Raw genomic sequence first — 72,089 nt, 5'->3', positions numbered from 1 at the left:
CCTGTCAAAGTAACCGTGGACGCCATTGAGCAGTAGTCAGGGATCGCAGCTCCGACCTCTAACTTGCTCCCTGCTACAACTGACACTTCCTTTGTGACCCCTGGTATCACAGGAGCCAAACCGTTTGGCTTCTCTGAAGCCAGGGGTCGCAAAGGAATTGCCAGGAGTATCTCCTTAATGACATCTACGAAAGTAACCCCCTTTTGATAGGCCTGAACCATCCTTTTCGATACTAATAAGTCACTCCTAAGTAGGCCTTATTGCTAATTGCTCATAAATGCAGGGTGCATGCTATTTAAAAGTAGGACATATCGAAATTAATGTTGAGTATGTCCTTACAGTGAAGCATCCGCAAAAACAATTTTACCTGTTGCAAAATTGGCTGCTCTCAAAGAAAATCTTTGGGCTACATTGCTACATTTATTAATTGCTAAATTTTGATTGCTAGGAGCTAGAGAAGAACTGCTTCCACTAATTTTAATCAAAATATAAAATCATCTTTAAGTAAAGTAGGATTTGAAATCATTATTTTGTAATTGCCACTTATAGAAAGTTGACATTTCGCTGCCTAAAGTTTCTGGGGCCTTTGTGTGAGTGGCCAGCTGCCTAGGCTGGTGATGGCTCTCCACTGGGAACTGGGTATTGGCGGTCTGGTAGTGGATAAAGTGAACTGGGTGTAGAGGGGAGTGGGTCTTCCTGATGAATGGGGATGAGCTGTGCTCTGTCCACATGACACTTCAAAGGAACCTGTACCCAGCACACACAAAGGAAGCCTTTGTTTCACTAGCCAGGCTGGAGTCAAATCCAAGGGGAAAATGTAGAACTGGTTAAAAACTGTTTTAGGGCAAGATGTAGGGGTGTCCCCAACCCTTAGGTTGGGACTGGGCATTAAAATGGCATCCCAACAACCTGAAGGGACCAAGTCCCTCAATGCCGTCAGCAGCAACACCTCGGACAGCTGCAAGGGCAAGTCGCCTGATGCCCTGAAGGACTTGGACCCCATCTGCAGCTGAATCCCAGGACTGGATGTGTCTCTCCCGGGCTAGTGATGCTGGCCCCCTTGTATCTCATGAGTACCAGTTAAGGAACATCCGAACTTCTGTGCCCCAGCAGGAAGAGAGGGGCACCAGGATCCAGGCAAAGGAGAAAGTGGCACAGGGAGCCATTAAAACCAGCTCCCGGATACTTTCCTTACTCCGCCACTCGCACTTATCGTGTGCGCTCTCCTCTATGCTTAGCCGGTCTTCAGGACGCCACTGGCCCTGCTACCCGTGCCGACCCGAGCTACCACCCCCTGGCGGTTTCACCGCCTGTGCACTTGTGGTCGGAGTCATTTCTCCACCGCGTCTTATTAACAAGATTTCACCCAACTTGTAGCCCTACAGCCCTGATGAGTTACACCTCCTTCACGGTGTGACGAAACACGTGTCGGCTGGCTACCTCCTTACTGTACTGTCCATTGTTTAACTTATAAAAACTTTATTCACATGAATCATTGACATTCCTTGCTTCCTTTTTTCAATAGCGTTCACTCTTTATGAGCAAAGACGTCAGGCACTATACTGGGACTATTAACCAAACGTGCGTGTGCACAGGATCTGCTCTCATCCCAGTTGGTCTTGGCCTGCCTAGATCATTTCAGGGGCCTTTTTCACGAAGGGTGTGTGTTCCCCTGTCCTGCTTTGCACCGCGTGCCTACTGCACAATGATCTCAACCACAACATCATGCTGCTCAGAGCACCACTACTTCCTACTCCTCAACACAAACTCAGTCTCCTACCAAAAGCAGCTCCCCACAAAGGTTGGTTAGAGCTCATCCCCTGGAGTAAAACAAGCCATTGATTTTTAAAATCGTGCCAACGGGACCAGAGAGATCCATCTTGAAAGAATTTGACCATTGAACCCCTGCTCAAAAGGAAGCGTGTGGGCTCTATTGCTATTTCTTAAATTACCCTCATGTCTCAGATTCGGTGTAGCCTTAATTAGTAACTTTGAAACACACAAGATGATGGACGGAATGTGGCACAATGGCAAAACATTCACCCCCAGTCACAGATCTGGGTTTAATCCATCGTTATTTTGCTCACCAAGCCACCCCAGTTCAGACATGGCCATATGCAAATCAGTCTTGACCCTGTGCCTCATGGGAACAGTCCAGACCGAACTGCCAAGCCATGTCTTCCCCAGATCAGTGACTGGGGGTGAATGTTTTGCCATTGTACAACATTATGCCATCATCTTGTGTGTTTAATTAGTAACTTTGCACAGGAAGAGCGCATGAATGCGACCTCCTGCTCAGACTCCTTCTCGGACTGGGGACCCTATCCCCTGGGCTTGGCACAGTTCCAATTGGTGAAAGAGTGGCAAGGTGAAGGTGCATGTGGATAGTGAATTCCTGGGAACCCAGGACCGTGAGGAGACCAAAGACAGGGCAAGCACGCCGCCACGGGCCACCTTGTCCAGTGGACATGGAGGAGTTACTCAACCCTGGCAGGAGCCAAGAAAGAGGACTGCTCTTGTCCAGGAGCACAAAGGAGATTCCAGCTCGTGCAGCATGTGGAGAGCCGCTTAACTCAAAGGGCTATCAGGCTCCCCTGGCATCCCCTACCATTACAAGGGGGATCGACCGGGGAATCCTTACAACCAAAAAAAAACAACAAAAGCACAAAGAAAAGCGCACAGAGCCGCTTGGTGGGTATACTTACTAATTAGGTATCAAGTGCCCCAGCAGGCTTCATTTGCCTATGTTCCCTGCTCTGTGGTGCCCCGATCTGGGAGGGACACCACCAACAGACCAAAGGAGTGTTGGTGGTCTGTAGAAATTCCAGAGGCCCCTGTCCCTAAGTATTTTTAAAACATTATCCAATTTTAGGGGGTCACAGAAATTATGACCCACTGACAAGTACATTTTTAAGCATTCCTGAAGCTGGTTGTTAAAGCCCTGCACCTTGGAAGTGTGGGGCCCCTATTGGTTGGTCCTATGACTGCAGTTTATGTGGCTTCTATGTCTAAAACAGAGACTCAAGTTATGCTGATTTTCAATACTTTACTACATATCATTGTCAGCAATATACTTTAAGTAAAGATCGCAATGTATTTAGTAAATGTAAATGTATAGGCATTTATATAGCGCACTACTTACCCGTAGGGTCCCAAGGCGCTTCGACCGCTGCGAAACCCTTCCTGGCTTCCCTGAGAGATGGTCCCTTAATGGGTATCTCCAGGGTGAGACCAGGCATCCCCGGCGGTCTGGTGGGGCCGTTAGTGAAGATGAGGCAAGCTAATGCCCAGAGTTGCCGAGTGTGATCGCTGATCTGAGTGGGCACCGAGGCGAGAGAATTATCGAGTCCGCTGACCCTGGTCCAGAAACCTGCCGCGCCGGGAATCGAACCCTGGTCCCAGGCCGTCCTCTGCTCTCGGGTCTGCCGCCTCTAACCAGTGAGCCAGATCTGTGACTGGGGGTGAATGTTTTGCCATTGTGCCACATTCCGTCCATCATCTTGTGTGTTTCAAAGTTACTAATTAAGGCTGCACCAAATCTGAGACATGAGGGTAATTTAAGAAATAGCAATAGAGCCCACACGCTTCCTTTTGAGCAGGGGTTCAATGGTCAACATCAATGATTGCATTTAAAGTAAACATGGTTACAGATTCGTTTGGTATGTTGGTGATTTTCAAAATGTGTTATTGCTCTTGTAATGTGATGGCCTTTTGATAAAGCCAATAGGCTTGTCTTATGTTTTACTATGGTGGCCCCTTGACGAAAACCTACAGGCTATGGATGTGGTGACTCCGTTACAAAGCCAAGAGGTGTGCTTTATTCAAAATGATATCCCCTTTGTATTGTGATGTTCTATCTGGTATAGTTGGGGTAGTACTGTGATTTCGGGGGTTATAACCCACTAGGGCTCAAATGGGATTTCAGAATGGCACCAAAGGTAATTCCATCTGCCTGATGTATTGTTGTATCTTAATGCATCCTCCCCAGTGTTCCAGGTCCCTACTGCTTAGCCAGTGTGTGAGGTCATCTAGAATGTAGAGAGTGTTTGTGAGATTGGAGTGTTAGTTGGAGATATGGGCTGAGCAGCAGGATGCTGCTCCTGGTGGGGTTTAGCTTTCTACTGATCTACTTGAAACTGAGAGCTAATAAAGCTACTTATAATCTACACTACAGCTTCTGAACTTTAATTACAACATGTATATATTTGTAAATCAATGCATAGTACTTGGTAGTATGTTATGTAATAAATGTACTTTTCTTTGTTTTAAAGAAAAAAACACTGACTAGATAATCAGTTATTGAGTTCTGTTACTGTGTGCCAGCTGACAAAAATTATTAGTCCTCAACATCTACCCTGAGTAGCCATTGACTGCTCTGCTTCACTACCCTGAGAAAGTCAAGTGCTACAATGGGATATTTGGTTACCAGTAAGGAGACAATTGTGGACCTATTACTTGCGCAGGACTCATATCCTGCACAACTAATAACCCAATTTCTAACACACTTTGTTTCTGTCAGAGTCAAGGCCACACAAAGGTATTTAGGGGCCAAAGGCAAACTATTTTTGCTCATCCATCCTATAAATTAGGAAACAGCTAAGAACTGATGGTGTTGTAGAGAGTTTTGATAAATTGATAATATTAATTTCTTAATGTACTTTGAAGCACTTTTGATTAAATTATTCATATTCATCATATGTTCTTGGTTTTGTGTTATGTGTTTTATGCTTAGTAGAACATTCCAGAGAAGTGCTATACAATATGTAGTAAACAGTACACAAGACTAAACAAAGAAAATTCATCCAAAATCACAATCTGTGTTGGATGGCTAACTTTTATAAAGTGCTTGGATAATAAAAGTCCTCATTTTAAAGGAGTTTGAGGGTTAGATCCATACACACTATTGGACGTGCATTCATGTCTTTTGGTGATTCCTTTACCAAGAAAGTGATTTATTATCATTCAATGTTTATTTTTCAGAAATGTGGGAACACTGACCTTCACCCACTTGTGCATAATTGTTTATGCAATTCGAGGTCTCAGAGAAAAAAACATTGAAGATTCACTATCGGAGGTTAGAGATAGATTATTCCCCCCTCCCCCTTTCCTGTTTAGTGACTTTGGCAACATGACAACCCCTGCATTCACCTACTAGGGTTTAATTGATGTAAAGTTTTAGGGCATGTGCATAGATATTTGCTTTAACATAGAAGGTTTAGAAAACATTAGCCTTTCTTCCTATGCAGGCGAAAAACATAATCTACGCCAAAGGCAATGTTTTGGTATATCTCTGGGGGCAGGCTGATACCACATCCGCCGACCTTCTGATATATATACAGCTTACCAAATACAGTACAGAGGAGCAATTAGGCAATTACAAGATGACAATAGGTAGGATCAATCCGTACAAGATATCAATTGGAAGGTCTAGGGCGAGGAGGGTTCAACCCTACTAGGGGAGAGGGGCGGCTGACATATATCCCCACAAAAAGAGTTCCACATGCCCCACACACGGGCCCACTACTTAGGGCAACCCCGGGCCACATATACTGTTTTTTCCTGAACATTGACCAGTGCTTATCTTTCTCCCAGTCACCCACCCCAGGAGGTTGAGACGCTCCCCACCGCTGCGCTATATTTCTCTTGGCGAGCATGAGCCCCAAGGTAACCCATTGTGTAAGGCAATCATTCAAATCTGTTGGTTCCTAAATATTCAGTAGACATCTACGAGCTTCTAGGCTAAGTTGCGTAGATATTACTGTGTTGATGATGTCCTGTACTTTGCACCAGTAGGGTTGGATATTGTCCCATTCCCAAATTATATGCATAAAAGTACCCACCTGGCCACATCCCCATCTGCAGTCCCCCCCCTTCTGCTCTCCCCATCGGTACTAGTTGAGGTCCAGTTTTATAGGACCTATGAAGTATTTTGAGTTGGACTAATTGGAGGCGTGCTTGTATTTCCACCAACATAGGCGAGGACACGGCCTCCTGCCATTCCTCGTCGTTCATCTCGATTCCATCACTGGACCATATCCCCCGGAGCGGCTGGAGAGGGTCTGGCATATTGTTTATCAATTTTTTATATATCAGTGAGATTGTGTTATCTGGGACCTGACTGTCCAGGACTCTGTCTTCCAACATGGACGATTCGGGAAGGGTGGTACCGCGCTGCAAGAGGGTGCGCAAAGCGTGTCTGATCTGTATGTAGCAGAAAAATTCTGAGTTAGCCAACTCGAATTGCTGTTGCAAGGTGGCGAATGACTTAACATCAGTTTTGTCCCAAAGATCACCTATGTTCGAGAGACCCATAAGGTCCCATTTGTAAAACCCTTTGCTTTTCCACAGGCTGCCCAATTGTTCGGAGTCCCATAGCGGGGTCGCAAGAGTAAGCCTGCGACTCCATCCCAGGTATTTAGTGGCTGAGTGCCAAACATGGACTGAGTGCTTGGTAGGACCTGTGAGAGCAAAGCGACGTGGTTTGGAATAAAAGGCTCTATTATAGTTCCCACCTGAAAGGAGCCACCTATCCATGTTATAGCCTGGATCCCCGGGACGCATGTAGGTGCCATGGTTAATGGCAGCCAGATGGGCCGCCCAGTAATACTTTTTGATATTGGGGAGGCTAATGCCTTCGTCATACCAATTCAAGGTGAGCTTACTTAGGGCGATATGCGGATTTCCACTCCACAACAAGTCCCGTTGGAGACCCTCCACCACCCGGAAGTAGGACGCTGGGACTGGGTCTAAAGAATTTTGTAGGGCATATAAAAACCGAGGCAGCTACATCATTTTAAATAGCACCGCTTCTCCAGGCAGGGAGAGCTGGAGTGATTTCCAGTTGGTTAGGTCCTTATGCAGCCTAGTCAAGGGGTGAAGTAGGTTCTGGGAGTAGCGGAGAGCTGAGTTCAGGGAGAGAAAACCCCCCAGGTATTTGAAGCCTTCTGTGCAGATTTGTATGGGCCATCCCCTCGGCGGGTTGGGCGGCTCTCCAGCCAAAACGAAACATAAGGATTTACTCCAATTAACAGAGTACCCGGAGAACCTACCGAAAATAGCAAGAATATCTAGGACAACGACCAGGGACCTCCTCAGAGAAGTCCAATACAGTAGGATATCATCTGCATAGAGCGAAATGCGATCTTCTCATTCTGGGGACCAACGCATGCCCCGAATCATCGGGTCTGTGCGTATCCAGGCCACCAGCAGTTCCAGGGCAAGGGCAAACAGGAGGGGGGACAGCGGACATCCTTGCCAGGTACCCCGACCCAACTCAAACGTGGTGGATTTTTTGCTATTAACTACAACTTGCGCTAGTGGTTTAGCATACAGAAGCTGCAGCCATTGAATGTATCTTGGGCCAAACTCCAACTTCTCAAGAACTGCCCAAAGATACGGCCATTCAACAGTGTCGAAGGCCAAGTTGGCATCTAAGGAAACTATTACAGCTGGCTCCAAGATGGAGGCCGCTCTGCCCAATACCCCATGCACCCTACGCAAGTTAAGCGCCGTATTACGATGCGGAACAAAACAAGATTGGTCTGGGTGTACTAGAGTTTCAATCACCGTAATCAGCCGGTTGGCCATACGCTTAGCCTGAATCTTGGGCTCTGCATTCATGAGGGAAATCGGTCTGTACGACCCACAGTCAGTTCTAGGTTTCCCTTCCTTGTGAATAGTGATCTAATGGTAGGAACCCCTTTTCCCTGGAGTCCTCATACATACCCTTGAGATACGGAGCCAGCCTGTCCGGTTTGAGTTTGTATAGCTCGACCGGAAGCCCGTTAGGGCCAGAGGCCTTTCCCGTTCTGATGGATCTTATCGCCGTCGCTATTTCTTCATTAGATATGTTACTGTCAAAAAGTCACAGTCCTCTGCTAAGAGCTTGGGGAGCACTATGTTCGCTAGCATCAGTCTTCTACGGAATAGTAAGCTGCCGATGAGTAGACAGCGCTAAAGTGTGAAGCAAACTGGTCAACAATGTCTTGTGGATCAGTAACGGGTATACCTCCCTACCCACGGAGTTCCGGTACTAGAGGGCTTGCCCACTCCTCCTTATCCAACCACGCTAATAACTTCCCAGCCTTGTCTCCCACATCATATAGCCGTCCCTGCACAGCTCTTCCCAAGGCCTTTGCCTGGTCAGTCGCCAGTGTTCTATATTCATGCTGTCGAGCTTAATATAGTGGAGTTTGTCTGGCGTGACCTTCGATTTCAGGTCAATTTTTCTATTGACTAACTTCTACCTCAATGGCCTCTTTCTCTTTGTGGTGGTCTTTCTTCTTGCCCGAGATTAGGCTTGACCCCGAATCACCATCTTAAAGGCTTCCCATAGTACCTGCGAGTCCACGGTTCCCTCATTCTCATTGAAGTAGTTGTCTATTGCAGTGAGTAGCGCTTTACGGATTTTAGGATCTCTGAAATACCATGGGTGGATGGGGGCCACCCTTCCCACCTGTTTATAATTAAAAAAACACGCAAAGCCAGACTGGCGAGTGGTCGGTGATTCCCCTAGCCAGATGCGGATATGAGCCACCTGAGATGCGGGGACCAAAAAATAATCTATACGTGAGAGGCTCCTTGTGCCCCGGAGTGGAAGGTGTGTTGCACTGTCTTTGGGTGGTAAGCCCGCCAGCTATCCACCAGCCCCATGGTCTCTAGAAAGTCAGGAAGCCAACATGAAGTGGGGCTCACTACTCGGGGGATGTCAATCCAGCTCACCTGAAACTACTGAGTTGAAGTCCCCTCCCAGTATTAACAGACTCTCTGGAATAGCCAAAAATATAAATCCCTAAAGGTGGTGGCCTGCAGGCCAGGCGGTGCAATGGAGCATCCCTCCCACAAGCCCGAGACCCCAATATACCGACCCCGGTCATCTACCTAGGTCACCTGCACCACAAGAGGAAAGGATTTCTTCATCATAATACCCACCCCTCGCGAACTGGAGGTGAATCCTGCATGTGCCAACATTATGTAGCCCCCTCTATGTAGGGCTTTGCATGTATTGCCAATGAGATGGGTTTCTTGAAGCAATATGATATCGGGTGCCTGACGCTTGATGTACTGAAGAACAATAATGCGCTTGATCTTGTCCCCTAACCTATTTACATTCCAGCTTAACAATTTAATTCCTATGTCTCTTTGCTTAGTCATGACTGATTAGGAGACTGCTCTTCTCCCATTACAGGAGTAGCAGCATGGACGTCGACCTCCTCCGCAGTAATTACTATACGTTTCGCTGATGCTGTGAACATAACCAAAACGAAACAAAACACCCCCACCCAACAACCCACCACCCCACTTCCCTGCACTCTGGGCCTAGAACTGGCCTGTGTAAACTTGCAGAGTGCCTGTCACCCTGAAAGAATTAAAGGCAGAGGAAAAGGGGAAAATAGAGTGCTCTGCCTCCCTGTCCCCAGCAAGTCAAGTGTATATCCTCGTTTAGCTAAGGGTATCAGGTCTAAAAGAGCCCACCCCCGTGAAGGATCAGATAAAGGAATTCCCACCCAACACCCACCCCGCCCCGGGCCCAACCTACTCAATCTGGAAATAAATGTCTATACGGCCCTTTCCTCAGGCCGGCCGATTGCCCTCGATTTCCCTTCAGACGTGGCCACCTGGGCTTCTCCGTCCACGATGTTCAATTCAGTCCACCACTTCCTCAGGGTGTTCAAAAAACCAGGCCCTTCCGTCCGCTTTGACCCGAAGACGCGTTAGAAACAGCATTGAATATTACAGCCCTCTGACTCTGAGCACTCGTTTCAAGGATAGGAACGACCTCCTCAGTTTTTGCACCCTCTGCGTGATGTCCGGGAAGAAGGTTATGTCCGCGTTCTCGTAGCAGAGGGGGTCCCCGCCCCATGCATTATCGAGGATGACGCCTCGGTCCCTAAAGTTCAGAACTCTGGCTAGCATCAGCCGCGGGGGAGCGCCCGGTTTGGGACGGCCTCCTGGGACCCTATGTGCCCGCTCGATGACAAAGAACTTACTGAGGCCTTTGGGCTGGAGATGCTTCAGGATGAGGTCCTCAACAAATAGGTAAGGGGATTGCCCCTCCGATTTCTATGGAACACTCAGGATACGGAGATTGTTGCACCGCAGGTGGCCTTCGTAATCATCAAGCTTTAATCTGTGAATTTGCCGAAGACTTGTAAATCACGAACCTCTCCCTGGAGTTGCATGACGTCTCAGACGAGACTCGCAGCAGTGATCTCCACCTGCTTCACCTTCTCGCTTAGTTTCCCCAGATCCGCCCTGATGAGATTCACATCGATGGCGATAGTGTCCAGTTTGTGTTCAAGGGAGGTTTTGACTCCAGTGATAGCATCCATGACATCTTTTAGTGACAGTTCCTGTTCCTCCTCACCAATGCCAGCCTGGGGGGCCCCGCCGGATAGTCCCTCTATTGGGAGTCTTTGAAAACAGTGTAGCAGTCTAGTTTGTTAGTTTGCGCCGCCTTGAGGCTTCGAGCCCCAGAGCCCTTACTCCGATCCATGGCACAGCTTAGTCGACACTTCAGGTCCTTCTAGGTTACGCAGGGTAGGTGTCCTCACGGGCTGCAGTCCTCACTCCACCCGCCCGTGAGTCAGCGGACCCACAAGCCCCAAAGCACGACCTTCGGATATTTAATTGCAGCGTGGATATAGGAATTTCCCTGGAAAAGTGTCTAAAGTAACTATAACTAGTGCCCTTAGGCAACTATACCTCACACCCCCACCATGCACAGTTTTCTCATCAATAATTTCACTGCAAATGTTGCAGTGATATTATCAGTGATGTCATAGAAGATGTCATGAGTGATGTAATATGTGGGGTAATTAGCAGCGCATGGTGAGAGTGTGTGTTATAGGTACCTCAGGGCATGAGTTATAGTTACTTGAGATAATTATAACTACAGCTGCTGCATTTCTATGGTTTTGTGTGTGTAAAATCTGAAACCTAACTATAAAGTCCTTGTAACCTTTGTTTTTTTCAGTGAATTTCTAAGGTTTTTAAAATTTTATTTCCTAACTATAATGTCTTTGTAATCTTCGTTTTTTCAGTGAATTTCTATGTTTTTTAATGCTATTTCCTAGCTATAACTTCCATGCAACCTGGGTGATTGAGGGTGTGGGTGAGTGCATGTGTGACTGGCTAAGTGGGTCTGTGAGTGGGTGTGTTAGTGGCTGTATGGGTGTGTGAGTGGCTTTGTGGGTATGCAAGTGCGTGTGTGTGAGTGGGTGTGTGAAAGGTGTATGGATCTGTGAGTGAGTGTGAGTGGGCATGTGAGTGTCTGCAAGGGTGTGTGAATGGTTGTGTGGGTGTATAAGTTGGTATATGAGTAGGTGTGTGGATCTGTGAGCAAGTGCATGTTTTTTTTAATTGGGGTCTGGATACACGTATGCACCAGATTCCACCCACATTTTTAAGGATCCGGGAGGATCTGCAGATCTTTGCAAGGTAGATAAAAAACAAGGTTTTTGGAAACTTTTTTGCCCATAAAAGGTCCCTCACAAACCCCTCTGTTAGTCTTGTGGGGTCAGGGTACGTCTACTCTGATCCCTTCTATTTACTCTACTTTCTCCACTGTGTACCTAGTCCCGTTCAGCAAAATGGTGATTGCAAAGTTTCTCACAGGTGGCAGGCAGTCAGTCAGCCCTCAGATGAAGCATGCCACCAAGGGCCCTTTTGGTGGGTGAGGGATATTTTAAAAAAGCTGTGTGCTTTCTTGAACGTAGGAGACACACAATTTCTGGAAGAACATCCTTTCTCATCTGTATAAGGGTGGATCCCTTTGTTTAAACATAAATTGACTAGAGAAGGACGTATCCACCTCTTATGCTCTTGGAGCACCATCTCTTCACTCCCCCTTTTTGTTTTTTTGATAGTCAGCCAATCAGGGCATCGCTGTTGGCGCATGGATTCACAAAACCGAGGGGATCCGCATCTCTAGATATACAAATTTGCTTACCCTTTAAAATCTCAAGAACTACTGAACGTATATGGCCGGCAAAGCAAAGCTAGATCCCTTGAAGGCCCAGGAAGAATGTCTCTTGAAGGTGGGGCCTCATTGAGCAACAAAAAAGACCTGCAAAAAGAGCCTGGAGCCTAGAAACAAAGGGGCTGGCGATTGGTCAGCGGGGTTTGAACCCCCCCAAATCAAACCAAGGGGTTTGGCACGGGCAAAGGGAGATAAATAAAGGCTAGCTTACCCCGTCAAGCTCAAGGAAACAAAATCTTATCGCCCGATGTTGGTGTAGGTCGCAACCGCAGCCGGAGTGACCTGCAGCCGAGTTTAGGGAGTGGGGCCGAGCAGGCTGAGAAGGAGGATTAGGGCTTCAGGCTCTCCTGAGGCGTCAGCAAATCCCATTGTCGCTAATAAGGGAACAGTGGCAGGAAACATGGAGCAGTGACTGAGAGGAAGAGGCGAAGTAGTGGCAAGGTCAACGAAGGTGAGCCAGAGGCAAGCTCTGGAGCAGTGGGGCTGAGGGCTCGGGCGGCATGCCAAAAATCAGTAGGACATTCCCCGCCGCCCCAGCAAGAGGCAGTGCAGTTAGCCCCCGCTTACCTCAAGGCCATCCCCCCCATGAGCATGAGAGGGCATCCAGCAGCACAGGAGGGGAAACAGAGGGGGCTCTGTGTCTATGGGTGGTGCAGGCAATTTTCAAAGCTTCAATCAGGCTACTTCCCCAAAAACTGGAAAGTCGCATAAATGCTCCCTCTTTTAAATAAATTGGACACTGACATCCCACTATAGGCCAATATCTCGATTCCCCTTTCCGGCCAAACTGATAGCGAAAGCTTTAAACACTGAGCTTTCTCTACATCCAGGAACACGATCTACTGGACTCTTCCCAGTTTGGCTTTAGAGGCCAACATAGCACTGAGACAGCTTTTATCACAGCCACAAAATATGTCAGAGCAACCTCAGACAAAGGAGGGAACGCTGCCCTAATTTTACTTGTTCTGTCGGCAGTATTTGATACTGTAAACCATCAACTCCTGATCAACCAGTTGTTCGAGATAGGTGTAGGGGGTACTGCAATTAGTCTCCTCTGCTCTTTTCTCTCTGACACTTTGACAGAACACATTACATGGAATGTAACGACCACAGATCTACTTCTTTCACCCTTCCCGGTACTGTTCCACAAGGGTCTTCATTAGGTCCTACTCTTTTTAATTTGTACGTTACACCTCTGGCATCATTGATCAAAGGGGTTGGCTTTTCGGTTGTCTCCTACACTGACGACACCCAAATTGTGGTGTCAGTCCCAGAAAACGGCAACAACACAGCTAACTGTTTCCACAATTGTATGCTGCAGATTGGGAAATGGATGTCTACCAATAGTTTGAAACTAAAAGCCAATAAAACCGAGGTGCTATTGTTTGGCAACAATACATCATTTTGGGCCCCAGTTGGTGGCCTCAGGAAATGGGTCCACTCCCTATTCCCGTGCCAAAGTTGAAAAATCTGGGAGTTCAGTTTGGTGAAAAACTTTCCTTTGTGGGACATGCTAATGCTATCACATCACCTTGTTTTTTCATCTTCAAATCTCTCAGGAAGATTTTTCCTTGCATCCCTCTGAACCTGCGGCAAGCAGTGTTTACCACTCTAGTCTTTGCTAAAATAGACTATTGCAACGGGCTCTTCCTGACGGCCACAAGAAAGCCTTAGACAAACTACAATTGGTCCAGAACCCGGCAGCCAGGCTGCTATTTGGGATCCCAAAACATCGGTATCAAAGTCTCTTCCATCACTTCACTGGCTCCTGGTTAAGAAAAGGGTTGTGTTCAAATCCTTGTGCTTAGCCTTCACAGCCCTCCACTCAAAGGGACCATCCTCCATTAGGCAACTTTTCCATCACTATATCCGGGCCAGAAATCTAAGATCGGCCTCCCAGGCTAATCTGGTTGTCCACAAGTGTATGAGGGCTACCGAGGGAGGAAAGAGTTTTGCAGTCACAACTGCTAAACTCTGGAATACTATGCCACTTGCTCTCAAAACCTCAAACAATCTGCTCACCTTTCTCAAAGTGCTAAAAACCTGGCTTTTTAATAATTAGGTCAAACACGTTCCTCCATTACTCGGTATCCTTGCTGCTGTTGGGGGTTTGCTACCTGCTTCTCCTCCTCGTGGAGCATCAGCGCCTAGACACATGCCGGTATTAGTGGGCTTTAGAAATCCTATTTTCATTTAATTTAATTTCAAAGGCGCTGTTGTTCCTGGGTCTCACCCCCATTGCTCGTGGTGATGAGCAGCATCTAAGGCATTTTGAAGAGACCACTGCGCCTCTACTGGCCTGGTCGCCCCCACGCTCCTCCGTTCTCCCGCTCCTGTGCCAACCTGCTTCCTGTGCCTGCCGCCGCAGCCGCCGACGATGCCTGCTCCCTCCTCCAGCGCCCCAGCCGCCGCAGGGCCGCCTGCCAAGCCCGCACTCGATTTTCCTGCCGTGGCCCCGCCCCCCACCAGCCGATTGGCTAACTCGCTCCCACCTCCCCGCAGACCCTCCCTACCGGCTCCCTTCTTAGGGGATCCAGACTCCAACTAGGGAGCGGCCACTGCGCCTCTACGGGCCTGGTCGCCCCCACGCTCCTCCTGTCTCCCGCTCCTGTGCCTACCTGCTGCCTGTGCCTGCCGCCGCAGCCACCGACGCCGCCTGCTCCCACCTCCATCGCCCCAGCCGCCGCAGGGCCGCCCGCCAAGCCCGCACTCGATTTTCCCACCGCTGCCAGCCCGCGGCCCCGCCCCCCGCCAGCTAACTCGCTCCCGCCTCCCCGCAGACCCTCCCTACCGGCTCCCTTCTTATGACGCCCCCAAAGCGACCGCGCAGCGGACGCGCGCAGCGGGAGCACCGAATGAGCACCAAAGGTGCGCCAAAGGTAAGCCCGTCTGCGCCCGTCCGCGCCTGGACCGCGCCCAGTGCCAGGTCCCCTGGCCCCCGCCGAAGCAAGACGACCCGCCGGACCTACGCCACCACCGACCTCTACGCACTCAACGCCAGCAGACTCCCGGGCTGCTACCGAGCCACCCCGAGACGCACCCACGGACCCTTCTGCTGCAACGCCTGCAAGTTCACCTGCATCCGGACCTGCACCACTCCAGCAGTGCCCAAGACCTCGACGAACATCAGCAGCAGCCACCTGTAGTGCATCCTGCTCAACACCCGCTCAGTCCACAGACACGCCTTCGAGCTCTGGAACCTGCTCGACACAACATCACCGGACGTCGCCTTCCTCACGGAAACCTGGATGAACGCCTCCTCAGCGCCCGACATAGCCATCGCCATCCCGGACGGCTACAAGATCATCTGGAGGGACCGCATCAATCAGACAGGAGGAGGCATCGCCATCATCCACAGGAACTCCATCCGCATCACGACCAACACCGACGACACCCTCGCACCCGCCGAGTACCTGCACTTCCAGATCCACATCAACCCCAGGACGACCCTCAGAGGCACCCTCATCTACAGACCCCCGGGACCACGCACACAATTCAGCGAGGACATCGCCGACTTCGTCAGCCCGCATGCCCTCCCCTCCGCTGACTACATCCTCCTCGGGGACCTCAACTTCCACCTGGAGAACAACAACGACCGCAACACCACCACCCTGCTGGACAACCTCGCCAACCTCGGACTCAAGCAACTGGTGACCACCCCTACCCACTACGCCGGACACACTCTCGACCCCGTCTTCTCCTCCAACAAGGACATCACCTTCAGCCACGCCACTGGAGGATTCCACTGGACGGACCACAGCTGCGTCCACTTCAGCTTCAAAAGGACCACGATCCACCACCACCAGCAGCAGGTTGCACGCAGAAGCTGGAAAAAGATCACAGCCGACCAGCTCGCAACTTCCCTGAGCAAGAACCCACCCACCAGAGCAATGAACCCCAGCCAAGCGGTCACCAACCTCACGAAGGGGATCAGCCACTGCGCAGGCGAGCTCGCCCCTCTGAGGACCCCGCCTAGCAGACCCGGTAACAAGAAAGCCCCATGGTTCACCGACGAACTCAAGAACTCGAAGAAGAACGGCAGAGCCCTTGAGAAAGCCTGGCGCAGAGACCCAACACCGGACAACATGACTGCCCTCAAGCTCGCCACCCGAAAATACCACCAACTGATCCACACCACCAAGAAAACTGCATTCAAGGAACGACTGGACAACAACGCACACGACAGCAAGGAACTCTTCAACATCGTTAAAGAGCTCTCCAACCCCAACGCCGGAAACAACGACATCACCCCTTCGCAAGACCTCTGCAACTCCCTCGCCTCCTACTTCCACAACAAGATCGCAGACATACACAACAGCTTCAGCACTCAACCAACGCACGCCACGACCAAACCACCGCCCCCCACCACCACCCTCCGCGCCTGGACCCCGATCAGCACCGAAGACACCATCCGCACGATGAACTCCATCCACTCCGGATCTCCGACCGACCCTTGCCCTCACCACGTCTTCAGCAAGGCCGATGCTGTCATCGCACCCCACCTGCGGGACATCATCAACACCTCCTTCAACACCGCCACCTTCCCAGAGAACTGGAAGCACGCCGAACTCAGCACCCTACTAAAGAAGCCATCAGCCGACCCCTCCGACCTCAAGAACTACCAACCCATCTCGCTGCTCCCGTTCCCCGCAAAAGTCATCGAGAAGACCGTCAACAAGTAGCTGGCCGCCTTCCTCGAGACGATTGGATCCCTCGACCTCTCGCAGTCTGGCTTCAGGGCCATCCACCGCACCGAGACCGCCCTGATCGCAGCCACCGATGACATCCGAGCACTGCTCGACAACGGAGAAACAGCGGCCCTCATCCTCCTAGACCTCTCCGCGGCCTTCGACACCGTACCCTAGTACAGCGCCTCAGCAACGTCGGAATCCAGGAGAAGGCACTGGAGTGGACCATCTCCTTCCTCGCCGGAAGGACACAGAGAGTCCGCCTCCCCCCGTTCAGATCAGAAGCCACCGAAGTCATCTGCGGCGTTCCTCAAGGCTCCTCGCTCAGCCCAACCCTCTTCAACGTCTACATGAGTCCCCTCGCAGCCATCGCACGACAGCACAACCTCAACATCATCTCCTACGCCGACAACACCCAGCTGATCCTCTCCCTCACTAACGACCCCGCCACCGCCAGAGCCAACCTGCACGAAGGGATGAAGGAAGTAGCCGAATGGATGAAGAACAGCCGCCTGAAACTGAACTCGGACAAGACGGAAGTCCTCATCCTGGGATCCTCACCCTACGCCTAGGACGACTCCTGGTGGCCCCCCGCCCTAGGCAGCGCACCCCAACCAACAGACCACGCACGCAACCTGGGCTTCATCCTGTACTCCTCCCTCTCCATGACCAGACAAGTCAACGCCGTCTCCTCGTCGTGCTTCAACATCCTACGCATGATACGCAAGATCTTCCGGTGGATCCCCACCGAGACCAGGAAGACGGTCACCCAGGCCCTCGTCACCAGCCGACTGGACTACGGCAACTCCCTCTATGCCGGAATCACCGCCAAACTCCAGAAGAGACTCCAGCGGATCCAGAACGCCTCAGCAAGACTCATCCTGGACATCCCCCGTCTCAACCACATCTCTGGACACCTGCGTGACCTGCACTGGCTCCCGGTCAACAAGAGAATCACCTTCCGTCTCCTCACCCACGCACACAAAGCCCTGCACAACCAAGGACCAGGATACCTCAACAGCCGCCTCAACTTCTACGCTCCCAAACGCCAGCTCCGATCGACCGGCCACGCCCTCGCCGCCGTCCCCCGCATCCGAAGAGCTACCACAGGGGGAAGGTCCTTCTCCTACCTCGCCGCCAAGACCTGGAACTCCCTCCCGACCCACCTCTGCCTGACCCAGGACCACCTCGCCTTCAGGAAGCAGCTCAAGACCTGGCTGTTCCAGCAGTAGCGGACCCCCCTCCCCAAGCGCCTTGAGACCCTCCGGGTGAGTAGAGCGCTATACAAATGCTTTGATTGATTGATTGATTGAAGCCCCTCTACTTCGGTCCCCACAGGGCCCAGCCTACACAGGGCCATCCAAAGCAGTTACCGGCAATGCCAGGAAAAGGCAGGGAGCCCCGGGACCTCCATCGGCCTGCTAATTATGTAGCATTAAGTAAGGGGCAGCAAGGAAACGTCCAGGCCCGGCCCAAAGAGAGCTAGAGGGCACATGGGAAAAGGGGTGGGGACCTTGAGTTGGATGACAACCTCGAAGTGATGCTGGCGAAAGCACGCCAGCTAATGGCCAGAAAGGGGCACCAGTGGGTAAGCCAGAAAGCGATGGCACAACTGAGGGAGTGTCAGCGAAGAGGCCCCGGCCAGTGCAGGTCACCCAGCCCCGGAGCACAGGAGGTAAAGAGGATGCAAAGAATGAGCCAAGAAGGGGGAGACTTGCAGCCAGAATGTCCGTCCCTCCTGACAAGAGGGGAAGAAAACAGGCTCCCAAGGGCATAAAAATGAGAACAAAGAAGGTGGCAAGTACAGAGTTGCCAAGGAGCAAAGGACACAGGAGAACAGAGGGTTCCTCACAGACAATGCCCAGCAGCGATGAGAGCAGCATGATGGAGAGCGAAAGCGATGATCGGATGGCGTGTAGGGGGCCCAGGGGCAGGCGCATGCGTTGCAGAGGGGCCAGAGGGGGCTTCAAGCAGTGCGAATTTTTGAACCCAGGTGGGGGTGGTGAATGCAGCCATACAGAACCCAGGGAGGCAGGTGAGGTGGGTTGGCCACTCCATGGGCATCGCCACAGTGGCCTACCACAACGACTCTGTGCAAGGGGCAGGAGGCACACTTGGGCAGGCACATTATCCAGCACCATTCATGGGCCCACTCATGGGAGGGCTGTGGTGGCCATGGCCAGGGGCAAGCACCCCCCTGCCACCAGGTTACCCAGCATATGGGTGGATGGGTATGTTCCCATGGCATGGCCAAGGTACAAGGAAAGAATGCGGTGAGGGCGTAGGCAAAAAAGCGGCAGAAGGGTGGCAAGGGGAGAGCGGCAATCTGTGGCTAGCAGCAAGGAGACAAGCAAGAGTGGGTGGGGGGGGGGGCAAGTACGTGGCCAACACCCCTCAAGGACAGCGCTGCAGGTAGCCCGGATAAGGAACAAGGGGTGTGCATAATGAAGCAAGGGGCGACAACCAGGGAGCCAAATAACCCCCGAGCAGCAGGGGGAGGGACTGACCCCACCAAGGCATGGGCCGGTGGGGCGGTGAAAGAAGCTATTGGGGGGCAATTGCAAGCGAATACATAAGGCCTTCCCCGGGGGACCCGCCCATTATAGCGCAGGAGACAGGCTTAGGCAGCCTCATTCCATTAGTGGTTAAGGAGAGGATTTGGCGCAAAGAATGCATTGATATCTTCTCACTCCTGGAGGTGCGGCAGGCGGGGCTGGACCTCACAACACAGGATAAGAAAGACGAGGACAGGAAGGAGAGGCAGAGACCAAGGGTAGAGAGGTCAATTGAGAATTGGTTAAGGGCCTTTAGAACCTTGGGAAGCGTATTTGTGGAAACATTTCCACAGAGTGCTGCGTCACTGTTTCTCCATGAGCAAAAAGTCCATGAAGCGCAGCAGAAGTATCAAGGGGACGCCTGGCTCTGCTATGACGAAGGGTTCAGGGAAAAGATGCAAACTTGGCCAGTGATAGAGTGGGACTATCAACATGTTGAGGGCTTTACCATTCACATAGTAGCGGCAAGGGAAGGGGCAATTATGAGCAACCACTCCTTTCAGAATGCACAAAACAAAGCGAGGTACGAAGGCTGCCAACAAGGGAGCAAAGGAAAAGGGGTTGCTGGGGCTAGGAATGGGTAAGGCTGGCCCGCGACATGCTGGAAATATGATATGGACGAATGTAATGGGGGCATGCATGCAAGTTCGGACATGCTTGTGGGAACTGTGGTGGGCACACCCAGCAATTGACTGCAAAAAGGCAAGGGAGCAGGGTGTACAAGGAGGCCAACAAAATGTTGGAAAAGTGGTGGCAGCTGGGGGAAGACCACACACCGGACCCACTGGCTCCCCTCCGCAACTCCATTAAGATCGGAATGTTATTACGGTGGCTAAAAGAATATCCCAACTGGAAAGGGGGACAATCGCTAGCAAAGAGGTTTACAGTGGAGTTCCAAATCCCCTACCAAGGACCCATGTAAGCCGATTTAGCAAAAATTTGAAGTCAGGTATTGAAAAGTCAGAGGTAGCCAAAGAGAAAGTGGAGAAAGAGCTCATCTTGGGCAGGATTGCAGGTCCTTTCACAGGTCCGCCTTTTGATAATTTTGCGGTCTCTCTGCTGGGCGACTCCTGGGGGCCCCCTGCCCTGGGCACCACTCCCAAGCCAACGGACCACGCACGAAACCTGGGCTTCATCCTGGACGCCTCCCTCTCGATGACCAGACAAGTCACCGCCGTCTCATCAGAATGCTTCAATACCCTGTGCATGCTCCGAAAGATCTTCCGATGGATCCCCACCGAAACCAGGAAGACGGTCACCCAGGCACTCGTCACCAGCCGACTGGACTACGGAAACACCCTCCACGCCGGAACCACAGCCAAACTTCAGAAAAGACTCCAACTCATCCAGAACGCCTCCGCATGACTCGTCCTGGACATCCCCCGACACAGCCACATCTCCGGCCACCTGAGAGACCTGCACTGGCTCCCCGTCAGCAAGAGGATCACATTCAGACTCCTCACCCACGCACACAAGGCTTTCCACGACCTGGGCCCCAAGTACCTCAACAACCGCCTGTCCTTCTACATGCCCACCCACCAGCTACGGTCGACCAGCCTCGCCCTCGCCGCTGTTCCACGCATCCACAGAGCCACCGCCGGAGGAAGATCCTTCTCCTACCTGGCAGCCAAGACGTGGAACTCTCTCCCCATCCACCTTCGGCTAACCCAGGACCATCTCTCCTTCAGGAAGCAACTCAAGACCTGGCTTTTCGAGCAGTAACGGACCCCTCTCCCCCCAGCGCCTTGAGACCCATCCAGGTGAGTAGCACGCTATACAAATGTCATGATTGATTGACTGATTGGCTTGGCCCAAGAAAGAAGAAGGGCCATATCAGCTGATCCAATATTTGTCATACCTGCAGAGCGAGTCAATCAATGATGGGCTAGACCAAGGGAGCTGTTCGCTATCGTATGCCACAGTAGACGAGGCAGTGGATATGATCAGAACAATGGGGAAAGGAGCGTTGCTAGCAAAGCCAGACACTGAAGCATCATTTTGCCTCCTACCAGCACACCCTGACATGTACCACCTGCTAGGGTTCCAACTTGATAACACATATTACTTTGATAAATGCCTGCCCATGGGGTGCGCCATGTCCTGCGTGTATTTTGAGTCCTTCAGCAGTTACCTTGAGTAGGAGGTAGGGTCGCATCACCTGGCAGACTTGTGGATACATTATCTGGATGATTTATTGTTCATAAGGAAGCCAGAGACATCAGATTGCACAGGCCTGTTGGAAAGCTTCATTGAGCTAGCACAGGTAGTAGGGGTGCCACTAGCGGAGGAGAAGACAGAGGGGACGACCACAAAGCTAACCTTTCTGGGAATTGAGCTGGATACAGTGGAAGGGATGTGCACGCTCCCTGCAGGCATGGTGGGAGAACTGCGCAAGATAATTCAGAGACTCTTAAGCAAGAAAAAGGCCACACTGGGAGAGATCCAACAACTACTAGGTAAACTCCACTTTGCCAGCAGGGTTATCCTGGCAGGACAGCCTTTTGCACTGCGCCTGGCGTAGCTAACAAAGGGTCTGTGGAAAAAGCATCACAGGGTGCGTCTCCTGATGGGAGGAAGGATGGCCTGGGGCAGTGGGGCATCTTTCTAGCTCAATTCAATGGTACACTGATGTGGCACGTGCCATGGGTGACAGCTAATTAATTTAATTAATTAATTGCAAGTTTATATAGCGCTAGGATCGACTCCCGGAGGAGTATCTCCGCGCTTCGACCGCTGCGAAACCCTTCCTGGCTTCCCTGAGAGATGGTCCCTTAATGGGTATCTCCAGGGTGAGACCAGGCATCCCCGGCGGTCTGGTGGGGCCGTTAGTGCAGATGAGGCAAGCTTATGCCCAGAGTTGCCGAGTGTGATCGCTGATCAGAGTGGGCACCGAGGCGAGAGAATTATCGAGTCCGCTGACCCTGGTCCAGAAACCTGCCGCGTCGGGAATCGAACCCTGGTCCCGGGCCGTCCTCTGCTCTCGGGTCTGCCGCCTCTAACCAGTGAGCCACACTACTAAACAATTGGAATTGTTCAGAGATGCCACTGGGAGTGAAGGCTTTGGGGCAATACTGGGCACGGCCTGGCACAAAGCTGAGGTCACAAAAAACATTACCCTGCTGGAGCTTTTCCCCATTATCGTTGCATTCACAACCTGGAAGAAAAAACTCAAGAACAAGCAAATTGCGCTGTGGGAGGACAAACATGCGGTAGTGCAGGTGTTGAATTTAGGGACTGCAAAATGCCCAGGGCAGTGAAGCTGTTGAGAAATCTAGTTTATCAGCTGAGTAGTAATACGGTGATTAAAGCTGAGCATGTACTGGGTCGTGAGAATGGCATAAGTGATGCAATGTACCATTTTAGTGGCAGAGATTCAGAGAGCTGGTACCACATGCGGCACAGGATATGACTCCCATGCCCGAGCAGATGTGGGGCCTGGTGGAGCTGACCCACGGATGTTGGTGGAGAATTCACTGGCGCCCAAGACAGCAAAAATATTGTAAGTGCTGGGAAGTCTTTCAATAGGTCACAGGCACTCAGGGGCAAGGTGCGGTGACGACCAATGAAGTAACTGCTATCATCCAGTGGGCCCACTTCACAAAACTGGCCACAGGGGTGGGTCTGGCAAATTCCTTTAATTGCAGGGCATCAATGAAAAAGTGGGGAGGGCAGAAACCAAGGCACAGGGACCAAAGGCGGGCAATTTAATTTTCATTACTGACAAAACAAGTGGGTGTGTTCCCTGAGACCTGTGGGCAACACCAGGAGGTATTGCTGTTCAGAGCAGCATTCGCCTTGACTTTTTTTACAGGGTCAGTGAGCTGGTTGCCCCGTCACAAAAAAAATAACCCTGTGGAGGCGTGCCTGCGGGGGGAGGACATCTGAATGTGTGGCAGGCATATGACTGTATATCTACGCCAGACCAAAACAGATCAGGAGAGAAAATAGAGAAGATCGAGGCTGGATTGCCTGGAGGATAAGGCATGCTGCCCAGTATGCCTTATGCGAGAATACTTGGGGCAGGGTATATGCGAAGGAAGTGTGTTAATAAATAAGAGAAGCACACCTATTTTATGTGTTTTGAGGAAGATAATTTGATTATTTAACTTTTTAACATAAGCGTGCAACCAAGGTGGCACGTTTGTCCTAACCGTGCCTGCACTGAAAAACCTATCTTAAGTGTGGGACACACTTAACCTCAATGCACTGTTGCTTTTGTGGTTCAAAAAGAACACCACTTTGTTTAAACACAATTTATACAAAAATGATAATCAATCTTTTTCTTTTAGAACTGTTCGAATTTACTTCAAAAAATCACAAAATTAATGTTCATAAACATTTAACATCAGCATGATTTTGTTTAAATCACAAAACATAGCTAATACAATTTGAACACTATCACAATTGTTAAACATCAATAGCGATTAGCTCTTCTCTGTGCCCAATGCATTTCGAGCTCTTGGAGCTCTTCATCAGGGACCTGTGAACTGAAATTAAAAACGGACATTATTTCAACTCTGTGATTAAAGAAATTTCAAGGATTCTCAAGGTACTTAGCAAACTGTTGTTTAAATAGGAAAAATGGGAAAATAGTGAAACCCAAAGCAAAAGTGACCGTGTGGATGATGCCCCGGTTTTTCTAAGTACGAACTATTACAGATAGAGCACCGTTTCTCGTTTGAGTTTACCAAGCGACTAGCTGAGTCCGTTTTCAGTTTCGGAGTTCTGATGTAAATGAGTGATATTGCAGTACCTGTGTTTGAGGTGGTCACCGTTCAGTGAAGTGGCTGAACAGCACAAGGGCGAGTCGTAGAAGTGAAGTGATTACTCCTGAGAGGTAAGGGTTGAGAGACTTGTCGATCTATAGACACATGAGTGTTTTTTAGGTTTGTGGTAGTAAGTTTTTTTTTTTTTTTGCCAGTAACTTGAACAGCGGATGTTGCGAGCGTGAAAACGACTTGGTAGAAGGTTCTCCTGCATAGAATAACCCGTAGCTGGCACTAAGGTAAGATGGTGGTTATGCTCCCACTGTCGACATTACAGTCACTTGTGTTGAATTTTCGAACAATTTATATACCTCCTGTTTTTGTTGCAGGACACTGAACGTTTTTTGTCCAATCATTTAGTGAGTATAAGAGGTATTTGACACACAAAGTGGTGGGTGAAAGAGCTCTTTCTTTTGCTTTGAGTTTCACTATTTTCCCATTTTTCCTATTTAAACAACAGTTTGCTAAGTACCTTGAGAATCCTTGACATTTCTGTAATCACAGAGTTGAAATAATGTCCATTTTTAATTTCAGTTCACAGGCCCCTGATGAAGAGCTCCAAGAGCTCGAAATTCATTGGGCACAGAGAAGAGCTAATCACTATTGATGTTTAACAATTGTGATAGTGTTCAAATTGTATTAGCTATGTTTTGTGATTTAAACAAAATCATGCTGATGTTAAATGTTTATGAACGTTAATTTTGTGATTCTTTGAAGTAAATTCGAACAGTTCTAAAATAAAAAGATTGATTATCATTTTTGTATAAAATGTGTTTAAACAAAGTGGTGTTCTTTTTGAACCACAAAAGCAACAGTGCATTGAGATTAAGTGTGTCCCACACTTAAGATAAGTTTTTTTTTTTTTTTTTGTTTATATGCGAAGGAAGACCACTCTTCAGGCAACAAGGTGGGTTGGATTTGAGCAGTTTTCCAATTTTCTGCAGTCTTAAGAATGGCAATAAGCAAAGTGGGCTTACCAGTTCAGGTCGCATTAATTTTGCATAGGGGAGGTGACCACGGCAGCAGTTAGCGGGCTAGGGGAGGAGCGAATCAAACAGATAGGGCGCTTGGCGTCAGGGGCCTTCAAACGCTACATACGACCCACATGAAGGTAAGACTTTGTTTTTCCCACAGCAGTGCTCTATGAAGATGGGCAGAGTGTGGGTCCTGGGACATTTATATGTTGCAAGGGTGCAAAGGTAGGCCGAGGGGAAAGCAAGGACAAATGGCAGCGAAACACAGATGTGACGTGGTTAGGGCAGTCGAGCATGCAATGGGCACAACTGCTACCCATCCTCCAAGATACATTAGGGCAGTAAGAGAGCCCTGAAGTGGTCATGGGGCATCTTGGGGGGAGCGATCTGGCAACCCTGGGTAGAAAAGATTTACACTGTACCATGATATTGGGAATGACATCAGTAGCCAGACTGGTGTGCCCTGGCAGATATCATATGGTCTGAGGTAATAGCGTGGCACGAATGGTGGGACGCACAGGACCATGCAGCCATGGAAAGGTCCAGGATAAAGCTGAACATTTCCATGGCAAAAGTCTGCAGGGTTAACGGGTGGGAGTTTGTGAGGCACGGCCTCATCAATCTGAAGACAGCAGGGTATTACGAGACGGATGGAGTACACCTGACATGGGTTGGGATGGATACGTTCTTGCTAAACTTGGTTGGGGCTCTGGAGCAGTTAGGATATTCATGAGGAAGATGGTGAGCATGGGTGAGCTGCCAGTGGACGGGGAACCACGTGCAGCGTGACGGAAACAACACAAAATAGACAGACAAGAAAGCACACTAGCCTAGCCTAGGCCGCAAAAACAGTGTCCTTGGTCGCCTTTCGGCAGGGACACTAGAGAGATCAGGCAATTAGCCTGCTTGGGGTGAGCAGCAGGCCGTCACTGAAATTGCAGACCGGGTTGGGCCTGACGGCCACCCACCCACTGAAATTATTGGTAGCAAGGGTAACCTGGATGCCCCATCACACAGGGGGTTGTGCTGGAAGTGCTGTAATGCGTGTAAAGAACAATGCACCAGATTGTGATAATTTTCTAGAAGTGATGCAGTGTTGAAATCATGGAGCTTACGAATGACCATGGAAAATGTGATGTTTATGTTGCATGCTTTCAAAATAAACTGCAGCCGTTATACACCACCAGCTAAGACTCCGACTCTGATTACCCAGTAGGGTGGGGGGTTATTTAAAGGTGCACTAGTATAGCCCCGGGCAGAGAGGGGTTCACTCGCACATGCGGGAGGGGTTATACGCCAAATAACAAAAAGGTTGCTTTCTGGACCAACATCTAGCTTTCTGCCAAATTTGGTTAATTCTGTTCAGCGATTTGGGCTGTAGTTGTCTCTAAAATTCTTATGAGATGTAACATGGGATACAGAAGTTTTTTGATCCCCCCTCTTTTTCTCAGCCCCCACTTCAGAGATCACCTCTAAGCTTTCCATGCACAATAAGACCTACTGGCACACTTTTGTGGGAAAATTTCGTGAAGATTCATCAACTAGCGCCAAAGCTATAGGCAAGTAAAAATAAAAACACTTCTCTATGGAATTTTGGTCTTAACTTTAACTACCTACTGGCGACCCCCTAAGCAGTCCTTAACTCCCCAAGTCCTTCTGTTCATGAATATGCCTCTTCCACACACAACATAAACAAAACAACTCAAAAGCACACAAGAAATAGTAGCATGCAGTTCTATGATTATGCGCAATTTTGGGCTTTAAAAATAATGTTTATATATATTTTTGAGCAAATAAAAGAAATAGAGATATTTACGTTATCTACGTTTTTTGCCTTTTTTTATAGAGCGTGTTGTTAGGAGGTGGGTTGTTATTTCCTTTGTTGCTTAGTTTCTCTCTGTCCCGCTCCTATATCAGGTTGCTTTGGGGAACCCCTTTATTTGACAATGAGTCACAGGTCTACACCAGTTCACAAGGCTGACTTTTGGGGACTAAAGGTGAACCTGTTGTCCATTCACCAGAATTCACTTCCATCTTTCAAACTCGCAGTTGCATTTGGATTTTCTCAGGTCCAGGGGTTTCCAGAGATCAGGGTACATGGGTTTTGGAAGCGAAGACAAAACATTTCTATTTCAACAAACTTTATTTCGGTCATACAAGGCCATAAAAAGTAAAAAATAAGACAAAACTTCAGGTGAGAAAGGGGCTTCACTGAATAATTTATGGGGGACTAGTCAGATTTCTATGCAGTCAGCGGTTCCTTATTCAGTGTAACCTTTCCTGGTGACCTAACTTTCTGCTGCCCATTTAGCACGTCTACAGTAGGCATGCTGTTCCTGGTGTGACTGTGAGGGAAGCCTGTTTTGCCACTACTACTCCTTCTCTGCGTACAGTGTGGAGCAGTGACTTTCATTACTGCTGCCCACTATGTTATTGCACCATCTACTTCAGTTTCCCATGCATCTATGGTTCTCGGTGGGCAGTTCAGGCGAAGATCACACACCCTCTCTCATTTACAAACATGGCGGCTGCGCCGCTACAAAAAAGATAAAGCGCCGAAATCATGTTTTATGCACACGATTTGTTTCTCTTGTTTAAATATTCCCTGAACCGTCTACAGATCGCGCCGTCCAGCTTGGCTGGAGTCCCTCGCTGCAGGGCAGCTTTCAGATCTGGGCAACTGGCCCGCGTCCGGGCACTGGTTCCAACCTTAAATTGAATAAATGACTATTAATTATACTGTGACACTTACGGCAGTCCCCTTGGTTCTTCATTTGAAAAACAATAGGTGCCTGCACCTAAAGGTTGCCAGAAGGTCGGGGCAGCGCTATAGAAGTGGCACAACCAGGCACTCCCTGCCTAGTTATATCTCACTTCTTACAAATTATTTTTTTACCCTTTCTGTCTTCCTTTGTTAATTTCGGTCTTTCCCTCCTTCTTTCGTGTTTTCCCTATATCTTCCTCTGGATCGGATCTGTTGAGGAAAAATAAGTGCTGGTCCCCAGAAAAAGTACTGCAGGGGTTTGGTGGTGGGGGGCGAGGGGGGGGCAGCTGTGACCACCATGGAGGGGAGCATCTGTGACCACCGGCTCAAATTAAGCTTTGAGTCTCGCTGCTGACCGCAAACTCGCAAAGCAGTCTGTACCTGAAACGAAAAGTGCAATGAAAAGAAAATTAGCTGTCTCATTCTCTCCAAACACGCACAGGCACACACGCTCGCACGCACCCAACTCGCGCCCAACTGCACGTTCATTGTTTGTCTTTTCTGGGAGAGGTTATTTGTCCTCTTTCTGCTCGGGTTTTACTGTCCCTGGCTGTGGATCAGCAGCGCCCGCTGTTCTAATTATACTCCCCGCCGAAGCCCCTCTGCCACTGGGTCGGGATTATCTGTTGGGCCGATCGATCCCCTGGGAGCCCGGTCTGCTGGTCTTTTGTGGGCTGCCAAAAACGCCCCTCCCAGACAAATATTCCCCTACCCTAAGCTCCGCTGAAATAGACCTGTGCGGATCAGGAACCCCAGCAGACTTTTACCAGGGGTGCAACCCGAACTTCTGTGGAGGGAGTTGGGAAGGAGCCGGGCAGGGGGGGTACACTCCCAGCCAGGACTGACCCTAGCCCTGGTCGCACACGGTGCAACAGTCTTTTTTGGGCACTCCCTCCCCCATTTCCTCCTTCTCCATGTAATTCCCTCCCTACCACTCACCAACAACACACCTCAACTCTCTATAACACCTTTCTGACAAACATTTCATTATTTTTTATAGCGCTACTCATAGTTCACTCAGACTAAGTTCTGTGATCTGCATGGCACACGTTCTTTGTAGCAGGCAATTAACCCTCTGCGCTGTGTGGGTGGCAGGAGTGCCCATGTGAGTGCACAGTGAGCAATGCAACAGTTCAGAGTAGGGTAAGAGTAGTGACTACAGGGTGAGTGAGGCGACCATGTGAATTAGGGTGCAGATGTAAGTGCAGAGTGGGATGAATGAATGCATGGTTAGTGATGGACTTGTTTGAGTGAGATTGCAGATTGAGCAGTGACGGTACAGGTGAGTGAAGTGCCACAGGAGTGCCATATAAGTATTGTGCCCCTGTGACTGCAGGGTGAGGTGAACAGCACAAGTGCATTGTGAGTGCAGTGTGATCACTGTGAGTGCATGGTGAATGGGTGAATGGTGTGAGTGCATAGTGATAAGTGTGACTACATTGTGCTCTATGTGAGTGAAGGGTGAGCGTGAAAGTGAAGGGCGAGAATGAGGAGTGAGTTGTCTGGGTGTAGGGTGCATTCCCTGACACTTGAAGTAACTCAGCATGTTATTGACGGCGGTGTAGGGTTTCAGATATAAGTTTATTGCTATTATGGGATTAACCAGGGATCCAGGGTGTAGGAAAAAAAGAATGTGCTGCTCCTGCAGCAAACTTCCAGTCTTGTGATTAGGGTTGCCAGCTCATTATTTTGATGTCCCGGATGGAAGAAAATGAACAGTTACCTAAAGCCATATTTTCAGCACTTTTCTCTGCCTACTTCGAACAGCAAATATAAATAGAAAGCACTTTTAATTGTGTTCAAGGGCAGGCCCGGACTGGCCGTTGCGGGCACCGGGAAATCCCCCGGTGGGCCGCATGGTTGGGGGCCGGTTTTGGCCCCCTGGGGGCCGTTTTTGTTACAGGGCCGTTATGCTGCAAAAACGGCCCTGTAACAAAAACGGCCGAAAACCGGCCCTGGCACAGAGCGCGGCCACACCTCCCCCTCCTCCCGGAGGGGGCCGGCCGAGCACTTTGCCAGGGCCGGTTCTGGTTCCCAGTCCGGCCCTGTTCAAGGGCTGCCTGAAAGATCCATGACTGATAATTAAAGGGAACAAAGACAGAAAAGTTAAATTACAAATGAATACATACTTTTGTTATGCATAACCCTATTTATTGTCAAGACAAGGTCTTTGCAGGCTCTTTAAACAACACATGGCTAGCATGTTTCTTTTGGCAACCCTACTTTATATTCCTTTTCACAAAAGGCATTCCCACACTACAGCAGTAAATCAAAAATACTGATGGAAGGAATAGACAGAGTGGGGGACCAAGGAGTACTGGAACCAGAAATAAAACTAAGCCTGGTAACCAGTTTACAAAGGTATGTAAATATGCAAATGGTCTTTAAAGACCTGTGAAAAAATCGGGCGTGCCGGAGCGGAGATAAGACTCCAGACACAACCCCGCCAAGCCCACAGAAGCTTGAGCTGCAGCAGCCCTGGCTGAGACACACGACAGGGGGACAGGGAGGGGGTGCTATCAAGCACTTTCAGCCGTATGGGCATTGCACGCCTGATTTTTACTATGGTCAGGTGTATACAGTCAAGGACGGAACAAGCGCGGAAAATAGTTTACATTAAATAAAGGAAACTCTCAGAGGAGGCTGTAGCGACTTAGGTGCTAAGGATGAGATGAAGTAGGTGGTAAAATGGGACTGTTTGGCACCTGCTTTTCGGTCACAAAACATTCCCACATACCGCTGCGATTCAGTATTAGGAAGGTACACCCTGGACATGGCCCTTCCTATTACCGAATCGGTATGTATTCTCAATTCCAAAATGCGATTCGTTAACATGTTACCAAATTGGAGAATTGGAATTCATACATACCGAAATGCATTTTACTGGTCGCAAACGACCCGATTATGCAAATTGGGCCGCTTGTGACCAGTAAAATATATGATACATGCGGCCATTGGTGAGGTATGCTATGTTTATTTTTAACTTGTGCACAAAACTAAGCACTGTACTACTGTACATAATGCTGCCTCCCGAATTTCTTAGCACTTTACAAAATATTTGTAACAAAACCTGCATCACAAAACTCATTGATGCCGAGCTATCTTCCATGTTACAGCTACATTCTTAGTTTTCTATGGTTTGTGGTATTCCTATTTTTCAGTGTTTTTTTTCTGTTACTGTATTGAATTGATGACAACAGGATGCCAAAAGCCCTTGACATTGTAGTCATAATCTAAAATTGCAGCATATTTCAGCGGAGGAAAAGATATACAGAATCTCTACCTTTCCATTCTTTTTTTCGCACAGAGCCATCACCGCCATCGCACTCGAACTACAACGCACCATTAGCACCACCTTCGAAACAGGCACCTTCCCTGATGGCTGGAAACGCGCAGAAGTCAGGCCCCTGCTCAAGAAGCCCACAGCTGACCCACCGACCTCAAGTACTACCGGCCCATCTTGCTCCGCCCCTTTAAGGCCAAAGTTGCAGAGAAAACAGTCAACAGGGAACTGACACGATTCATTGAAGATAATGCCATCCTCAACCCGTCACAATCTGGATTCTGAAGCAACCACAGCACAGAGACCACCCTACTCACGCCAAAGATGACATCTGCACCCTCCTGGACCAAGGCCACTCCTCAGCCCTCATCCTACTCGACCTCTCAGCAGCCTTCAACACCATCTCCCACTGCACACTCATCACCAGACTACACAACACCAGCATACAAGGAACAGCCATTGACTGGATCTGATCCTTCCTCAACGGTTGAAGCCAAAGAATCAGACTACCATCCTTCCTCTCAGACCCCATGGAAATCACCTGCGGAGTCCCACAGGGATCATCACTGAGCCCGACCCTCTTCAACATCTACATGGCCCCCCTCGCCGCCATCATCCGACAACATGGCCTCAATATCGTCTCCTATGCTGACTACACCCAGCTCATCCTCTACCCCACCAACGACCCTACCGCCGCTAGACTCAACTTCTAGAAAGGAATGCATGAGGTCGCAGTCTGGATGACCAACAGCTGCCTAAAGCTCAATGCTGAGAAGACAGAAATCCTCATCCTCGGAACCACCCCTTCAGCATGGAACAACACTTGGTGGTCGACCGTCCTCGGAAGCCCACGACCCCCTCAAACTACGCCAATAACCTCGCCATCATACTCGACTCATCCCTCACCATGAACCGACAGATCAACGTCGTTACCTCCTGCTGCTTCAACACCCTCCGCAAGACCTACAAATGGATCCCCCTGGAGTCAAGGCAGACAGTCACCCACACTCTCATCATCAGCAGACTGGACTATGGCAACACACAATACGCCAGCATAAATAATTCCCTACTCCGAAAACTCCAGACGAAGCAGAATACCACCGCCGACTCATCCCCAGCGTTTCCCGGCACAAAAACATCAGCTAACACCTGCGAAGGCTCAACTGGCTCACCATGGTGAAAAGAATCACCTTCAAAATCCTTACCCAGGCCTACAAATGCCTACACAACACCGGACCCAAATACCTCAGTAACATAATCAATTTCCACGTACTAAAAAGAAGCCTCCGATCTTCCACGAGCTCCCGGCAGACATCAGACTTACCCCCATCATGAAAACCTGCAGGAAGGCTCTCAAGACCTAGCTCTTCGGCTAACGGATTTGCGACCCCCCCCCCGCCCCAGCGCCTGGAGACCCTCAAGGGTGAGTAGCATGCTTAAGACCCCCTGATTGATTGATTGATTGCGCCAATGCACACACCCTTGCATAACAGTGCAAAGTTGTTTGTCATGGTAAAGATATATAATAATGGAAAGGTACCTTTCCAGCACAAAATACTATCCTTTGCAAAGTTAAAAAGGTTTTGAGAAAGAAATCTTTTCTCCAACTTTACACCTGCCTCGATGAGGCATACGTTTTTGATGCCAATCTTGTTCTACCAAAGTTAATATATAGCAACTAGTGTCAAAAGCCATGAGTGAGAGCATAGGAACATGTACCACCTATGGTATGCCTCCCTGACATAAAGTGTTGCATAGCGCTACTTTGTATTACTTGAGGGCTACTGTCCAATCCAATTGAGGATTTGTCCTGGAAAGCAAGCCCCAAAAGAAGACTTTGCTCAGATCTGCATCAATTTTGTGATACAAACTGGGACCAAGTGCTAGTAAATCCACCCCATTAACACAACACATAGTGTCATACGAATAAAATTGCATTGCTTCCCAAAGAAACTCTTTTTAGTAACCTTAGAATAATAAAAGATTGAAGCGAATAAACATTAAAGTTCTAAACCAATGCCTCTCAATTTGAATGTATCACTTTCATGCCAGTTCATAGCTCAATGTTCTATATTAGAAGGATTGTTACTTGTGAACGCCAGGTAAGAAGTGGATATTTGTGATAGAAGCAATATCCCACTGACCTATCAAAATAAAACACTAATCTGTGAGCTGCATGTCACACGTTGCGCTTTACAACAGGGCCATTTATCTGCTCTGCTACTCATTAGTCAAAACTGTGACTAAACAAATTGCAGATCTTTCCCTCAAGCACATTTTCCAACAGAGTTTTCATGCCCTTGTAATACCCCCTTATTAATGCCACTACACACAGATCTTTACAGACTGCTCTTATCTGAGTATCGCCTGTCATGCAGATGCCAGTGCCAAAGCTCCTGTCCCACCACCATAAAGCTGGCACTAGCTGCAGGCTAGGGGAAAGATAACTGAATTTTCAATCTAAGAGAGGAAACATATTGGAAACCAACAAATGTGCACTTCTCTTACAGACATGTGCAATGCTTGACCAGTCTGAAGAGACAATTGAGGCAGAAAACTACAGTGCAATGTCACATGCATCCCCTAATCATGTCTCTGATGAATGAAGCAGAGGAGGGTTCTTTAATTTGTAACCATCTTCAAGGAACCAGAACATGGTTCTGGCAGCCCTCTGGTCTTTAGGTTCAGTGACCTATGGGGTGATGAGTCAGTTTAGAAACCAAAACAATGAACGAAATGCAAATATCCAGTACTTTCAAACACTCCAGGGTACTTTCGTTCAATGGAAATCCTCCTGAGATACTAAAATTATTAGAGATGTAATGATAATCACATCGGACAAGATTACAGTAGTGGTCCCCAAATGCAAGATTTCTGACAGCAATCACCTCAGTGCATCAGGCCCAGTTTCGAACAGTAATGTAAAAAATGCTTTGGAAATGTGTAATGCCTCTACATGGGTAATTAATAACAGCAGAAGCTGCAATGCCCCTAGCACTAAGGTAATAATATTAGTAATAAGATGATGCGAGAAGTCTCGATTCGATGCATCAGCTGCAGCGGCGACACCCCTTTTCAGCGATGTGACGGCAACAGCTTCAGCTGCGACACTCTTCTAAGGTTTGCAAGAAGCTTCCAAACAATGCGACAACTACAGAGGCGACATCCACGATGCGACGGCAGAATGCTTCTCCGGGGATGCGAGGCGCGTTCCTCGATGCGGTGCAATACGAAAGCTACAGCGCCGACATTCAAGATGCGACAGCAGAAGCAGCAGCGGCGACATGCTTCTTCCTCATTTGCGAGACACTTCTCTTGATGCGGTACAATACAACAGCTACAGCGGCGACACCCTTGTTCAGAGATGCGACGGCAGCAGCAGCGATGGCGACATGCTTCCTCTTCAGTGCGAGATGCTTCTCTCGATGTGGTGCAATACGACAGCTACAACGGCGACACCCTTGTTCAGAGATGCGACGGTAGCAGCAGCGAGGGCGAGATGCTTCTTCCTCGTTGAGTCGCGCTTCCGGTACACAGTCAAAATATTGAGTAATATTGAAGTTAGTAATATCGATAGCATATATATCGATGTTACTAATTTCGATGACACTAATATCGATATTTGTATTATTTTTTTGTTTTTTATTATGTATGTGTTATATGTTTTACTTAAGTATTTAAAATAATTAATATTATATGTGTATTAATTTTATATATTAATACATTTATTTATAAGCAAAATATATGTTTTAGTACCGGAGCGGGTTGTGGGTTTATAGGGGAATAGGGTGGGAAGTAATTTAATTATGTTAAATTGTTTATTAATTAGTAGGATTTATTAATAAATTGTAATTAATTGGTAATTATTTATAATTAATTGGAAATTTATTTTAATTAATTGATTAATTGGTAAATATGTTCTGTAGCGGTTTATGGGTTTATAGGGAAATAGGGTGGGAAGTGATATAATTAAGTTAAATTAATTAATATTTAGTAGTTAATATTAATTAATTTTAAATAATTGGTAATTACATTTAATTAATTGTTAATTCATTTTACATAATTGATTAATTGATAAATATGTTCTGTAGCGGGTTGTGGGTTTATAGGGGAAGAGGGTGGAAGTAATTTAATTATGTTAAATTAAACATTAATTAGTAGGAAGTATACATTAATTTTAAATAATTGGTAATTAATTTTAATTAATTGGTAATTAATTTTAATTGATTGGTAAATAATGTTAATTAATTCATAAATAGATAAATGTGTTCTGTTGTGGGTTTATAGGGGAATAGGGTGGGAAGTAATTTTAATTTAATTAAGTAATAATGTTTTTAAATTAATTTTTTTGTTAATAATATAATTGTTAATAAATTATTAATTGGTAATTAAATATTATAAAATGGTAATTTTTTATATTTATTTTTGGTTAAATATATTTAGCTAATCATGTTTTTTATAATTATGTATAGGTATTGTATATGGTTTATATTTATTTAATAGTTTATATTTTTATAATTAAAAAAAGCTTTTATTTATAAGTATGTTATTTTAGCCCCTACGCTATCCAACACTTTCCCTACTGTTGCACTCTCTGGAGTTGGAATAGTAATTGTTACCCCTACGCTATCCAACATTATCCCTACTGTTGCACTCTCAGGAGTGGGAATAGTAATTGTTACCCCTACGCTATCCAACGCTTTCCCTACTGTTGCACTCTCTGGAGTGGGAATAGTAATTTTTACTCCTACGCTATCCAACGCTTTCCCTACGGTTGCACTCTCTGGAGTGGGAATAGTAATTTTTACCCCTACGCTATCCAAAGCTTTCCCTACTGTTGCTCTCTCTGGAGTGGGAATAGGAATTTTTACCCCTACGCTATCCAACGCTTTACCTACTGTTGCACTCTCTGGAGTTGGAATAGTAATTGTTACCCCTATGCTATCCAACACTTTCCCTACTGTTGCACTCTCAGGAGTGGGAATAGTAATTTTTACCCCTACGCTATCCAACGCTTTCCCTACCGTTGCACTCTCTGGAGTGGGAATAGTCATTTTTACTCCTACGCTATCCAACGCTTTCCCTACTGTGGCACTCTCTGGAGTGGGAATAGTAATTTTTACTCCTACGCGATCCAACGCTTTCCCTACTGTTGCACTCTCTGGAGTGGGAATAGTAATTTTTACCCCTACGCTATCCAAAGCTTTCCCTACTGTTGCACTCTCTGGAGTGGGAATAGTAATTTTTACCCCTACGCTATCCAACGCTTTCCCTACTGTTGCACTCTCTGGAGTGGGAATAGTAATTTATACTCCTACGCTATCCAACGCTTTCCCTACAGTTGCACTCTCTGGTGTGGGAATAGTAATTTATACTCCTACGCTATCCAACGCTTTCCCTACTGTTGCACTCTCTGGAGTGGGAATAGTAATTTTTACCCCTACGCTATCCAACGCTTTCCCTACTGTTGCACTCTCTGGAGTGGGAATAGTAATTTTTACTCCTACGCTATCCAACGCTTTCCCTACTGTTGCACTCTCTGGAGTGGGAATAGTAATTTATACTCCTACGCTAGCCAACGCTTTCCCTACTGTTCCACTCTCTGGAGTGGGAATAGTAATTTATACTCCTACGCTATCCAACGCTTTCCCTACTGTTGCACTCTCTGGTGTGGGAATAGTAATTTATACTCCTATGCTATCCAACGCTTTACCTACTGTTGCACTCTCTGGAGTGGGAATAGTAATTTTTACCCCTACGCTATCCAACGCTTTCCCTACTGTTGCACTCTCTGGAGTGGGAATAGTAATTTTTACTCCTACGCTATCCAGCGCTTTCCCTACTGTTGCACTCTCTGGAGTGGGAATAGTCATTTTTACCCCTACGCTATTCAAAGCTTTTCCTACTGTTGCACTCTCTGGAGTGGGAATAGTAATTTTTACCCTTACGCTATCCAACGTTTTATATAATTACTTGTAAAAATATTAAAAGTATATTTAATTTTTTATATTTTTTACATTTTATTTATGTTATTGTTTTATGTTTGTAAATGTATTTGTAATTTAGAATATACTTTATTAATTTATAAATTAGTAAAATAATTATTAGAACTTATTGTTCAGTACATATATATTATATATTTACTGTATATATTTAATTAATGTATTATTATTATATATGTATTATTTATTAATTTTAAACATTATTAGATACTTTTAACTATGTAGATTTTATTTATTAGTGTAATATACTTTATTTTACATTTATATTTTAAAAGAAAAAAAAAAGATATTTTTAACATCGATATTTTTAACATCTATATTATTTTTTCGATATTTTTGTACTTACCATGTTGTAGATAGGATGTCGATATTCTTGCCCTCGATATTTTTGACTCGACATTCCTGTAGGTCGATATTTTGGAGGTCGATATTCTGTCAGTGATCCGCGCTTCCAGCTCCTTGTGACACGCAGTCCCTCAGAAAGCCCAAAACAAAGAACTCTGGGGAGCTAGGGGGTGAAGTCTGTTGTCCCTAAGACTTCAGCAGGAGGCAAGCTCTTTTCCAAGCCCTTGGAGATCCTTCACAAGTTGAAAGTAAAGCACACAAGTTCTTTCTCCTCTCTTTGGCAGTCAGGCAACCACTGCAGGCCAATCCCCTAAGCAGCACTTCAGCTTAGAAACAGTCTCTCCTCAGTTTCTCCGGGTTCCTCTCCTCAGCAGAGGTTTCTTCTTGTTGTCTAAAAGTGATCTAATTTCTTGGGATCAGGGTCCCAATATTTATACCGCAAAATCCTTTGTCCTCTGAAGGCAGAGGGGCCTTTGCTCAGTCAAAACCAGTTCAATCAATCAATCAATCAAGTTCTGGAGCACTCTGTTGACATGACTCCTTCTTTCCTTTCACAGTGTGGGGCAGAAACATCAGACGCCCCACAGGAGGTGGAGCCAGCATTTTGGAGGGAAAGCACAGCCCTGGAGCACTTTGTTGACATGATTCCTTCTCTTCTTTCACAGTGCAGGGCAGAGAAATCAGCCACACCACAGGAGATGGAGCCAGTATTGTGGAAGGCAGGCACAGCCCTATTCAGGTCCCAGGTGCAACTCCTCCCACCCATCTAGATGCAGAACTCTCTATTCACCACTGGGCTGACTCATTCTGTCTCTTTGAATCCCCCAGCCCTGTCACTCAAACTCCAGACAAGGAATACACAACCTAGCAGAGGCAGGTTTACATAGGTAGACAAGAAAATACCTACTTTCTAAAAGTGGTATTTTCAAACACAGAATGTTATAACCAACTTCCCATAAAGATGTATTTTATCATTCAGGCATACTACTAAACTCGAATTTCTACCATGTTCCCTGAGTCAGTTAGGATTATAAAATGAAATAATCTAACTGCCCATTCTGGCCTATGGAGAACAGGTAGCCTTGCAATAGTGAAAAACGAAAATGGCTGTAATTCACTATTAGTACATGCCACACACATAAGGGCTTGTCCTACCTTATACTTACAATGCACACTGCCCTTGGGCCTATCATAGGGTTGTATGATATGAATAAAAGGGAAGGGTTAGGGACTGGCAAGTGGGTACACTTGCCCAGTCAACATGGCAGTGCCAGACTGCACACAGGCTCTGCAATGGCAGATCTTAGACACATTTTACAAGGCTGCTTCATTGAGTGGCACAACCAGTGCTGCAAGCCCACCAGAAGCATTTGGATTTACAAGCCCTGGGCACACTCAGTGCACGGCACTAGGGTCTGACAAGTAAACCAAACAAGCCAATCATGGAATCACTGATTCGTACATTAATTTACAATAGGGGAAGCATTTGCACTTTAGCAGAGATCAGCAGTGCTAAAGTGCCCAGAGTCATAAAACCAACAAAAACAGGTCAGACAAAATACAGGAGGAAGGCAAAAAGTTCAGCGATGACCCTGCAAAAAGGGCCAAGTCCAACACAACCCCCTTCCAGCCAAAATGCAGGGTAGACCAAACATTACCTTGATGGGCTTGATGGGCTCCCTGCTTTAGGCGAAAGAACATGGACCTGGCCTGCAACATCAGGGGCATATTCTAGTTCTATGCCAATCTGAACCCATTTCATTTCCTCTGTCCATAATCTCAGGGTCCACCAAGCTAATCCATGGGGAAGCCTTCTCTACACCTGGGGACACCGCCTGTGCAGCATTTAACTTTAACTTGCTCTCTCTGTTGTGTCCCAACAGACAGACAGCAAGTCACAGTGGCCACTGACAGTAGTCAGGGATGAGACCCAGGCCTTATGCCTCTCAGGGCTCTCAAACCTCTGTGGTGTCAGAGAGCGGGGGGCAGTAGCCTCAGGTACTTGGCACCCTTTGTCCACTCTCCCTCCTGTCAGGTCAGGTATGACATCCTGGCACAGACCCACCAGCCCTAGGCCTACTGGGTGGCTGGACCAGAGACTGGGGTGGGCTCTCCCACACCCGGTCCTCCTCCTTGGGGCTCTGTTCCCTCACACCTGGAGCGGTACCCCCTTCCAGAATTGACAGGTTGCCTGCAGCAGATGTCCTGCACAATTCGCCCACCAGTTCAGGGGTTCTATCCTGCAACTGGGCTTCCAGGTCAGGGGGACACCCTGAACCTAGCCCTCCAACCCAGGGTCTAGACCCTTATGCAACACCTGGGTCAGAGGCGAGGACTGCCTCCCTCTGCACCCCCTTCCAGAGCATGGCACCCTCCCAACAGGAGTAGTACCCCTAGAAGCTACCTTGGTCAGGACACTGATTACAGTTGCCCCTTCCTCCAGGTCAGACAACACCTGAACCTGGCTTCCCAACCCAGGGACCAAACCCTGCGGTTGAACACTTGCCTGGCAAACCAGGACTTCCTTGGGAGCACGCATGCTCCCCCCAAGGGTGACACATGACTCATGTGTCGTGTGACAGTCTGCCTGGTGAAAATCTCCCGACTCCTGTCCACCTGACAGTGCTCGAAGATCCATCAGAAGAGAAGTGGTGTCACCATGGTCATTCACTGGTGACGCAGCCCTTCCGGCTGGCCCCTGATCCAGTGATTCCTCCACTGGGGACTCTTTCCCACCCCTGGCCCCTCAGTCTAGACTTCTGACCCTCCACTTAGGAACAGCACTGCCAGACACCAGAACTGATGGAGGCCTGCTTACAGACATTTCCAGTTCATCAGACACTAGGGGATCCCCATTAACGGGCGACCCATCAGGACAGCCTAGGCTCCCCACCTGGTGTTCGCTGAAAGAACCATACAGGTACTGAGACTGGGTTTCGGGCACCTTGGGACACGCAGCCCCACACTCACTCCCTCTCCACTGAGACAGGACGTACGCCCCTACACCCCTCCCACTACAACAGGACCTAGCTGGGCTACTCTGAACCACTTCCACCACTTTGGGTTGGAACATACCTGAGCCACTCCTCTTTGTGTCACTCCCCAATGCCTTTCCAGACCCTCTTGAATCCACCAAAAGGTCTGTCTCCAATGTGAGTTCCATGGAGTCAGAGAACTCACTCTCCAACAGGTGTTGGCATAGCTTTGGAAAACAGGGACTTACAGTATGCTCTCCCACATTTAGATCACAAAGCCCCCCACAGGGGTTAACCAAACTATCCTTCACCTCACCATCCAGTGCCTTGCACATGTCCTCCACACCACTCTCCTGAGATTGGCAAGACAGTATCTAACTGTCTCTGTCACTCAACCCACATTCTTCTGGGCGGTCTTCACACTCACCTATCAGGACTTCAACTTTGGGGGAACCCCTCTCCCTGCACCTCTTATCTAGACTCAGTAGAGTGTCCCTCCCACCACTAGGACCATGAACCCCTGTGCCAGTTACCCTATTCTTCTCAGGGACACTGCGCACTACTGGAGCTACCTCATGTCCTTGAACCTCCTGGTGCTTGTTAACCCCCTCCTTCAAGTCAGGCGCACATCTCTTGGTGTATGTACTGCTCCCTCAGCACTAGATAACTCAATTTTGCTGCCACCATCTGAGCTGGACTTCACCTCTAACTCAGCAAAGCTCCCTTTCTGAGCTGCCCAAATTACTTCTTCTTGGGCTAAGGCCCTCTGAGCCTCATCAATCTCTCTCAGCTCTTTGTCAATTTCTCTCATCTTCTACTCATAATCCAGAAGCCAGCTATCTTTTTCTGTTTCTCCCTCACTTTCAGGGAATTTCTCCTTCTCAGACTCCACTGGTAGTGTTGCTTCCAGCTGGGTAACTCATACTGACAAAGGGATGCCTCTAGATCCTCCCTGGACCTTCTCTTCACAGGCAGCTACCTTTCCTTGCAAAACACATGTAGCTCCTTCATTGTGTAGACAAACATGTGCCAGAAGTCGAGTTCCATTTTGCAAAAACTAACCAGAGCCATAGTATCAAAAATACCTTCAGGAGGACACCATAGAACAAAAAAACAGTATGCGGTTGCGTTTGGTCTGCACTCACTAGTAGTGTTCACCAATCACTGTACATGAGTCACAAATGCAAGTCCAGAATCCTCACCGCTGACCAACAAGGTTAGATTTGGGGGTCTCTAGTTGGCACAGGTAGGTACTTGTGACAAATAGGGACTCTTGTCTCTAGTCAGGGTAAGGGGATTCACTCCTAAAATAACCCCTGCTCACCCCCTTGGTAGCTTGGCATGAGCAGACAGGCTTATCTCAGAGGCAGTGTGCAAAGCATTTGTGACCACATACAGTAACCCCGTGACAACACTACAGATGGACACCACACAGTTGTATATTAAAAATAAGTATTCTTTATATAGACTTAACACAAGACCACAAACGACAAAAATCCACAATACTATACTTAAGATAGTAGTTTTAGCTTAGTTCTGTTCAGTTCTTAAGATGCAACACTTTGCGTCAATGTACCTTACGATGCGTTGCGCTTCCACACCAAGCAATGTTGCAGCGATGGAAATGCGTGAAAGTTCCGGTGCAAAGGAATAAAGAGGTGAAGATCTTCCAGATGCGGCATGCTTCTCCGATGATACGAGAAGTCTCGATTTGATGCATCAGCTGCAGCGGCTACACCCTTGTTCAGAGATGCTACGGCAGCAGCAGCGACGGCGACACGCTTCCTCTTCATTGCGAGACGCTTCTCTCGATGCAGTGCAATACGATAGCTACAGCGGCGACACCCTTGTCCAGAGATGAGACGGCAGCAGCAACAGCGATACGCTTCTTCCTTGTTGAGTCGCGCTTTCAGCCCCTTGCAACATGCAGTCCCTCAGAAGGCCCAAAACAGCAGTAGGCACTTCCAAAGATCTCTGGGGAGCTAGGGGGTGAAGTCTGTTGTCCCTGAGACTTCAGCAGGATGCAAGCTCTTTTCCAAGCCTTTTGAGATCCTTCACAAGTTGAAAGTAAAGCACACAAAGTTCTTTCTCCTCTCTTTGGCAGTCAGGCAACCACTGCAGGCCAATCCCCTAAGTAGCACGTCAGCTTAGGAATAGTCTCTCCTTAGTTTCTTCAGGTTCCTCTCCTTAACAGAGGTTTCTTCTTGTAGTCCAAAAGTGATCTAATTTCTTGGGATCAGGATCCGAATATGTATACCCTTAAATCCTTTGTCCTTTGAGGACAGAGGGGCCTTTGCCCAGTCCAAACCAGTTCTGGAGCACTCTGTTGACATGACTCCTTCTTTCCTTTCACAGTGCAGGGCAGAAACACCAGACACCCCACAGGAGGTGGAGCCAGCATTGTGGAGGGAAAGACAGCCCTGGAGCACTTTGTTGACATGATTCCTTCTCTTCTTTTGCAGTGCAGGGCATAGACATCAGCTGCACCACAGGAGTTGGAGCCAGCATTGTGGAAGGCAGGCACAGCCCTATTCAAGTCCCAGGTGCAACTCCTCTCACCCATCGAGATGCAGATCTCTCTATTCACCACTGGGCTGACTCATTCTGTCTCTTGGAATCCCCCAGCTCTGTCACTCAAACTCCAGACAAGGAATACACAACCTAGCAGAGGCAGGTTTGGAAAGTTAGACAAGAAAATACCTACTGTCTAAAAGTGGTATTTTCAAACACAGAATGTTAAAACCAACTTCCTTAAAAGATGTATTTCATCATCCTGAGTTCAGGCATACTAAACTCGAATTTCTACCATGTCCCCTGAGTCAGTTGGGCTTATAAAATGCAATAATCTAACTGCTCATTCTGGCCTATGGAGAACAGGTAGCCTTGCAATAGTGAAAAACGAAAATGGCTGTAATTCACTATTAGGACATGCCACACACACCAGGGCTTGTCCTACCTTATACTTGCAATGCACCCTGCCCTTGGGCCTACAATATGAGTGTCTGATATGAAGAAAAGGGAAGGTTTAGGGACTGGCAAGTGGGTGCACTTGCCCAGTCAGCATGGCAGTACCAGACTGCACACAGGCTCTGCAATAGCAGACCTTAGACACATTTTACAAGGCTGCTTCTGTGAGTGGCACAACCAGTGCTGCAAGCCCACCAGCAGCATTTGGATTTACAAGCCCTGGGCACACTCAGTGCACAGTACTAGGGTCTGACAAGTAAAACAAACAAGCCAATCATGAAATCACTGATTCATAAATTAATTTACAATAGGGAGAGCATATGCACTTTAGCACTGATCAGCAGTGGTAAAGTACCCAGAGTCATAAAACCAACAAAAACAGGTCAGACAAAATACAGGAGGAAGGCAAAAAGTTCAGGGATGACCCTGCAAAAAGGGCCAAGTCCAACAGGTAATGAATAACAGCCGAAGCTGCAATGCCACAGGCACTTAGGAAATAATATTAGTAATAAGTCTCCTCAACACCATGTAATTGTTATATTGTTATCACTCAAATATCACCTTCAAACATATATTGGAAATTCAACAATTTTTCTACAAAGATCAGCTTATGAACTCTGAAAATACAATTCCTTTTGTCTCAAATAAACACCTTTGCAGTTTGATATATGCATAATAATTCAACCAAGCAAAACCTTCACACATTTTTTTATTGGGCAGCCCGTAGGAGAACTACTGACAGGTAGCTGGGTAGCTACCAGTAACTCCCGAGCTGCTTGTTGAAAAAGCCTGCTTTAAAGATATTTGCTCATCAGATTACTTCCCAAAATATTCAAAGACAACTCAAAATCTAAGACAATTGATAACCCCATACAACCAGTTGTACATATCCAGGTGCAGTACACCTGGAAGTATATGATAGTGTCCACGGGTCCTGGAGTCTCTCAAATCAGAAGACAGAGTGATATTTGTGCAATCAATATTTACAGAAAGGTATGCTGGTTTATTCGTTTCCTTGGAAGACCAGCATTTAGAAATGAGGCACAATACTAAATGTAAGAAAGTGTTCTTTTGTATGGTCACCCCCACATTTTGTTCCCCAATTCTGATGCTTTTTGACTCTGAAAGTGTAGTGGAGCCTAGTAACCAGCCCTCACTGCCAGTGTTCTCTCCCTAAAATATGATTCATGTGAATTGATAATCCCATTGGCAAGGAGTTTAACCCTCTTATAAGTCCCTGCTAACTGGTATCAGTGGTACCCAGGGCATGGGAGGTAAAGAGGTCACCAAGGCCTACAGCACTGAGTGCGACACCCTGAGTTACCCAACTAAAACATTGGCAGCAGGCCTGACATTGCAGACTGCAGAAACAATGCAAACTTCTCAAACTGAACTTTGCCCCTACCATGAGTGGCAAGGTCACAGCACTATTTTTAATATATGTTAGTCACCCCAGTGGCGGCTACCTCAGAACAGGGGTGTTGGGCATAGGGGGAACGGTTAAATAAAACAAAAACGTACATTCGCCACTGCTGCTGCCAAACACTTCTCCTCTGTCCTCATCTCTCTGCAATGGCAGCACCAGAATCAACTAGGCTCCCAGACCTTCACAGCCAATCACAACTCTGCTCATGCAGCATCGCGATTGGGTTGAGCGGCCTGTTTGGCTGCTCGGACAGTGCCTGGGAGCCTGAACATTTCTCCACCGTGCTGTACAACACAGCCAGGTGGAGAACATGCTAAGTGCACATGACTGTTTAGCCAACCCAGATGGCACTCTGCTCTGGCGAGCTCAGCCCTGCCCCTCCCCACCCTCGACTTGTCTCCAGAAAAATAAAATGATAATAACGCCTTGTTATTATCATTTTATTTTTATTATTTTACTGCTCAAATAACAGTGATGCTACACTCAGTGGCGGCTCACCTCAGTGGCCTAGGCGGCAGGGTGCAAGCCTATATGTCCATATAGAAGTCTCCTTCCATTAGGGGCTAATATAAATGTTCAAGGGACTTGGGAAAACATGGTCTAGCATCTAGCCATTCTCAGGTTGCCAGCTCCATATGGTCCCACTCAAAAGTATCATGTTTCAAACAACTTGTCTCATTAAACCATACCTTTTCCCAAAGTTGGTGTCAATGTGGCATACACCTGGGTCGCTACCTTAGAGGTTGCCAACCTGGGGCTGTATTACGGAAATGTCTCGGGGGTGCAATGTGTGTTTGCACCCACTTTGTGTCCCACTTTGTGTGACAGAAGGGTCAGCAGATGCTTGTGCACTCCCTTCTATAATATCAGTAGCTCTGGCACACATAAAATGCCAGCAATATCAACATAGGGCAGTCACTTATTTGTAGGGGAGCATGACCCCATGCAAATGCAGAGGCAAAGAAGCTGTCAGTGTGCCCCCTGATGGCAGGCTTCTGAATGGAGGTAAGGGGGTACTATGGACCCCCCAGACATCCCCTTGCAGGTGGGTGTAGTAATTCACTGCACCTGCATGCAAGGAGATCTTTAACCCCCTTCAAAGTGCAGGCGGGTTCTCGCCTGTGCCGTGAAACACGTAGCAGCATCAAAGTGGTCGTTCCGTTTTTTACATGAATGCACTGTCCCCAGGGCAGGGTGAGTTTGTGGCTGCCCTGGGGACAGCGCATTTAATACAGCGCATTTTCCTGCCTGGGCGGGAGATGTCACCTCCCTCCCTGATAAAATGACTAGTGAAGTAAGAGATCAAGGTGGTGAGTTTCAAAGCTCCCAACACCTCTGGTATGTAACCAGACTTACCCCCAGAGGGGGAAACCACCACCACCCTACCCCAGGTACATTTGCAACCCAGGCAGGCAGGAAAATCAGAAAGTCAGGAGGCATACACCCCCAGAAGGCTAGCCAACTCCAAAGGTGGGATTTCTGGTCTGTACAGAGGGAGAAGGGTTCTATCATTTTTAAAAGTGGCACAATAGAGGCCTCTGGGTAGAAAAGTTGCCACACTCCCCAGGAAGTGGTCACCTCAGGGGCAGATTAGCCCCTGGGTCTAGTAGACCATTGGTTACTAGTTTCCACAGCCCTAACACCCCAAAATCTAGGGTTTAAGGGGTTCCCCTGGCACCAGAACCTCAGATTTGATTGACTTGCAAACAAAGGGCAAAGCAGAGAGCTGAGTCTGTGACTTGAGGACCCTGCAACTGCACAGTTGACTCATCCTGAGCCACAGGCAAGTTCTATAGGAAAGAGGAACTCCCTTGAACTAGAGGTCCGAGTCCCCCACATGCAAGAACCGCAGCCAGATCCAAAGAATTACCGGCCATGGGGCCCGTCAAGTGAATCGCCCAAAAGTAAATGGTCCACTGCATTGTGGGCATTGTAGTCCTGACCTGCAGCAAGTTTCAGGTGGTTACAATTTTCCCCCGGACACCAGGACGTCAAAGTGACCTAAGGCTGAGATCTCTGCTACCAAGGCTTGTTGGTGCCCAGTAGTGTTACCACTATCTTTGTTCGATGCTGTGCCTCGAGGGAACCCTGCCGCATCTTTCATCCCTTCGCTGCTAGGCCTTTAACAACCCCCCGTGCTTAGCCTTTTTTTGGCTATTTGGGGTAGTGTGCACTTAAGCCCCTGTAACTTTTTGACCACATAAGGTATCCATGCCAAATTTGTGTCCTCTTCTTCCAACATCATGGGGGTTCTAAAGGTACCCAGGTTTTGTGTATTCCCCAGGAGGGGTCCCGGAAATTAGCCAAAATACAGCTAAATGTTTTTTTTTTTTAAATGGGAAAAACGCGCTGCAAATGAAAGTGTCTGGGATTTTCCCTGCAAATGTTATCAAAAAAGGGTTTGTAGGGCTGAAATCAGTATTTTCCTAGCTTTTAGGGAATGACAGACTTTTGTCAGAAAAACAACATTTTTTACACAGTTTTGGCATTTTTCTGGGACTTATTATTGCTTTTTTTGTGCTTTCAGCCTCCTTTCAGTTAATTGTAGAAATGGGTGTGAAAGTAATAATGGGTCCTGGAAAGCTATACATTTTAGGAAAGTAGACAAAATTCTAAATTCAGCAAAGGGTGATTTGTGGAGATCCATCAAGGTTTCTTTACAGAAACTAACAGTTACCTTTAGGACAAATTAAAAATTAATTGAAAAAAAACTGCCTTTTGTGTCAACGTTTTCAACTGTAACTTCTTCTAATTATGACAGCTCTTTGAAAGCAATATATCATTACATCCACTGGATGTTCCTGGTTGTGGGGAATATATAGGACTAGTAGGTTCACCAAGAACTCAACGAACCCAGAGTCAAAAACTGAGCAGCAATTTGCAATGGTTTTTTATTATGTTTCAGGTATATTGCAATTAATGTGGGAAAATGTTTACATGAAAAAAATTGGTATGAAAGACACCTATTTATTTCTGCAATGGGAACAAATTATAGAGTTTAGAAAAAGTTCATATTTGCACATTTTCGAAATTGGGAATACTCATACTAGCATGAGAATTATCGGTCATTTTTCAAAATGACTTCTTTTTTACACAATGTCTTTCATATGGAAGGCAGAAATGCATCAAAAACCAATAGGTAATAACAGTTGCTTTACAAATTTGAATTACCCTAAGTCTCCCGATAAAAATGGTACCTCAGTGTGTGGGTAGCATAGTGCCCACAACAGGAAATGGCTTAAAATCCAACGTGAACACACCACATTTTCATAATGAAAATGTACCTTTTTTATGTGAAGTGTCTAGCTGTAGTTTTTGAACCCTAGCTCTGCCGGCACCTAGGGAAACCTAGCCAACCTATACATTTTTTAAAACTAGACACCCAGGGAAATATAGGATGGGGTGACTTGACTGCCTCCCACCAGGTTCTGTTACCCAGAATCTCTTGCAAACCTAGGAAATTGTCCAAAAAAACACATTTTCCACACATTTCTGTGGTGAAAGGTTCTGGAATCTGCGTGGATCCACAAATTTCCACCCACCCCGCCTTCCACAAAGTCTTCCAAGAAAAATGTTAACTCACTTTTGTGGGTCGGCCTAGTGCCCGCGAAAGGAAACGGCGCAACACGCAACGTGGTCACACCTCAATTTCGCCGTGAAAAATGACCCTTTTTTGGCAAAGTGCTTAGCAGTAGTTTTAGAACCCTACCTCTGACGGCACCTAGGGAAACCTAGCAAACCTATATATTTGGGAAAACCAGACAAACAGGGGAATCCAGGATGGGGTGACTTGACTGACTCCCACCAGGTTTTGGTACCCAGAATCCCTAGCAAACTAATCAATCAATCAATCAAAGCATTTGTATAGCGCACTACTCACCCGGAGGGTCTCAAGGCGCTAGGGGAGGGGGGTCCGCTACTGCTCGAACAGCCAGGTCTTGAGCTGCTTCCTGAAGGCGAGGTGGTCCTGGGTCAGGCGGAGGTGGGTCGGGAGGGAGTTCCAAGTCTTGGCGGCGAGGAAGGAGAAGGATCTTCCCCCTGTGGTGGCTCTTCGGATGCGGGGGACGGCAGCGAGGGCGTGGCCAGTCGATTGAAGCTGGCGTTTGGGAGCGTAGAAGTTGAGGCGGCTGTTGAGGTGTCCTGGGCCTTGGTTGTGCAGGGCGTTGTGTGCGTGGGTGAGGAGACGGAAGGTGATTCTCTTGTTGACCGGGAGCCAGTGCAGGTCTCTCAGGTGACCGGAGATGTGGTGGTGGCGGGGGATGTCCAGGATGAGTCGTGCTGAGGCGTTCTGGATCCGCTGGAATCTCTTCTGGAGTTTGGCGGTGGTTCCGGCGTAGAGGGAGTTGCCGTAGTCCTGTCGGCTGGTGACGAGGGCCTGGGTGACCGTCTTCCTGGTCTCGGTGGGGATCCATCGGAAGATCTTGCGTAGCATGCGTAGGATGTTGAAGCACGACGAGGAGACGGCGTTGACTTGTCTGGTCATGGAGAGGGAGGAGTCCAGGATGAAGCCCAGGGTGCGTGCGTGGTCTGTTGGTTTGGGTGCGCTGCCTAGGGTGGGGGGCCAACAGGAGTTGTCCCAGGCGGAGGGTGAGGATCCCAGGATGAGGACTTCAGTCTTGTCCGCGTTCAGTTTCAGGCGGCTGTCCTTCATCCATTCGGCTACCTCCTTCATCCCTTCGTGGAGGTTGGCTCTGGCGGGGTCGTTGGTGAGGGAGAGGATCAGCTGGGTGTCGTCGGCGTGGGAGATGATGTTGAGGTTGTGCTTGCGTGCGATGGCTGCGAGGGGGCTCATGTAGACGTTGAAGAGGGTTGGGCTGAGCGAGGAGCCTTGAGGAATGCCGCAGATGACTTCGGTAGCTTATGATCTGAACGGGGGAAGGCGGACTCTCTGTGTCCTTTCGGCGAGGAAGGAGATAATCCACTCCAGTGCCTTCTCCTGGACTCCGACATTGCTGAGGCGCTGTACTAGGGTACGGTGGCAGACAGTGTTGAAGGCTGCGGAGAGGTCTAGGAGGATGAGGGCCGCTGGTTCTCCGTAGTCGAGCAGGGCTCTGATGTCATCGGTTGCTGCGATCAGGGCGGTCTCGGTGCTGTGGTTGGCCCGGAAGCCAGACCGCAAGAGGTTGAGGGATCCGTTTGTCTCGAGGAAGGCGGCCAGCTGCTTGTTGACGGTCTTTTAGATTACTTTTGCGGGAAACGGGAGCAGCGAGATGGGTCGGTAGTTCTTGAGGTCGGTGGGGTCGGCTGATGGCTTCTTTAGTAGGGCGCTGAGTTCGGTGTGCTTCCAACTCTCCGGGAAGGTAGCGGTGTCGAAGGAGGTGTTGATGATGTCCCGCAGGTGGGGTGCGATGACAGCGTCGGCCTTGTTGAAGACGTGGTGAGGGCAAAGGTCGGTTGGAGATCCGGAGTGGATGGAGTTCATTGTGTGGACGGTGTCTTCGGTGCTGATCGGGGTCCAGGCACGGAGGGTGGTGGTGGGGGGCGGTGGTTCGGTCGTGGCGTGCATCGGTTGAGTGCTGAAGCTGTTGTGTATGTCCGCGATCTTGTTGTGGAAGTAGGAGGCGAGGGAGTTGCAGAGGTCTTGCGAAGGGGTGATGTCGTTTTTTCCGGCGTTGGGGTTGGAGAGCTCTTTAACGATGTTGAAGAGTTCCTTGCTGTTGTGTGCGTTGTTGTCCAGTCGTTCCTTGAATGCAGTTTTCTTGGTGGCGTGGATCAGTTGGTGGTGTTTTCGGGTGGCGAGCTTGAGGGCAGTCATGTTGTCCGGAGTTGGGTCTCTGCGCCAGGCTTTCTCCAGGGCTCTGCAGTTCCTCTTGGAGCTCTTGAGTTCGTCGGTGAACCATGGGGCTTTCTTGCTGCCGGGTCTGGTAGGCGGGGTCCTCAGAGTGGCGAGGTCGTCTGCGCAGTCGCTGATCCAGTTCGTGAGGTTGGTGGCCGCTTGTCTGGGGTTCGTTGCGCTGGTAGGTGGGTTCTTGCTCAGGGAGGTCGCGAGCTGGTCGGCAGTGATCTTGTTCCAGCTTCTGCGAGCAACCTGTTGCTGTTGGTGGTGGATCGTGGTCTGTTTGAAGCTGAAGTGGACGTAGCTGTGGTCCGTCCAGTGGAGTCCGGTGGCGTGGCTGAAGGCGATGTCCTTGCTGGATGAGAAGACGGGGTCGAGTGTGTGTCCGGCGTTGTGGGTGGGGGTGGTCACCAGTTGCTTGAGTCCGAGGTTGGCGAGGTTGTCCAGTAGGGTGGTGGTGTTGCGGTCGTTGTTGTTTTCCAGGTGGAAGTTGAGGTCCCCGAGGAGGATGTAGTCAGCGGAGGGGAGGGCGTGCGGGCTGACGAAGTCGGCGATGTCCTCGCTGAATTGTGTGCGTGGTCCCGGGGGTCTGTAGATGAGGGTGCCTCTGAGGGTGGTCTTGGGGTTGATGTGGATCTGGAAGTGCAGGTGCTCGGCGGGTGCGAGGGAGTCGTCGGTGTTGGTCGTGATGCGGATGGAGTTCCTGTGGATGATGGCAATGCCTCCTCCTGTCTGGTTGACGCGGTCTCTCCGGATGATCTTGTAGCCGTCTGGGATGGCGATGGCAATGTCGGGCGCTGAGGAGGCGTTCATCCAGGTTTCGGTGAGGAAGGCGACGTCTGGGGCTGTGGTGTCGAGCAGGTTCCAGAGCTCGACGGCGTGTCTGTGGATGGAGCGGGTGTTGAGCAGGATGCACTTCAGGTGGCTGCTGCTGTTGCTCTTCGAGGTCTTGGGCCCTGGTGGAGTAGTGTAGGTCCGGATGCAGGTGAACTTGCAGGAGTTGCAGCAGAAGGGTCCGTGGGTGCGTCTTGGGGTGGCTTGGTAGCATCCCGGGATTCGGCCGGCGTTGAGTGCGTTGAGGGTGGCGGCGTAGTACGTTCGGCGGGGGCCGGGGGTCCTGGCGCTGGGCGCGATCCAGACGCGGACGGGCGCAGACGGGCTTACCTTTGGCGCACCTTCGGCGCTCATTCGGTGCTCCCACTGCGCGCGTCCGCTGCGCGGTCGCTCAGGGGGCGTCATAAGAAGGGAGCCGGGAGGGAGGGTGCGCTGGGAGGCGGGAGCATGTGAGCCAATCGGCTCGTGGGGGGGCAGGGCCGCAGGCAGGTAGAGGTGGGAAAATCTGTGCGGGCTTGGCGGGCAGCCCTGCGGCGGCTGGGGCGCTGGGATCGGCGAGCAGGCAGCAGGAGGCTCAGGCACAGGCAGCAGGAGGCTCAGAGCAGGAGAGCGAGGAGCGTGGGGGCGACCAGACCGAAGGCGCAGTGGTCGCTCCCGAGGAGGAATCAAGGTCCCCTTTAAGAAGGGAGCCGGGAGGGAGGGTGCGCTGGGAGGCGGGAGTGTGTGAGCCAATCGGCTCGTGGAGGGGCGGGGCCGCAGGCAGGTAGCGGCGGGAAAAACTGTGCGGGCTTTGCGGCCGGCCCTGCGGCGGCTGAGGCGCCGGGATCGGCGAGCAGGCAGCAGGAGGCTCAGGCACAGGCAGCAGGAGGCTCAGAGCAGGAATGCGAGGAGCGTGGGGGCGACCAGGCCGAAGGCCGAAACCTAAAAATTTGTCCAAAAAAACACATTTTCCCCATATTTCTGTTGTGGAAAGTTCTGGGATCTGCATGGATTCACAAATTTCCACCCAACCGGCATTCCCCAGAGTCTTCCGAGAAAAATTGTATCTCACTTGTGTGGGTCAGCATAATGCCCGCGACAGGAAACGGCGCAAAACGCAATGTTGTTACACCTCAATTTCGCAGTGAAACATGACGCTTTTTTGGCAAAGTGCCTAGCTCTAGTTTACGAAACCTAGCAAACCTATACATTTTGAAAACTAGACACCCTTGGGAATCCAGCATGGGGTGACTTGACTGCCTCCCACCAGGTTCTATAACCCAGAATCCCGTGCAAACCTAAATAATTGTCCAAAAAAACCATATTTCCCCACATTTCTGTTGTGGAAAGTTTTGGAATCTGCGTGAATCCACAAATTTCTACCCACCCCGCATTCCTCAAAGTCTTATGAGAAAAATGGTACCTCACTTGTGTGGGTCGGCTTAGTGCCCGCAACAGGAAACGGCACAAAACACAATGTGGTTACACCTCGATTTCGCAATGAAAATGACCCTTTTTTGGCAAAGTGCCTAGCTCTTTTTTTTTTAACCATAGATCTGCCGGCACCAAGGGAAACCAAGCAAACTTATACATTGTTTAAAACTAGACACCCAGGGGAATCCAGAATGGGTTGACTTGACTGCCTCCCACCAGATTCTGTTACTCAGAATCCCTCAAAAACCTACAAAAGTGTCAAAAAACACATTTTACCCACATTTCTGTGGTGGAAAGTTCTGGAATCTTTGCAGATCCACAAATTTATACCCACCTCATGTTCCCCAAAGTCTTTAAAGAAAAATGGTACCTCACTTGTGTGGGTCAGCCTAGGGCCCGCAACAATAAAAGGCGCAAAATGCAATGTGGTCACATCTCAATTTCACGGTGAAAAATGACCCTTTTTTGGCAAAGTGCCTAGCTGAAGTTTTTGAACCCTACCTCTGCCGGCATCTAGGGAAACCTAGCAAACATTTCTGTGGTGAAAGGTTCTGGAATCTGCTTGGATCCACAAATTTCCACCCAACCTGTGTTTCCCAAAGTCTTCCAAGACAAATGGTACCTCACATGTGTGGGTCGGCCTAGTGCCCGTAACAGGAAACGGCGCAAAACACAACATGGTTACACCTCAATTTCGCAGTGAAAAATTACCCTTTTTTGGCAAAGTGCCTAGTTCTAGTTTTCGAACCCTAGCTCTGCCGGCACCTAAGGAAACCTAGCAAACCTATATATTTTCTAAAACTAGACATCCAGGGGAATCTAGGATGGGGTTACTTGACTGCCTCCCACCAGGTTCTGTTACCCAGAATCCCTTGCAAACCTAAATTTTGTTTAAAAAAAAAATAATTCCCCACATTTCTATGGTAGAAAGTTCTGGAATCTGTATGGATCCAAAAATTTCCACCCACCCTGCATTCCCCAAAGTATCCCAAGACAAAATGGTACCTCACTTGTGTGGGTCGGCCTAGTGCCCGCGACAGGAAACAGCGCAAAATGCAACGTGATTACATCTCAATTTCGCAGTGAAAAATGACCTTTTTTTTGGCAAAGTGCCTAGCTCTAGTTTACGAACCCTAGCACTGCCGGAACCTAGGAAAACCTAGCAAACCTATACATTTTGAAAACTAGACACCCTGGGGAATCAAGGATGGGGTGACTTGACTGCCTCCCACCAGGTTCTATAACCCAGAATCCCTTGCAAACCTAAATAATTGTCCAAAAAAAAGAAATTTTTCACAAATTTCTGTCGTGGAAAGTTCGGGAATCTGCGTGAATCCACAAATTTCTACCCACCCTGCGTTCCCCAAAGTCTTATAAGACAAATGGCACCTCACTTGTGTGGGTCGGCTTAGTGCCCGCAACAGGAAACGGCACAAAACACAATGTGGTCATACCTCGATTTCGCAGTGAAAAATGACCCTTTTTTGGCAAAGTGCCTAGCTCTATTTTTTTAACCATAGATCTGCCGGCACCTCGGGAAACCAAGCAAACTTATACATTGTTTAAAACTAGACACCCAGGGGAATCCAGGATGGGTTGACTTGACTGCCTCCCACCAGATTCTGTTACGCAGAATCCCTCAAAAACCTAAAAAAGTGTCAAAAAACACATTTTACCCACATTTCTGTGGTGGAAAGTTCTGGAACCTTTGCAGATCCACAAATTTCTACCCACCTCATGTTCCCCAAAGTCTTTCAAGAAAAATGGTACCTCACTTGTGTGGGTCAGCCTAGGGCCCGCAACAATAAAAGGCGCAAAATGCAATGTGGTCACATCTCAATTTCACGGTGAAAAATGACCCTTTTTTGGCAAAGTGCCTAGCTGTAGTTTTTGAACCCTAGCTCTGCCGGCATCTAGGGAAACCTAGCAAACATTTCTGTGGTGAAAGGTTCTGGAATCTGCTTGGATCCACAAATTTCCACCCAACCTGTGTTTCCCAAAGTCTTCCAAGACAAATGGTACCTCACATGTGTGGGTCGGCCTAGTGCCCGTAACAGGAAACGGCGCAAAACACAACATGGTTACACCTCAATTTCGCAGTGAAAAATTACCCTTTTTTGGCAAAGTGCCTAGTTCTAGTTTTCGAACCCTAGCTCTGCCGGCACCTAAGGAAACCTAGCATACCTATATATTTTCTAAAACTGGACATCCAGGGGAATCTAGGATGGGGTTACTTGACTGCCTTGACTGCCTCCCACCAGGTTCTGTTACCCAGAATCCCTTGCAAACCTAAATTTTGATAAAAAAAATAATAATTCACCACATTTCTATGGTGGAAAGTTCTGGAATCTGTATGGATCCACAAATTTCCACCCACCCTGCATTCCCCAAAGTATCCCAAGACAAAATGGTACCTCACTTGTGTGGGTCGGCCTAGTGCCCGTGACAGGAAACAGCGCAAAATGCAACGTGATTACATCTCAATTTCGCAGTGAAAAATGACCTTTTTTTTGGCAAAGTGCCTAGCTCTAGTTTACGAACCCTAGCACTGCCGGAACCTAGGAAAACCTAGCAAACCTATACATTTTGAAAACTAGACACCCTGGGGAATCAAGGATGGGGTGACTTAACTGCCTCCCACCAGGTTCTATAACCCAGAATCCCTTGCAAACCTAAATAATTGTCCAAAAAAAAGAAATTTATCACAAAATTCTGTCGTGGAAAGTTCGGGAATCTGCGTGAATCCACAAAATTCTACCCACCTTGCGTTCCCCAAAGTCTTATAAGACAAATGGTACCTCACTTGTGTGGGTCGGCTTAGTGCCCGCAACAGGAAACGGCACAAAATACAACGTGGTCACACTTCAATTTCGCAGTGAAAAATGGCCCTTTTTTTGGCAAAGTGCCTAGCTCTAGTTTTTGGACCATAGATCTGCCGGCACAGGGGGACCCGAGCAAACTTATACATTGTTTAAAACTAGACACCCAGGGAAATCCAGGATGGTGTGACTTGACTTCCTCCCACCAGGTTCTGTTACCCATAATACAAAATTTTCTAGCTATCGCGACAAGAATTTTAGATTCTATTAAGGACACGGAGGCGAGGATTATGCTTTCTCATTTCTTTACTGCACAAACAGCAGCCAATGAAAATGAAACTACAAATGTAAAAAACAACATTTCCCATGAGGCTTTGAACCACGCCTCTCTTACAACAACCAATCACAATGGTAATAAGCATATAAAGCATAGAGACACTAATCAGGCCTCCTCTTCCTTTGCGCGAACAGTCTTGAACAGTCTCGTCACATTGAACCAAAAGTCTTAGCTCTCAACGGAGAGAAACAGTTCCATAGGTAATTCTCAACGGAGAAATCCAGAACAGTAAGAATCCATCTTCCAGCAGGAAGGTACAACAGCCGAAATCCACAGGCGGCAATCAACTTTTGTTGGAGTTGTTTCCTAAAACAGAAAAAGAAGTTTGAGAAAAAATTCCCACAACCTAGACTACTCAAAGGGTGGGTATAAAAAGGTTAGACATCGTCATGTAATCAACAACAGTTGCATAACTGTCCCAACGGGTGGGATAATCCTCGCCTCCGTGCCCTTAATAGAATCTAAAATTCTTATCGCGATAGCTAGAAAATTCTGTATTCTATGGCAGGACCAGAGGCTTCTGATTATGCTGGTTCAAAGCTCAAATCAAAGCTCGTCAATCACAGCATCAGAAACATGAGGAATCGGTTTATAATAAAACACTTTAAACATTGAATCTGAGGACCAGTCAGCTGCCTTCAGGATATCCTCCAAGCGAGAACCCAGTAAATAGGCTTTAGAAGCCATCGCACCCCTAGCCGAGTGTGCACCATAAGCAGAAATATCAATGCCGGCTTCCGACATGATCCATCTAACCCATCTGGCTAAGGTAGCCGCAGCGACTGGTTTGAATGGCTTTTGAATAGAAATCAACAATTGCCCCAAAGGATCAACTCTGTGTGCAATAGTACGCTCCTCATAACTTTTAAGACATTGAAGAACACATAGCTTGCTATTGTGTGGAAAGGCCGGGTATTCATTTGAGCGAGACATGGTTTTAGTACATCGTGTAATGACAAATGATACACCCTGAGGGGAAAACATCCTCCCAGCCAAATCCAAAGCTCTGACATCTGAGACCCTTCAACATGAAATGAGGCACAATAGCATGGTAAGCTTGGCAGAGAGCTGCTTTAAAGACAAAGCACCATTATCGGGCCAGGATTCCAACATATTCAGCACTTTATTAACATCCCACATGGTGGAATACCTGGGCCGAGGAGGGTTGGCAACACGCACACCTTTAAGCAACTTACACACCAAGGGATGCATCCCCACAGGTTTACCGTCTATGTGGTCATGACCAGCAGAAATGGCAGACCTGAAATTTTTAACTGACCTGTAAGCTAGGCCCGAGGTTGCGCAGTCAGATAAAAAATTCAGTACCTCAGTCACATTTGATCCCACGGGATCCACCTGTTTTGAAAGGCACCAACCCACCCACTTCTTCCAAGAAGCAGAGTATCGTTTTCAGGTGGAAGGAGCCCACGCCTGCTGCATAAAACTGGAAGCCTCTCGTGAAAGGCCTGCAAGGCGTTCATGTCTCTGGAGAGCGTCCACACCATCAAGGACAGTTGGTTCTGCAGGACCAGCGGATGCAAGCCCCCACTGGGTCCTGCAGAAGCGTTGGAAAGACTGGGAGCCGGAAGGGGAGGTTTATTGACAACTCCAACAGTGTGGGAAACATTGACTGAGTCGACCAAAATGGGGTCACCAACACTACTGTTGCCTTCTGTCGGCGTAGTGACGCTGCTACTCTCGGAATCAGCGCAAACGGTGGAAACGCATAATTCCTCTGCTGCCCCCAATGGTGAAGGAACGCGTCTGTCCCCATTGCCATTGGGTCCGGTCTCCAACTGTAGAACAGGGGAAGCTGGGCATTGAGGCGCGAGGCAAACAGGTCTATCTGGCATGGGCCTCGCATAGTCATGATCCGGGAAAACAACGATGGGTGGAGCCTCCAATCGCTGGAGTCCCGGAGGAATCGGGAATTCCAATCTGCCACTTGATTGAGTTTCCCGGGAAGGTATTCCGCCACCACGGAGATCTTGCGATCCAGGCAGAAGTGCCAGAATTCCTTCGCAATGTGTACTAACATCCGGGACATCGTCCCTCCCAATCGGTTGATGTATCTCACCGCAGAGACATTGTCCATCCGAAGTAGTATACAACAATTGCTCTTCAGCGGTGAGATAAATCTGATGGCAAAGGACCCTGCCAGCAACTCTAGACAGTTGATGTGAAGTGAGAGTTCGTCTGCTGACCATCGTCCTCCTGTGGTAAACTCACCACAGCGAGCGCCCCAGCCCCACTGACTGGCGTCCGATTCTACCACCACATCTGGGGCTGCGCCGAAAATGGCTCGGCCGTTCCAGGCTGACATGTGATCCAGCCACCACTGAAGTTCCTCTCGGGACTCGGAGGAAAGAGGGATCAAGTGATCGTAATGAAAATTCCTCTGCAGGTAAAAGATCTTCAGCCTCTGCAGAGCTCTGTAATGCAGGGGGCCGGGGAAGATGGCCTGAATCGACGAGGCCTGAAGGCCCACAATCCGTGCCAAAACCCGCAAGGAAATCTTTTCCTTGGCCAAGGTGGATGTTATCTCCCTCTTGATGGACCTGATCTTTGAAAGGGGAAGGAGAAGCTGGGCTGAGACCGAGTCTATCAGGAAGCCCAGGAATTCCATCCGTTGATTCGGTATCAGCACCGATTTCTTGGTATTGATCACGAACCCCGGATCTTGCAGCAAGGACGTCGTCCACTCCAAGTGAGTGAGAAGGAGGGACCGGTCCTGAGACAGGAGTAGCATGTCGTCGAGATAGACAATCAGACACACTCCCATCTCCCGAAGGCAAGAGATCACCGGCTTGAGCAGTTTGGTGAACACCCAAGGGGCTGAGGACAGCCCGAAAGGAAGCACCTTGTAACGAAACCAACGCCCTTTCCAAGGGAACTGCAAAAACTTTTGATGTGATGGGCAGACTGGGACTGTCAGGTAGGCATCTTTCAGGTCCAGTCTTACCACCCAATCGTTCTCCAAAAGAAGGTCTCGTAAAAGATGGATGCCTTCCATCTTGAAGTGGCGATACGTAACAAAGGGGTTGAAATCTCTCAGATTTAGCACAAGGTGCTGGCCGCCTCCTTTCTTTTGCACAAGAAAGACGTTGCTGCAGAAGCCTCCAGGAATGAAGGGACCTGCAGCAATGGCCTGTTTTGTCAAAAGCTCGTCCAGTTCTGAGTCTATAAAACTCTGTTCGAGATGGGAAAAAAGGAGAGGACGAGGGGGGAAGGGCTGTATGGGGCAGGACACCATCTCTATCTCGTAACCCTGGACGGTCCGAAGGACCCACACATCTGTAGTGAGAATTGTCCAATTCTTGACAAAATGGTTGCAACCTTCCCCCTAGCGGAAGCAAAGGAAGAGAGGGACTTACCGGAAGACTGGTTATCAAAGTTTTTGTAGCCTCGATTGACCCCTCTGTTATAGCGGCCCCTGAAGCCGCGTGATCTTGACGGGTAAAATCCGGCCTGGTCCGGTTCCTGCGTGTACCCCCTTCCCCGTCTAGGGGCGTAGCCTCTTTGAGGACTGGAATTTGAGTAGCGGCCGGTCGAGCGTCCTCTGCCACGCCCGGCCCTACCAGAGACGTGATGTAACACACGCTTCAGTGAGGCCTGAGACTTGTCTAGGGACGCAAAAGTGTTGACAAACTTTGCAATGTCTTTAACAAAATTATCACCAAACAATTGTCCTTCCGCCAAAGGACCCGGCTCCGAGGAAGCCAATTCCACCAATTGAGGGTCGATTCGAAGAAGTACGGACTTCCGTCGCTCAGAGGCAAGAGCTCAGTTTGCGTTTCCAAGCATACAAATGGCTCGTTGAGCCCAGCCCGCCAAAACCTCAGGGTGGATGGCGTCACCAGTCTCTTGAGCCTGAAGGGCTAACTCCAGGATTTTGGCCAAGTGGCCCGAAAGGTCCAGGACCTTATCTTGGCAAACTCTGAGTGCGCGATCAATCCCTTTCTTAGGGTCTTTCTTATACTTCTTTAGAAAGGTGGTCATGGAAGGGTCTATGTCTGGTGTGATAGCCACCTTGTGGGGTAAATCGGGATGGGGACACTCGGACTTAAGGCGGGAGCGAACCTCTTTATCAAATCCCTTACGGAGGTGAGCCTCCAGATAAGCCGCCACAGCAGGAGGGGGAACCCAGTCTGAGGACCTGGGGTGGACAATGTTGGTCGGGTCAAAGGAAAAGGGAGAGGGAGTGACCGGAGAAGAATGCTTACGCTTCTTAGTGCGTTTGCGGGGGGCGGCATCCGAAGAATCAGTATCGGTGCCCGTATCCGTGGTGGTGTCATTTGGGGTGGGAGTGGGGGGGAGGTCACAGACTTGTCATGGGATCGGGATTCTTTGGATTTGTAAATCTTTTCATATGATTGGGCATGGGGCCAGGTCGGGTCAAGTGCCACCTTCTTAGGGGGGGGCTGAAGAGAGTCTTTGTCTGGAAGGGGCAGAGGTTTACCAAGGACCAGTAATTCCAATTTCTTGGCCAAAGGGAGGAGGGCCGACGAAAGGGCTTTGTCCAATTTGGCATCTAGTTTCTTATCAATGATATCCTCCATGGATTCTCCTTCATAAAAATCCTGCTGACCCTGGTATCCATACGCAGCATCCTCCTCCTCGCAGTACTCAGTGTCTGCCATCAGTACAAGGAATTAGAAATTCCAAACTCCAATCCCCAGAGGGAAGCTATGAACCAGCCCAAGCAGGGGTGTCGAATCTGGGGAGTGCCAGGCACACGAGCCAGAAATACCAAGAAGAATAAACAATATATATAATACAGTCCCACTCTAGGACTAATGGAGGAAAAAAACCCTTTCCAAAACTGAAAGGGCCTTCAAAAATTACAGAATTGCCTCCTGAATCACAGGAAGGCAAGAGTTAACAGCGAGAAGGCTCCGTTGCTTGAATCACTGAAAAATGCTGCTAATTGAGTCCAGAAATCGCCCTCGGCTCCTGGCCAATGCTGCGTTGATCCCCACTTCAGCCGGGGGCAGAGCGTCGATCTGGCACCTTCGAGAACTGCGCGCGCACAAACCGGCGTGCGCGAGCTCTCCGAGGCGCACGCAGGGCCTCAACGGCTCCGGCGTGCGTCTCTCTCCCCGAGGGGGGGGGAGAAACCCCTCACTAGCGCGGCCCGCTAGGAAGCGTCGGCTGGATGCAGTGAAGAATAAGAAGAGATCGGGGGGCCTACGGGCGCAACACGCGCCACCAGGGGGAAGCGGAACGTGGAGCAGAGCTCCGGTGCCAATCTAAGGACAGCGCGGGCAAGTTAGTGAATCAATGTACAATAGCAAGCGCAAAAGCGATCAATCAAGGAAGCATAAGCATATACAGAAGCATACAAAAGTAATAGTGAAAGTCACAGTACAATGCGCTAACCACGAGTCATTAAGAATAAACATATATAGTATAGAGCACTTATCTGGGCTGCGGAGCAGCAAAGAAAGAGGAGGCCTGATTAGTGTCTCTATGCTTTATATGCTTATTACCATTGTGATTGGTTGTTGTAAGAGAGGCGTGGTTCAAAGCCTCATGGGAAATGTTGTTTTTTACATTTGTAGTTTCATTTTCATTGGCTGCTGTTTGTGCAGTAAAGAAATGAGAAAGCATAATCAGAAGCCTCCGGTCCTGCCATAGAATCCCTAACAAACCGAAAGAACTTGTCAAAAAAACACATTTTACCCATATTTCTGTGGTGGAAAGTTCTGGAATCTGCGTGGATCCACACATTTCCACCCACCTCATATTTCCCAAAGTCTTTCGAGAAAAATGGTACCTCACTTGTGTGGGTCGGCCTACTGCCCGCTACAAGAAACGGCACAAAATGCAACATGGTCAAACCTCAATTTCACAGTGAAAAATGACCCTTATTCGGGAAAGTGCTGAGCTGTCATTTTTGAACCCTAGCTCTGCCGGCACCCAGGGAAACCTAGCAAACCTATTCATTTTTTAAAACTAGACTCTCAGGGGAATATAGGATGGGGTGACTTGACTGCCTCGCACCATGTTCTATTACCCAGAATCCCTTGCAAACCTAAACAACTGTAAAAGAAACACATTCTCTCACACACTGTGGTGAAAAGTTCTGGAATCTGCGTGGATCCTCAAATTTCAGCCAACTTCATGTTTCCCAAAGTCTTCTGAGAAAAATGGTAGCTCACTTGTATGGGTCGGCTTAGTGCCAGCGACAAGAAACGGCACAAATTGCAACGTGGTCACACCTCAATTTCACAGTGAAAAATTAGCCTTTTTTGGCAAAGTGTCTAGCTGTAGTTTTTGAACCCTAGCTCTGCCGGCACCTAGGGAAACCTAGCAAACCTATACATTTGTTAAAACTAGACACCCTGGGGAATATAGGATGGGGTGACTTGACTGCCTCGCACCAGGTTCTGTTACCCAGAATCCCTTGCAAACCTAAACAACTGTAAAAGAAACACATTTCCCCACATATCTGTGGTGAAAAGTTCTGGAATCTGCGTGGATCCACAAATTTCTACCCTCCTCATGTTCCCCAAAGTCTTCCGAGAAAAATGGTACCTCACTTGTATGGGTCGGCCTAGTGCCCGCGACAAGAAACGGCGCAAATTGCAACGTGGTCAAACCTCAATTTCACAGTGAAAAATTACCCTTTCAAAGTGCCTAGCTGTAGTTTTTGAACCCTAGCTCTGCCGGCATCTAGGGAAACCTAGCAAACCTATACATTTTTCAAAACTAGACACCCAGGGAAATATAGGATGGAGTGACTTGACTGCCTCCCACCAGGTTCTGTTACCCAGAATCCCTTGAAAACCACATTTCCCCACATTTCTGTGGTGAAAGGTTCTGGAATCTGCTTGCATCCACAAATTTCCACCCAACCTGTGTTTCCCAAAGTCTTCCAATACAAATGGTACCTCACATGTGTGGGTCGGCCTAGTGCCCGTAACAGGAAACGGCGCAAAACACAACATGGTTACACCTCAATTTCGCAGTGAAAAATTACCCTTTTTTGGCAAAGTGCCTAGTTCTAGTTTTCGAACCCTAGCTCTGCTGGCACCTAAGGAAACCTAGCAAACCTATATATTTTCTAAAACTAGAGATCCAGGGGAATCTAGGATGGGGTTACTTGACTGCCTTGACTGCCTCCCACCAGGTTCTGTTACCCAGAATCCCTTGCAAACCTAAATTTTGTTAAAAAAAAAATAATTCCCCACAGTTCTATGGTGGAAAGTTCTGGAATCTGTATGGATCCACAAATTTCCACCCACCCTGCATTCCCCAAAGTATCCCAAGACAAAATGGTACCTCACTTGTGTGGGTCGGCCTAGTGCCCGCGACAGGAAACAGCGCAAAATGCAACGTGATTACATCTCAATTTCGCAGTGAAAAATGACCTTTTTTTTGGCAAAGTGCCTAGCTCTAGAACCCTAGCACTGCCGGAACCTAGGAAAACCTAGCAAACCTATACATTTTAAAAACTAGACACCCTGGGGAATCAAGGATGGGGTGACTTGACTGCCTCCTACCAGGTTCTATAACCCAGAATCCCTTGCAAACCTAAATAATTGTCCAAAAAAAAGAGATTTTTCACAAATTTCTGTCGTGGAAAGTTCGGGAATCTGCGTGAATCCACAAATTTCTACCCACCCCGCATTCCCCAAAGTCTTATAAGACAAATGGTACCTCACTTGTGTGGGTCGGCTTAGTGCTTGCAACAGGAAACGGCACAAAATACAACGTGGTCACACTTCAATTTCGCAGTGAAAAATGGCCCTTTTTTTGGCAAAGTGCCTAGCTCTAGTTTTTGGACCATAGATCTGCCGGCACAGGGGGACCCGAGCAAACTTATGCAGTGTTTAAAACTAGACACCCAGGGAAATCCAGGATGGTGTGACTTGACTTCCTCCCACCAGGTTCTGTTACCCATAATCCCTAACAAACCGAAAGAACTTGTAAAAAAAACAAATTTTACCCATATTTCTGTGGTGGAAAGTTCTGGAATCTGCGTGGATCCACACATTTCCACCCACCTCATATTTCCCAAAGTCTTTCGAGAAAAATGGTACCTCACTTGTGTGGGTCGGCCTACTGCCCGCTACAAGAAACGGCGCAAAATGCAACATGGTCACACCTCAATTTCACAGTGAAAAATGACCCTTATTCGGGAAAGTGCTGAGCTGTCATTTTTGAACCCTAGCTCTGCCGGCACCCAGGGAAACCTAGCAATCCTATTCATTTTTTAAAACTAGACTCTCAGGGGAATATAGGATGGGGTGACTTGACTGCCTCGCACCATGTTCTGTTACCCAGAATCCCTTGCAAACCTAAACAACTGTAAAAGAAACACATTCTCTCACACACTGTGGTGAAAAGTTCTGGAATCTGCGTGGATCCTCAAATTTCAGCCAACTTCATGTTTCCCAAAGTCTTCTGAGAAAAATGGTGGCTCACTTGTATGGGTCGGCTTAGTGCCAGCGACAAGAAACGGCGCAAATTGCAACGTGGTCACACCTCAATTTCACAGTGAAAAATTACCCTTTTTTGGCAAAGTGTCTAGCTGTAGTTTTTGAACCCTAGCTCTGCCGGCACCTAGGGAAACCTAGCAAACCTATACATTTTTTAACACTAGACACCCAGTGGAAAATAGGAAGGGGTGACTTGACTGCCTCCCATCAGGTTCTGTTACCCAGAATCCCTTGCAAACCACATTTCCTCACATTTCTGTGGTGAAATGTTCTGGAATCTGCTTGGATCCACACATTCCCACCCACCCTGTGTTTCCCAAAGTCTTCCAAGACAAATGGTACCCCACTTGTGTGGGTCGGCCTAGTACCCGCGACAGGAAACGGTGCAAAACACAACGTGGTTACACCTCAATTTTGCAGTGAAAAACTACCCTTTTTTGGCAAAGTGCCTAGTTCTTGTTTTCGTACCCTAGCTCTGCCGGCACCTACGGAAACCTAGCAAACCTATATATTTTTTAAAACTAGACACCCTGGGAAATCCAGGATGGGTTAACTTGACTGCCTCCCACCAGGTTCTATTACCCAGAATCCCTAGCAAACCTAATGAATTGTCAAAGAAAACACATTTTCCCCACATTTCTGTGGTGGAAAGTTTTGGAATCTGCATGGATCCACAAATTTCCACCTACCCAGCATTGCCCAAAGTCTTCAGAGAAAAATGGTACCTCACTTGTGTGGCTCGGTCTAGTGCATGCAACAGGAAACTGCGCAAAACACAAAGTGGTCACACCTATATTTCGCAGTGAAAAATTTACCCTTTTTTGGCAAAGTGCCTAGCTATAGTTTTGGAACCATAGCTCTGCTGGCACCTAGGGAAACCTAGCAAACCTATATATTTTTAAAAACTAGATACCCAGGGAAATCCAGGATAGGGTGTCTTAACTGCCTTCCACCAGGTTCTGTTACCCAGAATCCCTTGCAACCCTAAAATATTATCCAACAAAACACATTTTCCCAACATTTCTGTGGTGGAAAGTTCTGGAATCTGCATCGATCCACAAATTTCCACCCACTCCGTGTTTCCCCAAAGTCTTCCAAGAAAAATGGTACCTCACTTGTGTGGGTGGGTCTAGTGCCCGCAACAGGAAACTGCGCAAACGCAACGTGGTCACACCTCAATTTCGCAGTGAAAAATTACCCTTTTTGGCAAAGTGCCTAGCTCTTGTGTTTGAACCATAGCTCTGCCGGCACCTAGGGAAACCTAGCAAACCTATACATTTTTTTTAAAACTAGATACCCAGGGAAATCCTGGATGGGGTGTCTTAACTGCCTTCCACCAGGTTCTGTTACCCAGAATCCCTTGCAAACCTAAAATATTATCCAACAAAACACATTTTCCCAACATTTCTGTGGTGGAAAGTTCTGGAATCTGCATGGAACCACAAATTTCCACCCACCCCGCATTTCCCAATGTCTTACGAGGAAAAGGGTACCTCACTTGTGTGGGTCGGCCTAGTGCCCGCGACAGGAAACCGCACATAACACAACATGGTCACCCCTCAATTTCGCAGTGAAAAATGACCCTTTTTTGGCAAAGTGCCTAGCTGTAGTTTTTGAACCATAGCTCTGCCGGCACCTAGGGAAACCAATCAAACCTATACATTTTTTTAAAAACTAGATACCCATGGGAATACAGGATGGGGTGACTTGACTGCCTCCCACTAGGTTGTGTTACCCAGAATCCCTTGCAAACCTAAATAATTGTCCAAAAAAACACATTTTCCCCACATTTCTGTGGTGGAAAGTTCTGCAATCTGCGTGGATCCACAAATTTCCTCCCACCCAGCATTCCCCCCATGTCTCCTGATAAAAATGGTACCTCACTTGCGTGGGTGGGTCAAGGACCAGCGACAGGCAAGGGCTCAAAACCTCTTGAGGCGACATCAAAATTACCTACCACAAACCAACCTGGTTTTGCAAGGGAGGTCCCATGTGTTTTTGGTCCGGCGCTCGACGGCCATCTAGGGAAACCTACCTAACCCACACATTTCTGGAAACTTGACACCCGGAGAAGTCCAGCGAGATATGGCTTGCATGGGTCCCCCATCATTCTCCTACCCAGAATCCCCTGCAAACCTCAAATTCTGCCGAAAAATTCACTTTTTTCTCACATTTCTGTGTGGGAATGTTCTGGAATCTGTGTGGATCCACAAATTTCCTCCCACCCAGTGTTCCCCCAGGTCTCCTGATAAAAATGGTACCTCACTTGTGTGGGTGGGTCAAGGACCCGCGACAGGCAAGGGCCCAAAACCTATTGAGGCGACATCAAAATTACCTGTCACGAACCAACTTGGTTTTGCAAGGGGGGTCCCATGAAATTTTGGTCCGGGGATCTGCGGTCATCTAGAGAAACCTACCTAAACCACACATTTCTGGAAACTAAACACCCGGGGGAGTCCAGCGAGGTACGCAAGTGAGGTACCATTTGTATTGGAAGACCTGGGGGAACGCTGGGTGGGAGGAAATTTGTGGATCCACACAGGTTCCAGAACTTTCCACCACAGAAATGTGAGAAAAAAGTGAACTTATGGGCGAAATTTGAGGTTTGCAGGGTATTCTGGGTAGGAGAATGAAGGGGGACCCACGCAAGCTATACCTCGTTAGACTCCCTCGGGTGTCTAGTTTCTAGAAATATGTGGGTTAGGTAGGTTTCCCTAGATGGCCGCCGAGCCCCAGGCCAAAAACTCATGGAACCTCCCTTGCAAAACCAGGTTGGTTTGTCATAGGTAATTATTATGTCACATCAATAGGTTTTGGGCCCTTCCTGGCAGCGGGTACTTGGCCCACCCATACAAGTGAGGTACCATTGCTATTGTGATACTTAGAGAAATGCTGGGGGGTTGGAAATTTGATGCTACTTTCTGCAGTGTGAAAATGTGGGCACAATAATGCAAGGAAAATGTCACAGTCACATTTTGAGGTTTGCAGGACATTGTGGGTAAGATAACTTGGTGGGATCCACAAGAGAGACATCACCATGCACTCCCATGGGTGTTTAGTTTAAGACAAAAACTACAATTGTTAGGGTATTCTTAGATGAAATGCACGGCTTGGCAGAGAAACAAAACAGACAAAGAGTACTGCACAGCCTTCTATTCCTCAAGCACACACACATACTGGCACGAGGGTGAGTGATGGTTCAGTATATAACATTTTATTAACAAGAGATTTCACAAAAAAGAAATGCACTGTCAATAATTGAAAGTACAAAAAACTAAACCTGTGACTCGCAGCTCATGAGCTGTAAAGCCACTTCAAGGCACCAACAGCTTTACAGGCCATTCACACACCTTTCATACATGATACACACAAGCAAGTATGGGTGAAATTTGCGAATTCGCGGTCCGCGAATTCATGTGAAATGGCAAAAAAATCCGCAAGTTCGCGAATTTTCCCGCGATCTCGTGGATTTTTGTGCCATTTGCACAAATACGTGACCACGTGTGCCTGTAACTTTGCCAGCGCGCCAAAAGGCGCCGAGGTCCCTTGAGTGAGCTGGCCATTATAGTGGGAATGGGCGGGAAGACGTTTCATACCTCTAGTGTGTGGTGGACGGGGACAAACAGGTAGGGCTTCTATGCGAGTTCACATGCATCTTGTTTATAAAGGGTCAGAGACCGAGCAGAGCAGCAGATGAGGAGAAAGCAGCCACCTGGTCACAGGAGCTACAAGGGGAGGGTGCTCGGGAAACTCATGGATGCAAAATTACATTTGGCACAGGACCCCAGAATCCTTCAGATGTCCAAGATAGCTCTGCTGTGCGTGCTAGTACAAAGCCATTCTGATCCTGCTCAGGGGGTTTAGGTGCATGCAGCTGCTGCTGCTGGACAATGTCCCATCTCATACTAAACTGCCCCGTAAAGGCATATGCTGGCACTGGGCAGTAGGGTGCAGGTGCATGCGGATGCTCCACGCCTGGTACATGCGCATACCGGTGCCAGGGGGGACACATGTGTATTGGTGCTGTGTAGCAAGTTATGACTCTACATTTTGAATGCACCAGACGGTGGTACCACCTACACGGATGAGGAGCATACAGGCACCAGACTTCATGGTGCAAGAGCATAATGGTGCTGTACGGTACAGGTATATATGTACTGGGGACAGGGGGGCACTTAGCACAATGTGTGCTCACACCCAGAGGGCTCCCAGGCAATTGAGCACAAATGATTTTCACACTGAGAGGGCTCCGGGCCAGTTCAGCAGCACGGGGGCTCACACAACTGGGCCCCGGGGCAGTTCAGTAGCGTGTGGGCTCACAACCCCTGGGCAGCTCAGCAGCACGGGGGCTCACACCCACAGGGCTCCCGGGCAGTTTAGCAGCGCCACCCTCTGGTTCATCACTGCCACCCTCTGGTTCATCACTGCCACCCTCTGGTTCATCACTGCCACCATCTGGTTCATCACTGCCACCCTCTGGTTCACCACTGCTACCCTCTGGTTCATCACTCACACCCTCTGGTTCATCACTCACACCCTCTGGTTTATCACAGCACCCTCTGGTTCACCACTGCCACCCTCTGGTTCATCACATCCACCCTCTGGTTCATCACTGCCCCCCTCTAGTTCACCACTGCCACCCTCTGGTTCACCACTGCCACCCTCGGGTTCATCACAGCACCCTCTGGTTCACAACTGCCACCATCTGGTTCACTACTGCTACCCTCTGGTTCACCCCTGCCCCCATCTGGTTCACCACAGCACCCTCTGGTTCACCACTGTCACCCTATGGCTTAACACTGCCACCCTCTGGTTCATCACTGCCACCCTCTGGTTCACTACTGCCACGCTCTGGTTCATCACTGCCACCCTCTGGTTCATCACTGCCACCCTCTGGTTCAACACTGTCACCCTATGGTTCATCACTGCCACCCTTTGGTTCATCACTGCCACCCTCCGGTTCACCACTGCCACCGTCTGGTTCACCACTGCCACCCTCTGGTTCACCCCTGCCACACTCTGGTTCATCACTGCCACCCTCTGGTTCATCACTGCCACCCTTGGGTTCACCACTGCCACCCTCTGGTTCACCACTGCCACCCTCTGGTTCATCACAGCACCCTCTGGTTCACCACTGCCACCCTCTGGTTCACCCCTGCCACCATCTGGTTCATCACTGCCACCCTCTGGTTCATCACTGCCACCCTCTGGTTCACCACTGCCACCCTCTGGTTCACCATTGCCACCCTCTGGTTCACCACTGTCACCCTCTGGTTCATCACAGCACCCTCTGGTTCACAACTGCACCTTCTGGTACATCACAGCACCCTCTGGTTCACCACTGTAGATTATGGGGAGAAAGCACACCTGCCCAGCCTCAACCGGGGGCTGGTTAATGTGTTACTGAATTTGAGCTTCAAGTCCGGCACCTGCTTCCTTATCTGTAATTGCTTCCTGTTGTGGTTTAATGTTTGTGACAGCCTGGAGCATTGTGCCATATTGTAACTATTCTCTGACCCTGGTTCGAGGGTCAGAGCAGAGTCAGAGAATAGTTGCAAGTAGGCAACAACTCTGGAGGCGCCGCTCAGGAAGCACTTACAGGGTTACAGCAGGTGCCCAAGTTGAAGTTAATTTCTTTGTAACCATTTTGTAAATGGTTACAAAGAAATTCGCTTCAACTTGGGCACCTGCTGTGACCCTGTAAGTGCTTCATGTACTTCAGTTTTTTAAAATCCGTCCCGCACATGATTTCGCGGATTTTTCTGCAGTCTCGCGAGATTCGGGGACCGCGAAATTGCAGAAAATCCGCAAATTCCACGAACGGAACGGATTTTACACCCATGCTTACACACAAGACCATTCACACCACCAGGCACAAAACCAACACATTACAGCGTTCACAAAAAAGGACAAGGTACACCCTGCTTGACAAAAACAGAAAAACACATTTTCATGCACACCCACCAATTCCTCTAGCGCACATACATACTGGTTGGACTTGGCACGAGGGTGAGTGATGGTTCAGTATATACAGTTGTATTAACCAGAGATGTCACAAAAATGAAATGCACTGTTAATTGAAAAGACGAGAAACTGAACCATTGACTCACAGCTTGTGAGCTGTAAAGCCACGACAAGGCACCAACCTCTTTACAGGCCATTCATATACCTTTCATACGTGTGACACATACAAAACCATTCACAAAGTCAGCCGCGGGTCCAGCACATTACAACACTCATACCAGCAGACAGTGCTATTCAAGGGCCCATCACTTTCACATGCCCACATTCCTGACACAGCAACCACACCAGCTCACACATTGCGTTGAGTGGCGTTTGGCTAGCAGTGTGTGTATTAACCAGCAGCTAGTCACTACTCACACACCGCCAGCCAAGCGCGAGTCTACGTATACCGCCAGCCAAGCGACAGTCCACACACACCGCCAGCCAAGCGCCAGTCAACACACACCGCCAGCCAAGCATCAGTGCAAACATACCGCCAGCCAAGGGCTAGTACAAACACACCGCCAGCCAAGTGCAAGTACAAACACACCACCAGCCAAGCTCCAGTCCACGCACACCGCCAGCTAAGCGCCAGTCCACGCACACCACCAGCTAAGCGCCAGTCCACACACACCGCCAGCCAAGCGCCAGTCCGCGCACACCACCAGCCAAGCACAGGTTCACACACGCCGCCAGCCAAGCACCAGTCCTAAAACAACGCCAGCCAAGCGCAAGTCCACGCAAACCGCCACCCAAGCGCCAATCCAAACACACCGACAGCCAAGCGCCAGACCACGCACATCGCCAGACAAGCGCCACTCCGCGCACTTAGCCATCACATTTAGGATTTTTTTAATATAAATAAGAAAACAAAAACAAATTGTAAATAGATGCAAATCTACTAACACAAAATCTAAAACTATATACACTACACAAATTCCAACCTTGCAACTGAACAAAAAATATTAAACAATAGAGGCCAGTCAGTTAACTTTACCACTCATGGATACTCCCAAAAATTAATTTGATTGTGGTACATTCTAAAACAAGCAGGCACACACAGCCCAGGGTTAGAAAGTCACTCGGGCAGTACATACGAGTCTCCTTCTGCATACCTCTTCGCCAACAGACTCTAAATCTCCTACTGGGAAAGTCTTTTGAGGGTGTGGGAGGAATGTGATCAGGAAAGTGGCGATCATTAAATCTAGCAACATCCTCCGCCACTCCAACTCTAGGAACACTTGCCTGTTCCACTAAAACAAAGCTGCCTATTACAGACTCCTGAAACTTAGCAAAAGTCATATTTGACTCAGGACAAGAATCCTGGAACACAACAAAAGCATTAAAGGTTGCCAAGTGGAAAAGATGGATAGCCAACTTCTTGTACCAAATGTAAGCCTTACGAAGACCAGCGTAAGGTTCCAACCTCTGATCTACTCTGTCAACAACCCATTTGCCTATTATAGTCTAAAATGCACACAAGTTTGCGCTCTTCAGCAACCTGACCCCAAACAGTCACAGGTGCAGTGCTTTCATCATGGATGGTAGTCAGCATGTAGACATCTCTCCTGTCTGAAAACTTCACAGCTAGAAGCTCCTCGCAACACAACGCACTGCACCTGCACAAGCTTTTGACAAACAAGTTCTTTTGGGAAACCTTTATGGTTAGAGCGGATTGTGCCACAAGCAACAATGTCTACTTTGGCCAATTCCCTGAACAACTGCACACCAGTGCAGA

Source organism: Lissotriton vulgaris, chromosome 2_2 (assembly GCF_964263255.1).
Source record: "Lissotriton vulgaris chromosome 2_2, aLisVul1.2, whole genome shotgun sequence".
Taxonomy (NCBI): Eukaryota; Metazoa; Chordata; class Amphibia; order Caudata; family Salamandridae; genus Lissotriton; species Lissotriton vulgaris.
The sequence above is the reverse complement of the archived record's forward strand: the minus strand, read 5'-3'. Positions refer to the sequence as shown.